Source organism: Prionailurus bengalensis, chromosome D3 (assembly GCF_016509475.1).
Source record: "Prionailurus bengalensis isolate Pbe53 chromosome D3, Fcat_Pben_1.1_paternal_pri, whole genome shotgun sequence".
Taxonomy (NCBI): Eukaryota; Metazoa; Chordata; class Mammalia; order Carnivora; family Felidae; genus Prionailurus; species Prionailurus bengalensis.
Window position 1 is genome coordinate 33,980,138 of NC_057356.1, and position 72,089 is coordinate 34,052,226.

Below are 72,089 nucleotides of genomic sequence, written 5' to 3' on the forward strand. Positions count from 1 at the left end.
ATTGTCCTACCTATGCTGCCTTATCTGCTGCAGAAAAAGCCCGAGCCTCAAGTGCCTAAAGTCCTCAGGAAATACAATTCCCAGCCTTCTGAGGATCTTTCCCAGCCTTTCATATCGCTTGAGAGGGAGACACTTCAGGAGGAATAAGAAGGCCGGAGCAGTCCCTGAGCGGCTGACCAAGCTGCCAGGAGCCCCTCCAGCTCAGGAGGATGAAGATTTACCCACCGGTTGCCGCGGTGGCGTGGAGGCCTGGGGCTGCAAAGTGCTGCTCTCTGTGCCCGCAAACCCTCTAACCTCTAAATTCTAAGATAAGAGCTACGCAAGATTGATTAAGTGAAGGGGGTGTGGAATTTGTCAGGTGGTGTTCCAGAGGGCGTAGGGCTCTCAGAGGTGACTGTGTGGCAGATGTGAGACACCAAGAGACCAAAAGGAATCCACGGAAACCATGGGGGTGCCCACCGGTTGGATCCTGCAACCTGCTGCCCAGTGTGCCGTGCATTAGAGTAAAAGAGCTGTGTTTGCTCAGTGTGGCACCCTTTGTGGAGCACAACTTGGTGTCGGGTCTCCCCTGGAGTAATGTGGTTATGTCACGTGAGCGATGTGACATAACGTCATCACGTCTCAGTCAATGGAGAAGCTGGAGGTCATAACCCCCCCCCGCCCCAGTATTTTTTTCTCATGATAGTGTCACTTACTTCTGCCTGCTGGAACACCGGGGAAATGGGACAATCATAAAATAGGAGTCCCACGTACCTTCAGAGACTGTTTACCCTGCTAGCCGGAAACACCCTTGGACCATCACAGGGATTTAAAGAATTAGTACTTTAGGACACGTGATTCAGGAAAGAGTGCTTACACATTTTCTCATGAATCCAGAAATCAGTGAGAAACATCTGCCCCAGCTACCTTTATTTATTCTGGACACAGAGGTATCCTTACGAAAGATGTTTGGATTCATGAAAGCTTCAATGTCTCGAAATGGCCGGAAAGTTCTGTGCCGGGCAGAGAAAGTCTGTGTGTGAGAGTGGACCCACTCTCGCTTGTATTTACACCCCACATCCTTGCTCCAATATCACCACTTTGGGATGGTCTGCATTTTCCTTCGAGGACAGCATCCCGAAATGCCCAGTGAGGTGCCATCTGTCGGTTTCTGCACTCCATTGCCACGTGCCTAGTAAGTCTTGTAGGGACGGGGGGAGGGGGGATTACCACGTTACAATAAAACATGGCAACGAGTGTGTGGACTGTTTTGAACACCATCTTTGTTTTCAAGATATATTTAAAGAGTTGGTGGGATACAGAATGGCTTTTTTATGATTGTGAAAGCCGTCCCTTCAACCAGGAATCACAGGACTTCCATTAATCCAGTCATGTTTACAAGGTGTGTGTAAAGCCCCATGGAGGATGCCCTGACCCCCAGCCTCTCTTGCAGGCGTCCTTGGTGCTGGGCACTGCTGAGAGTCACCCCCGTGGGCTGCCACGGCACTGTGGCATCATCGCGGACTGTTCAGGATGGCGGGATGGACATCACAGACACTGGGCCCGGTGTCAGCTACTACTCTCAGCAGATGACCAGATCTGTCATGTCCGCACAGGTCGGGGACTGGAGGCTCCAGGAGGCTTCTGAGTCCAAGGTCAACTTTGAGTTTACAATGCTCGCCCAAGGAACAACTTCCTGATCCTGACCATCATCAGCGACTACCCAGGAAGGGAGCAAGTCTAGTTGTAGCAGGCCAGGGAAGTCTAGAAGAGCCGTCCTTTATTTACTTACTTCTTTCACCAAACCTAGAATTTACACGTGGACCTGCTTGCTACTAACTTCCTAACCCTTATGTGTGTTAGCATGACACAACCAAGACAAGATGTGATAAATGTGGGGGATACAGCAAGTGACAGGCATACACCTAATTGAGTTGGTAACTTGTGAATAAATTATACTGGCCATTCTCTGTATAGAGTATCAGAAAGTGATATGACCACATGAATGCCACCTTGTCCCTAAGACACATAGACATACACATACATTATATGCATGTTAATACCTATGTATTTGGATATAAGTGTGTGTGTGTGTGTGTGTGTGTGTACTTTTTTTTTTTTTCAACATTTATTTATTTTTGGGACAGAGAGAGACAGAGCATGAATGGGGGAGAGGCAGAGACAGAGGGAGACACAGAATCAGAAACAGGCTCCAGGCTCTGAGCCATCAGCCCAGAGCCTGACGCGGGGCTCGAACTCACGGACCGTGAGATTGTGACCTGGCTGAAGTCGGACGCTTAACCGACTGTGCCACCCAGGCGCCCCTGTGTGTACTTTTTAAGAGTGTGAGCAGCTAAGTCTAGGTGAGTGGCTGTGAATTAAATGGCTATAAATCTATCACTTTTATGGCAAATCACTGAGGTATTCTTTAGCGGTGAACATAGTTTTCCACATAATTTTATTATATCCTTTAAAGATAGCATTAGTATTAAATAGATCCACAGGCAAAATGTATTCTGTGGGAGTATCGTTGACATCTTTGTTTATGAAACTCGGCAGACATTTAAGTTAGTATTTTCATTTGAATAACCCCCCTCAGTATGCACCACAACTTAAAATATATTCTAAAGATAAAGCACTTTGGTGCTCCATGCTATCCATTTAACTTATCACCATCCTGAATGCTACAGCATTTCATAAAGTTAATTTTTAAATACAAGTATGACTCTTGACCTTGAGCATGGTTTGATGCTCACTTCCGGTTGCATCCAGGCTTTCAGTGACTTGCTATTTCCCTCCATCATAGCACTTGGTGTGCAGACAGCACCGTTTGTAATAATCCAGAGTAATGGGCAGACGTGACTCAGGCGCCCTCCCAGTGCCTGTGAGGAAGACGCTCACAGATTCTGTAGAAGGTGACCCTGAGACTCTCTGCCACACGGCCAAGGCAACAGCAGGACAGAAATCGAGTCAAGCTGGCATGTCCGATGAGAAAGCGGCTTTACCCAGAGCCTGGGTTTCACACGAGTCGAGGGTCTAGTGCAGCACCCCCGTGAGGGTGCCTTCACTGCACTCTCTGAACGGCCAGGCCCCTTAACAGCAAAGCGTGGTCTCTGAACAGTCATCTTTGAAGTTAGCAGAGATGGCAGAGTGAAGACGTCTGGTCGCCCCTCACCAGAAACACCGTGAGCCAGGACGACGGTCCCACGAAGAGGCAACTGTGGAAGGAACAGGCACTTTCTATCAGTAAGGTGGCATTTAACACACTGTGACCATCCCGGAGGTCACTGTTCCTGTCTGTACTGCTTTTGATATTTGCTCAACCGCCCTCGTCAACGGAGCAGGAATAAAGCAGTGTGTGTCCTGCAGCCACCCAGAAACCGAGTCTCCTTTCCCCACCAGTTAAAACAGTGATACTTTAAATTATGTTGAAACTTGAATTACAGATACTTTTGCACTCAACATCTGAAAGCTTGGATTCCCTCCTTTTTTTTTTGCATAAAGGCTGTCGAGGCGGTTAAGCTAAACCCTGTGTCTTTCCCTATGTACATATCTACACCCAAGTCTCTTCTCTATTAATGAAAGGTGTCTTGATTGCAGTTCCAAACCAACTCCACACTGGATTCCCAGGTCGTAAAGCAGTTTTGAGGGAGGACAGGAAGCGACTGCGGTATAGTGGCAAAAAAACGCCATAGCTTGATATCCATTTAAGTTTAACTCGGAAGTTTAATAATAATTACAGGGAAGAAAAGAAGAGGACTTAGCTGTCACCCTGCCCCCTCTACCACACACACTAGCTCGACACTCTCTGCGGTCTTAAAGTGCAATTACTCTTGAGAAGGCACCCAGGCCTGGGATCCCATGGACGGAGTTCAAAGCAGGAACTTCAAACAGCGCTGCTCAGGACTCAGGCCGGGAGGGAGGGGGCCGGACAGCAGAAAAGGAGCCACAGTTCTCGGCCATTCAAGTGCATCACAATAAGTGTCCTTCCTTTTTGTAAAGAAAACCTGTAAGTTGTAAGGAATCCTGGTGTGGAAAAACATATAGCTTTTTAACAACTTCTATCTGAGGACGTGCCACTGCAGGAGAGTCAAAAGGCCAGCAAGCGTGGCCAGGAGCAGGGGACGAGCGCTCCTCCCTGGCGCCCGGCTCCCATACTGGTGACCCCGGTGGTCCTCGGAGAAGTCCTCGGCTCTGGGCGCAGAAGACGCACACTGGACTAAGGGCATCTGATAGGAGGTGGCTCTCTTCTCAGGCCTGTCCGGACTGGACCCGTCGCTGGGCCTCTGGCCGTTGAACAGCAGATAGCGGCCGCGGGCATCCTGCTCCATTTTGAAGATCTCGTATTCGGTGTGAGGTAGCTTGATTCCCAGCGCCACACAGCCGTTGGTGTGGGTCACGTCCTGCTGGACGCCCACCTGCCAGGAGCCCTCGGCCCCACACTCGTTCCCATTGAAGACGTTGAGGAGCGAGGCTGTGGCCGCATCCATGGGGGTGACCTTCATGTGGTTCACTGAGAAGGAGAGACGACAGGGTGGTGACTCTAAGGGGGTGGCGTGCGGTGAAGAAAGCACTCTGTCTGCACAGGCCACCTGCTCTAAACCCGACCCTGCGCAGCCACCCACCTGTCGCGGCCTCCCTAAAAGCATTCCCCAGTGGGAAGAGTTCAACGTGTTGGTCCGAATGGCCGTCACATTGAATACAATGCAGGTAGACTGTATTTGGTGTATAAATGCGGAGCCCAGACTGTGGTTGACTGCCTGTTAGTGTGAAATCAAACTGTCACACAGAGGGTCTCCAAGGAGTTGTCTTTGGGAACACTGACTCTTCGGGATCGACCAAATATTCGACGCAAACTGGAATTTTATTTTTATGAAAGGTTTGGAGGTTTTTAGTTTTGCTGTCATGTCACACACCTATACTAATTAGCACCTATACTGGCCCATAGATCAGGCGACTAAAATAAATTAGGCTGCGAGCAAGGAAAATGTGAGTAAACGCATTAAATAAAAAATCCCAGTGCTTGGAGAGGGCTGTTTTTGAAAGACCCCAGGGGATTATATTTTATGTATACCAAGGCAGCTTCGGGGTGGAATCAGACAGAGATGGTTGTTCTCTTGGCCAAATCTAGCAAAGGTCCATATTTCCTGGGGAAAATCTTTCTAAGAGGAGGGTTAAGATGCCCTGGGACTTATCTGGGTCAGCAGAAATACTTCACATTAAAAAGACTGAACCACGGAATGCCATCCTAGAAGGGGTCACACCCAGTTTCTGGGCCACCTCTCCTTTATTTGTCAATCACATGACTGACTCCGTCTTAAAAAGGTGTACAAGCTTAAAAGATTCTAGAAATAGAGGCCACAAGGCCTCCCTTGCTGATAACAGCCTGGTGAATTTCACCCCTCACCTTACCTTCCTCGCTTAGGTAATCATTGCAAATCTCAAACCTCCTCAACCCGAGCACATGACAACTCTTAAGCGCGTGACAAACTCAGCGCTGGAAAGGACAACTGTGGGAGCACCTGCGGTGTGACTAACACCTGCTCTTTACTGCCCACTCGAGAAAGTACACTGAATGCAGCAAGTAAGTGTGATGTTATCACAGGGGCAGCTCAGAGTCGCCATGAGCTGTGCACAAGAAAGGAAACATGCAGACTTGAGGCTTCATTACTAGGAGAACATGCTCCTTGACCACATCTGACACCGTGCACAGCGGGGTGGGCGGCTCCAGCACTGTGGCCCATGGGCTGAGCCACCCCTGTTGGCCCCATTCTGAGCAGAGAGGACCTCAGAGGCTGTGGCGAATGATGAGCTTGAAGCAGAAAGTCCTCCCTAATCTCTCCCCCAACATCTCTACCAGAAGAAAAACCCTTTCCCTCAGGCTCTGCCTGGACAAAAATGTCCCCAAACTGCCCACTTTCTCACCCGTGGGGCTGCTCCCTTGGGAGTCGAGGCGGAAGCCCTACCTTTGAACACAAACTCAGTTCCTCCCATGACCCTGGAGGAGTGCACGCCCCGGCTGTAGCGGCCCTTGGCGTAGATGGTGAAGGTGGGGTGCTTGCAGACGGGGTCGGAGTAGTGGTAGTAATGCCCTTCCCAGGTGTTATTGTTGTCATGGAAGATGAAGTGACGCGTGAGGAAGAGGACCTCGGGCCGCACCTCGCAGCGCTGGCTCACCCACTCGCCGTGCAGTCCGACAGTCAGGTCAGCCTTGGGGGGCAGGAGCGGCGGGCGGTGCTCATCTGACCGGTGGATGATGCGGCAGGCTATGCAGGCGTGGTCGTGGTTCTGGAGCCAAGAAACAAACACACGGAGAGACGTTTGTCTCCACGACAGAGCAGCGCACACACGCTTCCTTCAAGTGAGGCTCACCAGTGGGGCCGGGCAAGGCACCATTACTAGCCACCTGGGAACCCAAGAGACACCTGGAGCTACGCCCTTGGGCACAGACAGGAGGGTCGCGGTGGGTGTGTGTGCGCGCTGGTGTGGGCTCGAGTGCACCTGTGAGCACCGACATCAGGGACTTGTCTATTTCAGCCGCGATGTGTACTCTCTTTAGAATCCTATCACACGTCCTGGACACTTGACTTCAGAAAGGCGAGCCTCATCTCATACCCGTTGGGACAGCTACTGTGAGAAACATCTGAGCCTAACAGTGTTGACAAGGATGTGGAGAAACTGGAAACCTCGTGCACTGCTGGTGGGAATGGAAAACGGGGCAGTTGCTGTGGAAAAGAACTACCGTAGGAGCCAGCAACCCCACCTCCGGTTTATAGTCCGAAGAACTGAAACCAGGGTCTTGAGGAGACGGCTGTTCACCCGTGTTCACAGCGGCGTTATTCACATGGCCAAATGATGAAAACAACCCGATGTGCACTGACGAGTGAATGGATAAACAAGATGTGGTCCACGCATACAACAAAATTTTATTCAATCTTGAAAAGGGAAGGGAATTCTGACCCACGCTACAACACAGATGAGCCCTGACGACATGACGCTAAACGAAATAAGCCAGACACACTCTGGCTCAGGTCACGATCTCGCGGTTTGTGAGTTCGAGCCCCGTGTCGGGCTCTGCGCTGCCAGCTCGGAGCCTGGAGCCTGCTTCCGATTCTGTGTCTCCTTCTCTCTCTGCCCCTCCCCCACTCGTGCTCTGTGTGTGTGTGTCTCTCTCTCAAAAAATTAAGTAAACGTAAATAAAAAATAGGCCAGACACAAAAGCACGAATAACTGTACAATTCCACTTCTAGGAGGGACCCAGAGTGGTGATCAAAGTCAGAGACAAAGGAGAACAGTGGTTGCCAGGCTGGCGGGGGGGGGGGGGGGGGGGGGGGGGCGCGTCGGGGGGGGGGAGGGGCGGAACGGGGAGTTAGTGTTTGAAGGGGACAGAGCTTCAGTTCAGGCAGATGAAAAAACTCTGCGGATGGATGGGGGAGACGGCTACACAACGGTGTGAACGTACTCCATGCCACCGAACCAGATACCCTAACATGGTTAAGATGGAAATTCTGTGTGTGTATTTGACAGATTTTTTTTCCCACTAAAAACAATGATGAGACACACAAAATAACACACACAAAAAGGATAACGTTCTAATTGCTGGGATGACAAGGGGAGCTGCGTAGTAAGGCAGGGGTCCTTTCAAAGGAGGGCATAAAGGAGGAGGCCGGAAAGAGGGCGAGAGCAGCGGCCTCTGAGAAGTCAGCACGCACATGCATTTGGGTCTGTTGGCCCCAAGGTTTCAAGGTTTATGGGCTCTTCATTTGCTTCCTGCTTTATAGCTTTGAGCCACTTAATTAGTGCAAGATAGCTGCGGCTCTTCCGGGAGTGCCTCCCTGTTGCATTTGCTTCAGAACGCTAACAGAGCCTCGGGGACAAGGGCTGTCTGTTTAGGGTTGTGGCTTAGAAAACCTCCAGTGAGTAGAGATGACTGCCAGCCACATAAATGCTGTTTGCCTAGACGGCTCAGGGCTCCCCTCAAAATGCCACGGTCTAGAAGACAGCAGAGCTGGGTTCTTGAGCACCCGCGCCATTGCCTGGCTATCTGACCTCAGTCAGAGGACGCCTGTGTGCCAGGGGCTGCCTGCCCCTGGCCGTGGGGAGCGTCTCTCTGGAATTCTCCCTCCCACACTGGCTGTGGCAAAGCGGACAGAAGCACGAGGCAAATCTAATCAGTGCCGTCGCAGGAGGGTGACAGTTGTGGCCCGCTCTCAGGGGGACAGCTCCCGGACACCGGCCTGGGGTTCCCCCAGCCACGGGGCCCAGGGTGTGCAGCTGCTCAATGGTGCGGCCCGAGGCCCGAGTAACAGCGACTGGCAGGCACTCCCAGGAGGGCACACACGTGTTTCCCAAAGTCAGGAATCCAACTTCCCAAGGCCTTTTCATTTTCAGCACTGACTCAGCGTGATGTTCCTGCGCTTGTTTAGTTAAGTGCTCGGATGTCTCTGAGAGCGAGGGAGCTGCCCTCCCTCCACATTCTCCTCCAGGGAGAACTCAAGGCTCACTAACTTGTCACCGTGCTTGTTAGAGGAGCCTAGATTGTCACTGAGGGGAGAGAAGGCTTCCTTTGCTAACACCGATTATGGCTTGTAGATGGTAAGATCAAGTGGGCCGCCAGAGAGTGAGATGAAGGCCAAGTCCTCACTGTGTTGGGGTCCCGATGCATCTGTTACACATTCTGTGCACAGAAGGAGAAGTTCTGGCCAAGTCCTGGGAGCCACGGGCCAGCCCCATGCTTTCAGCGGTGACTGCCGGCTGAGCGGCTGGTGACCTTGGCAAGTCACTAATCTCTATTCCAATGTCCTAATGTGTAAAATGGGGGTCATTCTGCTTGCATAACTGCTGCAAGAAATTAGCAGTAGATTAAGATGGCTCCCACTCAGTGCACCCAGAATCACTTTGGGGAGAAACTTCTCAGATGAGGCCCAGGGAGCTGGATCGCAGGCATGCATGGCATTTGACAGGAAGACTAAATAGAGGCATGTCTCTCACTACAGGTGCAAACACAGGTTAGGGTGGATAAGATAAAAATGCAGTTAAAGCACCACCGAATGCAAACTGGTGCAGCCACTCTGAACAGTATGGAGGTTCCTCAAAAAAAGAAAAACAGAACTACCCTACGACCTAGCAATTGTACTACTAGGTATTTATCCAAAGGGCAGAAAAATACAACTTCAAAGGGACTCAGGCATCCTCATGTTTACAGCAGCACTATCAACAATAGCCAAACTATGGAGAGAGCCCAAATGTCCATTGACTGATGACTGGGTAAAGAGGATGGGGTATATCTATGCAATGGAATATTACTCAGCCATCAAAAAGGATGAGATCTTGTCATTTGCAACGATGTGGATGGAGCTAGAATGTATTATACTGAGCAAAATAAGTCAATCGGAGAAAGACAAATACATGTGGAACTTAAGAAACAAAACAGATGAATATACGGGAAGAGGAAAAAAGGAGGAGAGAGGGAAATAAATCACAAGAGACTCTTAACTGAGGGTTGATAGAGGGAGGTGGGTGAGGGATGGGCTAGATGGGTGATGGGTGTTAAGGAAGGCACTTGTTGGGATGAGTACTGGGTGCTGCATATAAGTGATGAGTCACTGAATTCTACTCCTGAAACCAGTATCATGCTATAGGCTAACTAAAATTTTAATAAAAAATAAATAAAATAAACATAAATAAAACAAAGCACCACCAAATTCAGTAGTTTTGTCATTATGTATTTTCTTAGTCAACTATCAGGAGGGGAAGAATCCAAACTTCTTACCCTGGAATGGGGTTCTGATACTCAAAGTCTGGGATGCAAAGTGAACAAAATGTCTATAACACATATGAAGAGGAAGCAGCCTCTTAACTGCTAACAAGTGTCATCATGACCAGCACCTTTACCAAACCATACCTGCTCTCCCTGGTCCCCTGCCCCTGCCCCACACAGTCTGAGTAAAACCAGCCCAGTACTCAGATCCAAATCCCTGAGATTTCACAGACAGGACAGCAGCGTTCTGGTGCCCGGGCCTATTGTAATAGGCAAGGATGCTGAGCTGTGCGGAAGACGGCTCTGGAAAGAAAGAGGACCGTCCAGCCTGGCTGAGGCTGTTCCAGAAAGGTGCCATGGTAGCACCTGGAGTCCACTTGGCATTTTTAAGAATAATGGGGCAGGGTCCTGACCTTTGAGATGGGGACCTGGAGGAAGAATTCCTGTTTGGCAACAGAGAAAAGCAGGCCACAAGCAAAGGAAGCTCGCCGTCCAGGAGTTGGGTCAGTGAGAATTGAGGGACACAATGGGAAGAACCTGGCCCTTAGGTATTGATCTTGCCAAATTCTTAAACTATTTTTTTTTAATTTTTTTTCAACGTTTATTTATTTTTGGGACAGAGAGAGACAGAGCATGAATGGGGGAGGGGCAGAGAGAGAGGGAGACACAGAATCGGAAACAGGCTCCAGGCTCTGAGCCATCAGCACAGAGCCCGACACGGGGCTCGAACTCAGGGACCGCGAGATCGTGACCTGGCTGAAGTCGGACGCTCAACCGACTGCGCCACCCAGGCGCCCCCTCTTAAACTATTTTAATTGTGGTAATATACATAACACACAACTTGCCATCTGAACCATTTTTAGTGCACGGCTCCGTGGTACTAAGTACATTCACTCGGTTGTGCAACCATCACCACCGTCCACTTCCAGAACTTTTTCCGTCCTCCCGAATTGAAACTCGGTACCCAAGAAACAACAACTCCCCATTCTCTCAGTCCCAGCCCTCGACAATCACCCTTGTACTTTCCGTCGACGCTAGGTCCCTCACACAAGTGAAAGCATACAGAACTTACTGTTTTTTTGGGACTGGCTTATCTCGCTTAGCATAATGCCCTCAAGGTTCATCCATGGTGCAGTATGTTGCAGAATTCCCTTCCTTTTTAAGGCCGAATAGTATCTCAATGTATGTACGGACCACACTTTGTTTATCCATTCATCTGTTGACGAACACTCCATTTTTTGAATTTTTTTTTTCAACGTTTTATTTTATTTTTGGGACAGAGAGAGACAGAGCATGAACGGGGGAGGGGCAGAGAGAGAGGGAGACACAGAATCGGAAACAGGCTCCAGGCTCTGAGCCATCAGCCCAGAGCCTAACGCGGGGCTCGAACTCCCGGACCGCGAGATCGTGACCTGGCTGAAGTCGGACGCTTAACCGACTGCGCCACCCAGGCGCCCCGAACACTCCATTTTTTGGCCACTGTGCGTAACGATGCTATGAGCACAGGTGTACAAGCTATTTAAGACTCCACTTTCAGGAACTCTGGGCATGTGCTCAGAAGTGAAATTTCTGGATTACACTGTAATTCTGTGTTTAACTTTCGGAGGAACCACCATACTGTTTTCCACAGCAGCTGCGCCATTTTACACCCCCACGCACGGTACACAAGGGTCCCAATTTCTCCACATCCCTGCCAACTGGTATTTTTTTTCTCTTTTTGATAACAGCCATCGAATGGGTATGGTGTGCTGTACTTTGATTTATGTTCCCCTAATGAGGAGTGATGTTGAGCATCTTTTCGTGTGCTTATGGGCTATTTGTGTATCTTCTTTGGAGACGTGTCTATTCAAGTCCTTTGCCCATTTTTTAACAGGGTTGCTTTTCTGGTTATTGCCGACTAGTAACTTTTGATAACAACTTTTGAGAAGGCATTAAAAAACCAAAGATGTAGCAAACAGGGGTGGGATTTTTGACCTCTTTGTGGATGTTATCACCAAGAGACCAGTTTTAGTCATGGTTAGGTACAGGGGAAACCACTCTGTTTTATGGACAGATTTTTAGATTTTTGTGCTCTTCATTCCCACCATCCTCGGCTTGAATAAAACCCCAAAGGCCTATAGGAACAATGATGGGGAAGCAGAAATTAAGACCTATACACTGTACTGGCTCTAACGTTTCTCTTTTTCAGGATGCTTTCCTTAAATCGCAGCTCTTCACTACTAAATGAGAAGAGTTTTTCGACATGAAGAGTCATGTGTAGTATGGAATATCACTTGCTTTATGCAATTGCTCTCTTTTTTGGTCCACACTCTGATACGTGATTCTCCTCTGAGAAGCTGTCGGTTTGTAGGCTCTCCCACTGGGCTTCTTTCTACATCACTCCCCTCCCTGATTCTTAGAAAGGGCTGCTTTGAAGTCTGGGTTTCTGAACACAAAAGATCTGAAGGTTAAAGCAAAGGGACCAGAATATGTCTCCTTGTTACTACTCTTTCCACCAACCATAAAAAGCTTTAATTCTGAAGGAGGAGGGGAGAAAAAAAGATCCCTATGTAATTAACATCGTAAAAGAAAACAACCAAACTTACTCTAAAAACGAAAGATGAACCTTCAACATCATAAGCGAGCAATGTTCTAGGCAAAGAGTGGGGCTTTGCCCACTCTGTTCTCCTGCCCAGCGCCCTGGCAACACGTCAGCTAAGGGCAGCTTTGCACACACAGGACATTTGATTCTGAGGAGGTTCAAGTACACCATCCCCTTAGCTTTACAACCTCTCAAAGACACCACGGGGACACTTCATAGATGAGGCCACCAAGGCACAGAGAGATAGAATAACATGGCCCAGATGACTTTACAAGCCAAAAGTAGAATCTGGAGCATAATTTGGTCTTGGGCTTTGCTGAGCGCTACGCCCTGGCCCCAGGCTGTCTCTTAGGCTGAGGTCCTGCAAAGAACAGATGTCTCCCTGTCAAGGACTCGGGTCCCTGGGTAAAGGTCTTCTGTGGCCGATGACTGATAGGGATTCTCTAGGCTTTCTCTCGTTCCTTGCCAATATTTATTTCTGGAGAGACTTGGTGCGTCGACAACATTTGCTGACAGTATCCACTTGTTTCCAGCGTCTTCCCAGAATGGAAGAAATTACTTGATATCATCTTGCTGTGAACAGATCAACTAGAAAAGCAGGATGAATAAAACATTTCTTGGTCTAAAAGTTTTGCTCAAAGAGGAGGAGAAATGGGCACAGATGATGGAAAGTTCCTTTCACAGAGTTTTCTTCCATGGGATAAAAAACATTCATGTTTCTCAGGAAGAAACCTGCCAATGACTGGAGCTGAAAGCTTTTTTATTTATTTTTTTTTTTTTACAACTCCGAATCTCCACACATTTGATTAAATTTCTACTGTAGGTATTCCTACACATACAGACTTCCCAGGGCCTCTCCATTTCACTGGAGAACAACTTCATCAAGCCTTTTGAAACTAAGACCAAAGCACTCTCCCTTTCTCCGACTGCCCGTGACATCTGGGGGGAGCACGGAGGGTATGATAAAGGTTCGAGAGTGACAGCCTGATTGCTTGAATGCGGTCACTGGCTATTTAACAATATGAATAGATTAGGCCAGCATTCATCACAAATGAGAGCTGACCACCTCGTGGAAGGGGCCTCACTGGGTGCTTTTCAGATCTGGGATCCCAGGAGTTCATGAACTTGGGCTCATTCTGACCACCTCAATGAGTCATGATGATTCTGCTTTCAGGAGGAAGCAAGGGGAACAGCCACGGTCACACCTGTTGTGTCTTAAAACAGCAGCTTTCGGGGCCACAAGCGGTGGCTGATGGTGCCCACGAAGGGACGGGGGATGGAAGGCGGATGGAAGAACACAGGCCAGGTGGGTTGCTGACTCTCACAGATCACATCTGTCTCCCGAGGCAGAAGTCAACTCCACACTGTCTGCATCCTGGAGTTTAGAAGGTACACATGTTTGGGGGCGGTGGGGGGGGGGGGGGGGTCTCTGGGAGCAACCCTTCATTTCCTAGAACGGTGTTCTCTAAGAAGTCTAGAATCTGAGACGTTAGCCCACAAAGGCCTTTCCAGTTTGCAAAACATCAGCAAATCACACAAAAGACAATTTTGCCTCCACCTTGCCTACACGTACACATTATGTACAGACTCAACAGCCAGATGTAAAGGGCCCTAAGAGGCTGGTTCTTTAAAACAAATGACTTCAAAAATGTTTCAGAAGAAAATTTCTCATAGATGTTTTTGCTTGTTTCTTATACTCTTATCAATTTAAATTCATTTAAATAGTTGAAGTAGATTCATTGTAATAATTAAATTAAATCTGCTGTAAATCCAGCAGACCCCAAGGTCTGGCCCATCCAAGGGTCCGCCCCTCTTCCACTCTTCCCACAGAATGGGCTTCCTACAGACTTTGTGGATGGTTGATTTCTGGCACGCCCAGGCTCTCACTCCGTCCGCTGGGCTCTCTTGGTTTTTTGGTTTTTTGTTTTTTTTTTTTAATTTTTTAACATTTATTTATTATTGAGAGACAGAGAGAGACAGACTGTGAGCAGGGGAGGGGCAGAGAGAGAGAGAGGGAGACACAGAATCTGAAGCAGGCTCCAGGCTCTGAGCTGTCAGCACAGAGCCCGACGCGGGGCTGGAACTCATGAACCGCAAGATCACGACCCGAGCCGAAGTCGGATGCTTCACCACCCAGGCACCCCTCTCTTGCCTTTTAAGAGATGAAATGTTTACCACTTGTTCCGTCCCTGACAACAAGTATTTCCTGGTCTGCTAACTCCTTAAATAAAGCAACCTTGCATGTCTGTTTATCTGCTGAAACACTCTGGAGTCAAGAAATGTAATGAACTGTTTCTGCAGTAAAAGTGTATGCCAGCAGCTATGAGGCAGAGCAACTGTATGGCATTTCATACTTTGGCCCAAATAAAAGGTCCACACAGGCAACCCTTTCACAGTCAAGACCCCATCACTCAACCCCAGTCATCAGCTCTGTCTTCCCTTATGATGTGCAACATTTGCAACACCCAGCCCCGGCGAGCTGGGCCACGCTTCTCTTTAGGATTCATCCTTAATGCGAGACGGGCTTTCCTAGGTCATGACTCCTTGAGCTCTCCGGTCCTCTATCACCTCTTCCATTCCCTGTCGCCTCCATGAAGCCCGTCTCCTTTCCCTACGCTGGCGGGAAGAGAAAGAACACAAGATCTTCCACAAACACCATGCACGGCTCCCTCTACTGTCAGTTCCGTGACACCCACTTACCCACCCGTCCGGGGTCCCCGCCAAGCACATGCCTAAGGAGGAGCCACTTCCCACGGCACAGCCATCTCCCGGAGCTGGCCCGAGAAGTGTGCTGCCCACGGCCCTGGTCCACAGTCTCTCTGATGTCACAGATAGCAGAAAGTCTCTGTATTTCTCACATACTCTGAAAAGGCTTGGAAAAGCAAGCTCCCTCAAAACCGAATGCTCGTTCACAGTCTAGAAGTTTCTACAGAATTCAGGACAGAAAGCCCATGAGTATTTCCTTCTTCCTTTTCAGTCCTCAGCTACTCTTTAAAACACTTCGGTGCTTGTCCTCCTCCGATGTGCTATGCATGTGCTGGGGCAGAATACTTGAGATACACGGCTTGCGGAAAGTTGTCTGGTTTCAGACAACCCCTTTGATTTACGACCCTGTGGCTAAATCAGTGCAGGATTTTGGCGAAAGACCAATTCCATTTGCTTACAAGTCTGATCCTGAGGCTCTGGCGTTTCCCGGGCAATCATTTGCTTTTAATTACTATTTGATTCTACCACTGAAAGAATTCGGCTGGCTAACCCTTCAACTGCACAAAAAATCTAGGCAGTGGGTGACAGCTGCCCTGATGTTAAGCTCAGTTCAGGCAAAGCCTCTCCTTTCGGGGTTATTTTATGCAGTCCTGATTTTTCGTAGTGAAGGGTAGCCAATTTCATCCTGAAAGAATCCTCCCGGCACACCTGATTCTCTTCAAAGGCAATGTATTTGCCAAAGGATCCTGAACCTCACAGCAAAGCTGTATAAAGCTTAGAAAAACAAGTTGATTTAAAGTTTCTATTTTTACACGGTGTCCCGTTTCCAGAGGGGCTGAGACTAGTGGTTTCAAACTCAATTTAGCATTTAAACTAATTTTCAGCCAGGTCTCTACGGACCGGCAATTAGGGGGAGGCAAAGAGTTCAAAGAGGCGGGTGGCGGGGGGAGTGCGGTCTCTCCGGATGTGCTCCCAGCCCTCCTCCTTCCCGTTCCCAGCGGGTGAGGCGACCCGCCACTGGCCAGCAGGCAGGGAGCACCTGGGGCTTTGCCTGCACCGAGTCTGGAAAGGCACCAACGGCCAAGTCCGTTTATTCTTCTCGTAGCTGTCCTGGGGAAGGATCTAAAAACTTCCTGAGGACCTGGCGGCACGCTGCAGGCCAAGACGTTCAACGCCAGGGACAACAAGAGAAGAATGGGCCCTTTCAGCTCCCAGAGCCACACAGACCTCACCGGCCTTCGAAGGACGCCCCTGGCCACGCGGGCTGGCAGTCGAGGCAGTGGACAGGGCGCATCGGCCCTGGACGCCTGCCTGGGTCCTCCTCCCAGCCCTGCCGCCATCTTTAGCTGTGGCCACTGCGCTCCTCTGAGCCTCAGGGTCCTAACTTTCCTAATTCATTGTAAGTGTGCATGGTGATTCTGTTTAGATAATACGGGTTCATGGCACAAACTGCAAAAGGTACAAAAAGGTATACAGTGTTGAGGCTCCGTCCAACTGTCCTCCAACTGTTCCCTTCCCCGGAGACAATCATTTTGTTTCTCACGTCCCCTTCCAGAAATACTGCCCCCTCTGTAAGCTTATCTTGTTCTCCCTTCATTATTAGTTTTACACAGTGGTATCATACTGTTCATACTCTTCTATACTTCTTCTTCCTCCACCCCTTGCCTGTCCCCTTTCACCCTCCCCCTCCTCCTTCTTCTTAACAGTACGCCCAAGGTTCCTTCTACCTTTAAAATTTCTTACGTCAGGGCATTAGGATTGGGGCTTAAAGGATCTATGTCTTAAGAATCTGGGTAAATGTCCTCACAATTGCCTTAGCAGGGGAGGGAGCAGAAAATGGAAGGAGATGCTTCATTGTGAGTCATCGTCAAACACCTGGAGGCCCGTGGTCAATGTCATCCCTCTAGGAGACACCTGCCCAGAAGGGCTACCTACTCCAGGAGTGGGGAGAAAGGAGCATTGGTGGAGGGCCCTTTCCAGATGGCAGGCAGCATTCTGCACACCAATCCAATCGATTCTTATAGTCTTACCACTTTATAGAAGAAAAATTAAGGCTTCAGAAGGTCAGATGACACAACCAACACCCCGCAGCTGATGGACACAGAAGAGGATTCCAGGATTGGCTACCACCTCCAAAGTCCATATTCTCATCAATTTATCCAGACAGTGTTAAAAAAAAAAAAAAAAAAAAAAAGGCATGTCTCTCACTTTTTTGTTTACAAAAATCCTAAGGTCAGCCTTACAACTGTCATCCTTAGTTCCTGTGCCAATGGTAATAACTCACAGTCAAGACATTTTTCCTCCAGGAACCACAAGTGTGTGCCTTTGCCCTCCCAACAGACAGGCTCTGTTCAGTGAGTCGACTGACAGCATGAGAAATCCCTCCTACAGGTCTGGGAAGGAGTGGGAGAGAATCTTCCAGAGCTGCAAGTCTTAGGAATACTGATTTTACCTGTCAGGCCTCCTGATGAGGCATGCCACAAGTACCACAGTAAATTCAGAGTGAGGGGGTAGAGGTAAGAAGAGAAAGGTGTTATGGTTAAATCTGTTTTTCTTTTCAGTCCTAAAAAGAGCCTCCATAGGCATCTGAAGCTGAGGAAAAGGAATCTGAACCTGAATGTGTGCAAGCTATCAGCCCAAGGTCAGGTGCAGACAGCAGAGCAACCAGACTCCAGCTCGGGCAGCTCCAGGGCTGCACCTGCCTCTTCCCGCAGCAATTCAGCCTCCTCCCTCGGACTCCCTCCTCCATATTCAGTTCCCTGCCTCAATGCTCCTGCCTCTTGGCTGTCTGTTGTTGAGCAGTGTCTCTGCTGGTGGGTGAGCACGCCACGAAAAGGACTCTCTGTGCATAGCAGATCTTCATAAAGCTTCAGAGTGGGACCCGGTTGGTGCTCTTGGCTTGCATAACGTTTCTGGATTATCTGTGGGCCATTTTGATTCATGACATTCTTACCTCTCATTACCATAGATAGTTGAAGAGTTGGCTAGATTGTACTCAGAGAAAGCCAAATGTTTGGAGGAAAGCTCCTTACCCTGCTGCTCTCTCACACCAGAGATATCAAGAGCAGTTCTATTCATAGGGCAGCAGGTGGCTCAGTTGGTTAAACATCCGACTCTTGACTTCACCTCAGGTAATGATCTCACGGTTTGAGAGTTCGAGCCCCACATTGGGCTCTGTGCTGCCAGCATGGAGCCTGCTTGGGACTCTCTCTTCCCCTCTCTCTCTGACCACCCCACTCACATGCTCTCTCAAACTAAACAAACATTAAAAATAAAAAGGAGGGAAGTGCTGTTTAGCAGCAGCATTCAGCACCGCCTCTGGATGACACTTCCACCTGGAAGGGTCCCACGATGGTACTGGGAGCCCGTGACTCCTAAAAATCTCCCCAGAAACCGCACCCGTGCCCAGGTGCCACTGTCCTCTGGATGCCTTTGTGTGATGTGCATTTGGGTGGAGCTTCAGCTTCTCAGCTCCTCCCCCATCCTGAGGGGTGCTGGGGGATCCCAGGCAGATACTGGGACGAAGGCAGGCAGGAAAGGCCACCCTCTCCCTCACTGCCCTAACTCACTTCTTCCTCCTCAGTGCGTCTGGCACCTTACGGCAGGACACAGTCAAGTCGTGAGCCCAGGGAGCGCTGGGTTCTGGGGCCCTGCGCCCTTCGTCTGGCTTCACCTCACACATGGGGACAGTCCCTGGTGAGACGCATCTAGAGGAAGCAGCCTCCGCCAAGTGGGCTTCCTCAGCAGATTTCCCACAATTATAATAAAGGCGACTCATTATAGGAGCTCACGATAACACAGATAAATAGAAGATAACACCAAGTGGTCTTTGGCAGGGAAAGTACTCTGGGATATCTCTGCCAGTCATAAATGAACTCAAAGGACTATGAAAAAAAAAAAAAAGATGAAAAATAATGAGTAAACTGTCAAACAGAAGTCAAATGGGGCCCCTCATTTAGAAAATCATTGTTCTAGAGAAGATTCCACAGAAGCCAATCTGAAGCAGGGGAGCACTGGAGAAATCTCCCCTGGCACCCTCTCTGCACCCCCTCCCTGTCTAGAGCTTCCCCAACTTCTGCGGTGGAAACGATCATGTTACAGGCTGACACGGATTCTGAGCCCATGGGAAGGAAATGCTTTGTGAATTCCAAATATAATTACTGGACTATCATTCAAGAAAAGAACATTATAAGGTTTTAATTGTTTCCTGCCCCCCTCCGTCCTCCCTGGTGATTACAGTGACTTTACATTTCACTTAGTCGAATGGAAAGAATGTGGGGTCTGGAGAAAGAGGGCTGGGTTCAAGTTCCAGTGCAGAACCTCCCTAACTGGGTGACCTGGGGCAAAAGACAACCCCTTGAATCTCTGCTGCCTCTCCCCTCAGCCCAATAGGGTGGCGACATCTGCCTCAAGGGGTCGTTGTGAAGACTGACAGCAGTAAGGTGGGTGGGTGTAAGACCACAGCCTTACAAGAGCCCTGTCGCTTTCCCTCAGGCACCCCTCCGCCTCCTCCAGGGCTGGGATCATTGCTGCCGTTGTCTCTCCCAAGTGTGGTTAGAACATCTCCGAATTCCCTTTATGCTTTCCTCTTAGAATCAAAGCAGATATTCCTGGAGGGTCAGAGCTAAACAGAGCCTTACAAATCTTCTAGAATAACCACCCCAGGAACCCCTAGCACACCAACAACCCCACTACCACCACCCATGTCAACAGGAAAACCACAGCCCCTGGCCGCAGAGCAAGGTGGTGGCCCAGCCAGGTGTCCTGCTTCTGCTGCGCGTGCCTCCCCGTGCAGCCCTCCACATCTCCCCCATGACGCCGGGTGCTTCCTCTCATGGGGCGCTTTGGGCCCCACTGACACGTCTCCCTGCGGGCCACTCATCTTACTTAAAGAACAAACAGCCCGCAGGCCGGGAGGGCGGTCAGCTGCAGGGTACCTTGGCATTCTGCAGCGGGGGCTGGTAACTGGACGGCCGATAGAACATCCTCTGCGAGGCGTCGGTGTGGATGTCCCCGAGGAAGAGCTCCTCCACCAGGCGGTCCAGGTTGTGCTGGAGGTACTGCTTCTCCACGCGGATGAGCTGCAGCTCGTGCATGGCGAAGTTCACGGCCTTGGTGCACTCGCAGCCATTCTCTTCTCGCCACAGGTCGTAGGGCACGTCCTGCACCCAGGGGCCCCCAGCGGGCACGAAGCCGGGGCACGTGCGGTTCACCAGCTGGCTGAGCCTCTCGGCGACGGCCTCCGTGTGGCAGACGACCTGCACATTGTGCAGCTGGTAGTCAGCCTCAGTGCCCCCGCGGATGATCCAGGAGGCCTGGCGCAGGCGGACCTTGCCCCGGATGACGAGGGTGTAGGTGGGGCTCGTGCACCTGTTGCCGCCATAATAGAACTGGTAGGCCTTGAAGGTGTTGTTGTGGTAGAATCTGTAGGACCTTGTGATGAACTCTGGGCCCGACCTCACTTCACAGCTGGAGGAGAAAAGGGGAAGGAAGGCATTTTAAAACCCAAAGGCATGCGGAACAGATTCGTTACCCTGTCAAGAAATCATGGTCATGAGAACAAACGTTCACTCGGCCGGACGTTACTCTCTGCCTTCAGAGACACCAATTCATTGAATTCTCACCACCACCTCTGAGTAAAGTAGTATTGTTTCCATGTTACAGCTGGAGAAACCAAGGCACAAGAGATTAGGGAATGTGCCCCAGGCTCCAAAACCAGCCAGTAGCAGGAGCAGACCAGGAATCCAGGCAGTCTGGCTGCAGGTCTGTGTTCCTAATCTCTCTACACCACATTCTTTCATTCATTTTATGAACAAGCCAGGAGAGCCCAATCCTGCCAGCCTCACTTCCACCTGGGGGCCTGACTGCAGAGAAGTGTCTTCCTTTCTGGTGGGACGAGGGAAGAGTATAGTGCTGGCCTATGAAGGAAGTATCCTTATGCTAGTGCAAAAATAGTGGATTTCCTGAACAATTCCCTTTTATGGACCTTGTCTAGAGCAGGCAGGTGCTGGATGTCTGTCATCCTGAAATGGAATCCAGTCTGGGGAGAAGTCACTTAGAGGCACTTGCACATTCACCCTCCCATCTAGTGAAAATTAATTTTCCCTCTCCTGGAAAAACAAAGGGTCCATTAGTGAAAAAGCAAAGCTAACGTAACAACAGATATGAGGGTCCCTTCCGTCTGTGCTGACAAAATGACAATGACAAAATGGTTTTATGCTGTGGCTTTAGATAAATGCTGGATTCCTAGGCCAGAAATACTTGGATGAGGTCTACAGGGCACAAGTGGCTCACAGGAACTGATCACCGCTGTACCTGTGGCCAGTTCCTGTCTCTGCAGCACAGCCTGCACCAGAGAAATGCTGGAGAGTTTCTTCAACATATCGGCCAAAGAGCCAAAGACTCCGTCCTCTGTAACCCTCTGCTAGATCCCACTCTCAGTTATATCATGACTTACATGTCATTAGTTTTGACCTTATAAACCTGCTCCAATCTGTGATATGTATGTGTGTGTATATATATATATATATATATATATATATATGTATACACACACACATTTTTTTCATATATATATATACACAATGTAATATCAGAACTCAATGTGATACACAATATATCATATATCATGTTATATCTATAGTATTTACTATATGTTATTTATAATAGTTTTGGTTTGAGCAGATCCAGCATCGCTAAATCAAGCAGTGGGGCTGAAATCTCAAAGGCCCGTGCTTCTCAAAATTGCTAACATTTCCTTTTTTTCAGCTCACACACTGGAGAGAGGTAAATATTACTCCAAGCGGGCAAGTCCCTCTGGAGAGGGCAGTCAGTGAACGTCTGATGAGGGTGCATGCACAGAAGGCACTCAGAGGAACTCGGCAGAGTCTGCAGAGAAGGCTTGGAAGGAGACAGACGTAAGGCTCCTCCCCTCTAGGAAGGAGGCTCCCTTTGGCGTGAGTGGTAAATGCAGTTTAACTGCTCATCTGGGCACTGGTGGTGGTGTGCCTCGGGGGGCTCCAGAGCTCGGCGCTCTGAGCATCTCAAGTCCTCCACACTCCACGGACCCACCACCTCCCTCACCACTAGATGCACCTGCTGCGGCTTTTACTTGGTCAACCTCACATCACTTTTCTACCACTCAGCCAGGGTGCCTCGTATGAAAGCATGGTCTTTGCTGCAAACTCGTCAAAGACCTTCCAGTTCTCCTCTTGGATGGTAAGTCCAGTTCGGACAGACGTGCTCTGGCTGGCCTTGCCCGCCTCAGGAGCCTCCTCTGGAGCTGTTCTCCCCAGATCAGACACCCAGGTTTACTGCACCTCAGCTACAAGGATTCTGGGTCAGTTGTTTCTCCAACCCAGCCTTTGCTAGTTCTTCCAGATGGAAAGCTCTTCCCTGGGTCTTTGCACAGCTAACAACATCCCAGCTCAAGTGTCCTCTCCTTCGGTAGCCTTTCCTGACCCCACCCCCATCCTAAAATAAGGTCCCTGGTATTCCCCTTTAGCACCTGTTGTTTTTTTCCCTCTTCATAGCACTTCTTTGTATGTTTGTTTGAAAAATTCCTGAAGACAGGGCCCATGTCTTGTTTTGTTCACTGCTGTGTACACAAAATCTAGAACAGTACTTGGCACACAGGAAATAGTTGTGCAATCAATACATATTTTTTTTGAATAAAATGATAAATTATTAAAAGCACATCGCGTTCAGGCTGTGCAAATATTTACCATCTCCTTATTTTAAGAAACCCCATCTTTAGAAAAAAATAAAACCTCTGGGTCTTCATCATCTTATAAAATTCCTTTTTTGTCTTCTCTGTGTGCATTTGATCCCTCCCCAAGGTACCTGGAGGCTGCAAGGGAGAAGTGATTAGATCCCAGAGTGAGCCTTGTTAATTCTCAACAATTTAATGGGTAGGGGAAAAAACTGCAGGTCTGCCTCTAGGCTATTTTTAAAAGCTCTAATGGAAGATAAGCCAGAGCTCAAACTGGGATAAATCTCAGCTCTGCAACCTGGAAAAGAGTCCAAGATCTACGCCCTGGCTAGTAGAGGTAGCCTGAGTACTTTTTCACGTGCTCTTAGAACCCTGAAGCCGTATATTAAATTACCAGAATATGGCTAGAATATTTAGACCATCAGAACCTTGCAAGTCATGTTTCAGGGTTGGTGAAACACAGACTCCTAATTTCACTTGCTAATGGTTTCTTTTCATACACGAGTGGTCCCACAGACTTCGGTAAACAAGGACCCATTCACTCACACCCCTTGGTTAACAGTGGTACATCTCTGCTTTAGCTAAGATTTCTACAGTACTTAGCTCTGTTTCTTTACCAACCAGAGTTTCAAAGTGTTGCTTGGCTTTTAGTTAGAACTTAGATAACACCTACACCATTGCAGATAGGAGAGAGTCTCTGTGCATCTGAGAAACCCTAAGAAAGGCCTTCCATAGACGTTGTGCTCTCTGGTCCCTCCCTGGCCCGGTCCAGCCCTGGCCCTCTTACCCAGTGGACACCCAGTGGCCCTCGATCGCTGGTGGCATCTGCACAGTGATCCTGGCGCCATTGTGGAGATGTTTGAGCATGTGATGGCACTGTGATTCCTTGAAAGCCCTCCAGGCACTTTTCTCTAAGGATCTGGGATGGGATCTGCTGTCAGGATGAAGGAGGGCAGAACCCTCTCCCAGCCCTGAAAGAGAAAAGGGGAAGTTCGCTGAAAGGAGAGCTTGCAGCAGACAGGAAGGAGTCAGGCTGAGGAACTGCTCCTTGGCCGGAAATCACTGCAAGTGGGAAACGCACTCCTACCCCGCCACGCTTATCACTGTCTCTGTTCTCGTGGAGTTCACATCTCAAAGGCAGAGGTGTCCCTGGAGACCGTTTCCCAGGTGGGAAAGCCGAGGCCCATGGAGACAACACGGACTCGTGTTGGCTAGTTCCTGGCAAAGCCTGAGCTCAAATCCGTGCATCTGTGAAGCAGCAAATAAGGTCGCGCATCCAAACGAGCAGCTTACAGTGCAGGCAAATGAACGTAACAGGGACTGAAGAGAGAAAGGAACATGTCCCAAGGGAGGAGTAAGAAAGGGGTCGTGCAGGGACCCATTTAGGGGAGGAGGGGGAAGAGTGTGGAGATCAGCCTCAGTGGAAAGGGAAAGGGAATTGTGATGGAGGGGAGAAAGGCCCAGGAACAACTTGGATGGACTCCCATCTGACATGTGCTCCCTGGCTTGGCTCCCAGCTGTTCCCGCCAAGCCTTCCATCCTCTGGTTCTCTCTCTGGATGGACACCCTCCACGGGGCTGCCCATCAGTAGGGTATAAGTCATATTACCCGCCCTACAGTGGGGAAGTGTGGGACACTTTCCCCCAGTTACATTCCCACTCCAACTCTTCACACCCACAAAGTTGGTGACAATACAGGGTTCTAATAGGAATAACTACAAGAAGACTGTACATTTTTATTTCCCACGGGTAAAGGGATATTAGGACTAAGTTTGTCTTCAGTATAAGTGGTTTATGTTGCCGGACACTTAACCATGCAAAATAGCCACCAGCCCCATGTTCAGAATAAAGCCATGCTGGCAAATGAAGTTATACTCTGAAAACCCATTGTTTTGAGATTCACTCCTGAAGTAATTAACACATTAATACTTCATCGTGGACCTGCTAAGTACTCAGCACCTTGTTAGCAAACCCCCCCCCCCCGCAAAACACCAGTTAGACAAATGTATAAAAACAAAATAGACATACACACGAAATAAATAAAATGCATCTGTTAGAATGCTACCTATGAGGCAGCAATCATGTATTTTTTAATCAACACCTTAACAACTTCATAGAGAAACCATGGCTTACAAGAGAAAATGTAATTTAATTTAAAAATGAAACGTTACACCCAGAATATGGTGACTTACAGCAACATGATAAAATCTACTGGGGAAACCCAGACCCACAGGTTGATAACATTCAGATATTTGTAAAATATTCAGATTTTCAGATATTTGCCATGATTCAGAGGGCTGAACGAATCCTTTGTGGAAAGTCCTTGGTACTGAGAAGACAGCAGTCTCCACGTGGGAAGTCTGGGGCTTTCCTCTGAGCAACATGCTGGCCCTGGGCTAGAGCAGGGATTATTCTTATGTATCTTAAATGAAGCGAACAGGGAACGAGGCAGAGACACCTATGGGTACAATTCAACTAAATGACAAGTGTGAAAAAAGATTCTAAAACGAGATGATGGTGCTGTGTTCAAATGACATGCAACCTCACCACCAACCCTGTGTCGCCCAGCCAGGTGACTGGGACCCCAGCCAGAATGAGAGAAACACTCAAATCTGAAATCCACATTGGGTGGTGTCGATGCTCGTGGCTGTTCCATGAGGACCGTCTTTCCCGTGGCCCCTGCTTCCAGGGAGGAAGGAAGAGTGGCATTTCTCGGTACCCTTTCTGCCTCCCTCATTCACCCTTCCCCAGTGAAACCCGGTGCAGGATGGAGAAGGAAACAAGTGTGTGTGACCACGCCCTTTTCTCTTTCTTTGCCAAACTGGCCTGTTTTCAAAATATAGTTCACCCTTGAACAACATGTTATATGTTTTATGTACTGTATTCTTACAATAAGGTAATCTAGAGAAAAGAAAATGTTCTCAAGAAAATCGTAAGAGAAAATAAATTTATAGCACTGTAGTGTCTTTATTGAAAAAAAAAATAGTCCTCATGTAAGTGGACCCACTCGGTTCAAACCTGTGTTGTTCAAGAGTCAACTGCTCGTGTATCTTGATCAGCTCCCACACTCGCCACGTAGCAAGGACCCCACCCCTTCCGATGTTTGACTGTGGCACTAGGCCAGGTGGAAAGTCTGAAAACTTCAGGGGTGAACTGTTAGCAATCCTATCCTGGCCATCATCTATACGGTATCTTCTGATTTTTATCACAATCGTCATGTTTTCATGTCTTCATCTGTCTGAGACCTCTGTTGATCTGTCAGTTGGCTTTGAACTAGAGGAGGGAGAGGGGATACTGTGGACTATACCCCCCACCAATCCCAAGAGTTGTAATTATCCTGATGATGGGAAGCATTTCCTGAATTCCCTGTTAGGCAATCAAGAAATGAGAGACAGTACAGCTTGCTGTCTCTGGTAGGTCAATGGACTGTGTGATCAATTACAATGTTAATTCAAGTTACAAAGCAGTGGGAGTTGGGGAAGGCTCTGCTTTAAATGCGACACTAAACATTTAGTAAAGAACCATCAGCTCGCTATCAACCAAGCTATGTTCTAAAATTCGATTTGTAAGCCCCTTTATACCCCGCAACTGTTTTCCCGTAAAGATGATGAAAGCCAGGAGGATAGTGGGTATGGGCGAAATATCTGGAGCTAGGCTGCGTGAGTTTGAAACTGGATCTGCCACTTAAAGGATTTCTCTGAATCTAAGACTTCAAGGATTGTTAAGATGCAACATTATTTTAGTACTAGTGACAAAACACTTGCATTTAAATGAGGACACGTTGCCGGAACTACAGTCCCGAGATACCCCGAATCAGAGTAGCATTTGCTACTCTGACATCGCTTTTATCTGTTCCAAGAGATTTGACAATGTCTCTTGCCTCTGGCTGCAATGCTTCACACGTGACAGGCAATATGTTTGCTTTGCAAGGATCTCAACAGCAAAACAACAAACACAGCCACACCGTTTGGTGGGTATCTCCCTTTCCAGGTAATTGATCACTGCTAACATGAGAAAATATACAATTGCAGTTATTCTTCCAGTGATAAGTATTTGCCTCACTGATGTCACACTAACGCTCTGCTGCTCTATTATGAGGCCACTCCAATTTTCACAGTGGTTTTTCTTTTCAGCGCCAAGAGTGTAATTTATCAGGAAGTTACGGAGAAAGCAACCAAGCATGCGGGGCAAAAACGTCAAACGTTTACTCTACTTTCAAAACCAACCTGTCTGCAACTAATCCATAGACACGGAGTCACAAGGACACACACAAGGGAAGTGATGGGATGACAGTGTGTGCCACTATGTCCAGGTTCACAGAGGCAAAGGCCGTATCACCCCCTGACTGCTCCCGGCAGGCTAACAGGGACTGGAACCCCCATCGACCATAAGATGCCTATCCACTGCAGAGATCTTAAAATGGGAAGAAAATGTGTTTCTCACAATCGATGAAACACACCATTAGCACTGTGACCTTAAACAAATGACTTAACCTCGCCAAGCTTCTGTGTACTCATCTGTAGAAAGGGGATAATGCTACCCATCTCTTAGGGCTGGTCTCAGGATTATCGGAGACTGTCTTCCTCAGCACAGGCACATAGTTCTCATTAAATGCGTTATTATTTTAAATAACGATTAGGCTCTTAGACTGCCCTCAAAAAGTCCATTCTAACTAATAGAACAGCTAAAATAATGGGAAAAGTCATCCAGAGCCAGGCCCCTCTGGGCTCTGAGAATGACACGGGGCTCCCCGGCAAAGTTAACTGGTGAGACCCTGATGCAGAAGAAGGTGGGACCCAAAGCACCGGGCTCTGTGGTTGTTGACGAGTTCTACTCAGTTTAACAAATACCTATTCACTCTTACTTTGTATATTTCAGGAGCTGGAAGCATGACCAAGAATGAAGACAAGTTTTTCTGACCTTGAGGCTCTTAAGGACTCATTGGCCTGGATGTCAAAGAACAAGGGTGGAGATGATGAAGGAGGGCTCTGGGAAGGGAGCTGGGAGTTCAAAGGCAGAGGAAGAGGGAGTGGTGGTCAGGATTTGCATGGATCGTTCATAAGGCCAGTCACACAGGAAGGGAGCCTACAGTGATGCTTTCTAACCGAGGGTGGAAGAAATAAAACCCCAGAACCGCCAACACACAAACCATTGGAAAGCAGGCAAAAGATCATTACATCACTTGGGTTTCTAGAGACATATCTCCACTTGGCCATCGCTCTCATCAGACAACGAGTAAAGCTCACAGACCCAGCAAGGCTGTCAGGGGAGGAGAGTGGTAGTGTGAGCAGCCAGATGCAGAAGAACTCTCCAGTCAGCATGGCTCCTCAGCACACAGTGAGTTAGGGTTTGCACTCGTGGCTGATGCTATATTTTTAGCATAGAAAAAATGGGATTTGTTCCCTTTCTATCTTTGCCCTTTGAAGTACCCACCACCTGGGGTACCATGAAGGAGCAAAATTAAGTGGGTCACGTGAGGGGCGCCTGGGTGGCTCAGTCGGTTAAGCGTCCGACTTTGGCTCGGGTCATGATCTCACAGTCCGTGAGTTCGAGCCCCGCGTCGGGCTCTGGGCTGACGGCTCAGAGCCTGGAGCCTGCTTCAGATTCTGTGTCTCCCTCTCTCTCTGCCCCTCCCTCGTTCATGCTCTCTCTCGGTCTCAAAAATAAATAAACATTAAAAAAATAAATAAATAAATAAATAAATGGGTCACGTGAAAGTACGACCTGCTGTATGGTAGGAGAAACTGTCTTTGGTCTGCAGTCAACTGCCAACAGTGGTCTCCAACGTTTACTCGTTTTGTCTGGTGTGGAAACTCTGGGAGGCCTTCTCATGAGTGCTACTTCTATTAATTGGCTTAGAATTAAAAGGCCATTTGAAGCACCAAGTCTAGCTGCAATAGAGGTCAGGTATAATAGCTCTCCTTATCCCCCAAGACTTCCTCCTCTGTTTCAGCCATGGTGTGCCCTCCAAGGAGACCAGCCTTACTAACCCAGGGACCCCTTTGTTCATTGTATCGCTCAGAGTATGTCAACTCCAATTTGGGACTGTAACTAGTAACTCATTCATCAGAATGAGAAACCATCAGAGTGGTTCTGAAGGGCCAGGCTCTGTTCTAGGCACTGAAGCTACACACATTATGCCCTGAGGGAGTCTCAGTTGGGCCAGAAACCAGACCCCGAGTGGGCATGTAGAGGGCCTCATAAGGACAGAGAGAGCAGTCTCGAAATTCATCCTTGGAGGGTTCATGGAGGGGCAGCCATGTCTCGAACACTGAACCAAAGTGGTCTAGGCAGAGTGTGCAGGCTATCCAAACATAAAGAGACAGACAGGAGGGGATCACATAGGAGGAACTGGGGATAGACTCAGGGAGGGGGGACCACAGGGCGGCCCATGACAGAAGAGCAGAGAGGCAGGGCTGCGATCAAGAGTGTCATGGTCATATTGGGTGTGCATTTCACTGGAAAGGTGAAGAGAAACCATCAAAACACTTTAAGCTATGTCACAGCACAATAAGAATTCCAATTGGGGAAGATCACTTTTCCCATTTTCGGAGGGATGGGAAACAGATAGGAAAGAGGAAGATCCATTATGAAGCTTCTACTATGGGTCAGTGTATCGTCTGGTTCAGTGTATCATTTTTGCCTGAATAAATGAGAAGGGAACCACTCTGGACAAATAGCAGTAAATCTCTTTTGTAGTCTTGGGAGTTTTTTGTACTGGCCATCTCTTGCGTGTTGTAGAGAAGGTATATGAGAAGTTATAGTCAAAGAAAGGAAAGAGGCGGGGAGGAATGGAGGAAGGGAGGAAGGAAAATAGGAACCTATACTAATTTAGCACTACATCTGAAATAAAACTTGTGCAAAATATTTCTATGTCCTACTTTAATTTTAAATTGTGTAAATCCGTCATCCTGGTACTTAGCAGTGTAGTAATCAAGGATGGTGACTATCATAATGGTTCCTGAGTATTCCTATTATTTATACTAAACGCGCTTGTTATAGATAATTTTTTTTTATTTTTTTTTTCAACGTTTATTTATTTTTGGGACAGAGAGAGACAGAGCATGAACGGGGGAGGGGCAGAGAGAGAGGGAGACACAGAATCGGAAACAGGCTCCAGGCTCTGAGCCATCGGCCCAGAGCCCGACGCGGGGCTCGAACTCCCGGACCGCGAGATCGTGACCTGGCTGAAGTCGGACGCTTAACCGACTGCGCCACCCAGGTGCCCCATATAATAACTTTTTAAAACCTCCACTTAATTGGATTACCTATGTAACTGGAAGTGTTGACTAATCACAATATCTAGTTGTTGAAAATTCTGCCATTGTGTGTTGAACGCAGTTGATATTTACGGTCTTTGTTTGATGATTTAGGTTCTCAAAGTGGCTCAAGGTCATTACTAGGAACATCAGTCCTTGTAGGATGGTACTTTGGATACAGAGATACTGGGGTGAACAGGTAATAACTCTGTTTAAGCCATGAAAGTTTTTTTTTTTTTCCTCATTTTTTTAATAAGACAAGAGTGACAATGTCTGTGTGTGGGAATGCGGGTGCGAGTAACATCAACAATTTGGTTCACTGAGGATTCTAGACATTTTGGCTAATTGAGAAAACTAGCTCATTGGGTTCTCATTTATTAAGATTTTTGCTGCAAATGAATCCAAGGGAAAGAGCATCTCAAAGGATTAAAAACCAACACCCCTACAATAAGAAAGTGACTGTGAATTCAGTCCCAAAGGCAGCTTTGGGTGGGTCATGTAATATGTGCCTTTTATCTATTTAAAAGTAAAAATTATGGTAATGGTAATAATAACTAAAGTCGAAGGGTTATATAGATTGCCAGTCTGCGACACCAACTAAACTGGAAGCTCTCCACAGCATCGTGCCCTGTCCGGCAGACGTCCAAATCAGGAAAATGACTTCACCATAAAATGGTCTCCAGCATTGGGGGAGTCCCCTGGCCTGGGCTCAGATAAAATTATGATGGCAAATGCGTACTTCTTTCAAGTGAGCGTGGGGGAAAAAAGCAGATTCTGGAAGGAAATTATTCATCTATTGAAAAAAAAATTAATTCCTGAAGGTTTTAGGATGTAATTCTACAGATTACCATTTCTAGAGAACTAAATGAGACCCTGGAGCTCTGGAGGGTTTATTCACGTGTGTGCCTGTGTGTGTGTGTGCGCACACATGCACACACACAAATGATTTACTCCCAGGGAATAAATCATTCTATACTAGTAATCCAAAATGACTGTAGAATGACCTTAACCACTATCATAATTGTAACAGTCTACTGTTCAGAGGCTGAAAACTCTCAATGATATCAATAAAAAAACCCACAGATTTCCCAAAATGAAGCATAGGGTTGACCACCTACACAGAGATTTACACCCTAAATACAAAGCATATGGGACCAGGTGACTGTTTATACCACCGAATTCACCAGATTGTGCATTCAGAAAGCAGTTCTTGGCATAGTTTTCAGAGGGAATGAATATAGTACCTCTCCTACAGTCATCCATGGCAAAGCTTGTTCCTAAACCCACGGTGTTGTCAGGAAGCAAGCCAATCCAGGGACAGGGACCAAACAGAAGAGTGAAGGGTGGAGGTTTGGGGAGGAAGCAGGGGCTACTTGCGTTTTGAAAGTCAATATTCATTCATTCACCAAGTAGCTGAGTGCCTACTACCTGTGAAGTTCTCTCTCAAGCATGGGACATTGTTTATAAATGAAAGGAAAGGTAGGTATACCCCAAGTCCAAATCGCCAACTTTTCAGTAACATATTAAAATTTTTGAATTTTCTAGATATATTCCAGAGTTTTTCACCTATCTAGATTGAGAACCAAAAGCTCCAAACTGCTTTACGTGTCGTAAAATGCAAAATTAGTGGGGAAGGAAACAATTTTCTAGCACACTGGGACTGAACTAATCTTTGACCAGGTCAGTCTTTAGAATATGTGGTTGAATGCTTCAAAAAAATTTCAAGAGCTAAATAAGCATAATGTGAAAATATTAACAATGGTTGTCTCTGGGTAGAGGGTTTTGAGCGATTCTTTTCTTGCTCACTTCGCATGCTCCTGTTTTCAATAACGTGACATATATTACTTGGATAACCAGAATGAGAAAGTATTCTCAAGTTAGAACTGGTGTGATATGTAAAAACCCAAAGCAGATAAAATGTGACTGATTAGATTAAATGAAGGTAATTACTTGGCCATGAAATTGCCCAGCCCAATTATATAAGCAGTCATTACTGTAAATGTATGCTTTACCCTGGATTCTGCTAGATAAGCCCCAGCACAGTTTTCCATGTGCTGGAATAAAAGCACGCACGCATTGCAGACAAACTGGATTTTACGACCGTGTGGGTAGCTGTGCCTACCAAACTCTTATCCCAAATTGTTTTTTGAGACAAAAGCTAAAGAGCTGCTTTGCCAATCTTTAAGCCTTTTTATCTAAAGGATATTATATTATAATAAAGTCAAGATTTCAAATTCCTGGCTCCATTCAGCTGTCGTTGCAAAGGAGGTAATTTTCGATGTCCTTTTCTTCTAATGCCACAGTCCCCAGGCTAGACACTGGGGTTGAACTGGAGCCACAGACTGCGAAATTTGCATGTTGCCTCTGAAACTGACTGCTGCTGCCTGCCACACCCGTCCTCTTCAGCTCGGTCGTGTGCATGTGCGTGCACGTGTGGTGCGTGCGCATGGAGTGTGTGCGTGGTGTGCACGTGGTACGTGTATGTTTGGCGTGGTTTGTGGCGATTCTCAGCAGGGAAAATACTGCAGTCATCTAGAGCCTGCCACGCTCCCAGCTCTGCTTTTGTTTCCTCGCCCTTCGATATTCTTTGGGGCTCTGCAGGAAAGGCAGTGTGCATCTCCTCACACCTCCTGTCCCTAGCATGCAGGGCCTCTTGGCCCAGAGTAGGACCTCATAAACACAAAACAAAACGGGACAACTCCCACAGAACAGAATACTCTTAATGATTTTAGGGCGACACTGTATCATTTCTCTGACCTAGATACCTATCATGTGACTTTCCTGAAAAATTCTATTCCCGCATTAGAGAGAAGGAAACAAGGGTCTATACACACAAAATCTTAACACGGCAAGAAGTTGTGCGTGGATGACGGTGGCAGGTTCTGTGCTTCAACTACACACACGAGACTCTATAGAAGACATGTCCTCCTGTGTTAGCTGTCAGCAGATGTATACAATCACTAACATCTCTTTTTATGTTTCTAGTCTTAAACGTTCTATGCTCCACTTTAATTGATTACATCAAGTTGTCATCAGTCTGTCCCTAAGCAGTATATAATTACACAGTCATATCATCCACTTAATGGTCGATTCTCTTCTCATTTGGGGAGAAAAAAGAATAAATGTGGCTATTATAGATCTGCCGGGCCACATGTTTGAAGCAAGTCCATTTATTTCACAAGAGAATATTTAACATCTAAGACCCTTGCTCCCTGTTATGTACTAATGAGTCATATTTCTTTTCAAGATTTCATTTTATGACCAACAGGGAAAGGGCGCAGGAAACACAATGTTTTCTTGGTTACAAAACCGGTCTTCAGAAAAATGGTATTTCAAAGATTCCTATCTTACCCTAGTTAAGGGTTTCCTTAGATTTTGTTGGTGAAGGTATCATTTGGAAATCTACAGGTTTTGTGTGTGTGTGTGTGTGTGTGTGTGTGTGTGTGTGTTTCAAGTTTTGCTAGAATATGCTTGAATGAAAGGGAATGGCTCAAAAGTGCCTTCACCTTTCAAAAAAGTCAATGAATTCTGAACAAGTAAACAGCTCTGGGGAATAGAACATGTCCCCCAGCATCAGTTCCAAAACTTAAAATCAAAGGTTTCCATTAGCAAAGAGAGTCAGCACTTTGCTGCGCATTAAAGCACCACTTATTCTGGAATACCTCATGCTAATCTGTGTTTCTGGAGCCGAATGATTTTTGTGGCTTTTCATCTAAGCAAAGAAAACAGTGATAATGGACATCTTCCAGCTGCATTCTTCCGTGACATTCAATAGGTTTTTTTTGGATTAAGAAATGCAATTGTTTTCAGAAGCTGAAGGAGAAGAAAGTAAAACTGACATGTATACTTTTATTCCATCAAATTTTGAACTTGAGTTTTGCACTACATTTACAGCTTTACAAAACAGCAAAAACAAACCACAGGCTCGAGTCTAGCTGGAGCCTAACTTACTCACCAACAGGAGCCGGGGGTGATTTATGACTTGCAATGAGTTGAAATAAAAGTAACCAACAAACTGAACAAAGACTGGAGGCCAAACATCATAGTTTCTACAGCATCCTCATGCAGAATCTTCATGAAGGCCCTGTGCCCTTTTAAATCTCATTAATGTGACTTGCAGGTGTAACAATCTATAAATGTCTGAAACTACATTTACTAAAGTTGGTCACAAATACACTCATAACTCTAGAAAATGTGTTTTTACCTACTAATAGTTACCATGAATAGACAAATAATGTCCTATGGTTAGCAAAATAAAATGCCTAGGTATCGAGGGAAAAAAATCATTAAGCCATTCTAAAAAGATCTCAGGTAATCTTCAGACTCATGACTATTAAAATATATGATCAAGTTCATCTGTCACTACCAAATTTGTAAATGCTTATAAAACCCCTCCCTATAGAATGGGACACATTCATCAAGGCATTCTCCTGGATTAAGTTGATTAACACCCATTTTCTGTTAAAATTACTTCCATCGGGTAGAATCAGGAAGAAAAAGGGGAGAGGGAGCATACTCCATTCTTTCTTGGTGCTTTACACTATCCTAACGAATTATGACAAGCCCTTCTTAAATCCCAAGGATTCATGCATTGCACAACTATTCCATCTGTTTATTTTTTGTGCTAGGGTCCAACACTCCCTGCAGGATCTAAGTTGATCTTTGAGCAACTTCAGTGTTAATAATTTTGCCATCGCAGATTCACTTTGAAATTGGATAGCTTTTTGCAGGGTATCAATGTCATCCAATTAAACTTCGCAAACTCCTTTTTTATCTTACATCCTCTTCATCACACAGGCACACACGTGCACACAAGCACGGGGTCTGCCCCCCTCCCCCTTCCTCGGGTTACAGTGCAGACTGGCCCCTTCCTTCCTCCCTCCCACCACAAGGTTCTCTCCCCAGCACCACCGGGTCTGGGTAAATCGCTCATTCCAAGAGGTTCAGGCCAACACGGACTCAAGTTTGGAGATTAGGGGCTACACTCACTAAGGATATACTTGGGCTCTTATTACGAACTATTAGTTACTATCCCAGCTTGGACTGGCGGGGCCGTAATTACAACCCCCACCTCTGAAAAGAGAGAGAGAAAGTTGGGAATGAGACGGTCCACACTGCACATCTGAGGACCACTTTTGTAGTGCAAAAGGCAATGAGCTTATGCGAAAAAATTCTGTTTATGCCAAACTCTCAAGTAATTTCTCATTTCAAAAGTCATTTGACCACACTGCCATTTTTGCTCACAGATATTACAACAGATTTTTTTAAGGGGACAATTTTGTCTGTTTCATCTCTCTCACCCTCTTTTTCCCCCCTGGTGTGTGTGGCAGCTGCTGTTTGATCTGTTCATTGGCTCTGATTTGTTTCATGTTTCAGCCAAAGATTAAAACTGCTCTGTAATTCTAAGCAGATGGGCCTAGGAGTGCAACCCTATAATTATACCTTCTCTCCCCGGCCCTCGAACTGCAAGCCTTCCATCCTGACTTTTAAAGTCTGGGATCACTGGGGCTCGGGGTACACACCTTGGCAATCAGGCAGGTCTGGCCCCACCAGACACCTTAGCAGGGCTGCAGGGCTGGAGCTGTCTGCCCTGAAGCCCTACTACAAAGAAAAGGGCCACTTCTAGCCCCTGGATTCTCCCCCTCTTCCCTTCCTAGATCTTGGGGGGCCGGGGGGGGGGGGGGATGGGGGGGCACAGCTTGGTCTTCAGTGCTGGCAACAATGCATCAATGCATTCTGAAGCTCCATCCTGCTGCAGATCCTCAGAAACCCAGAGTGTCCCCCTGCAGGGGCTGTGGAGGCCACGGCGTTGACGCTCTGCCGAAATGTCAGGTGTCCACCATTAGGGAAAGTTCACTCTGGATTTCTGAATCAGCACAGTGCGTTCTGCCCACCGCCTGCAGCGAGCATCAACACCAACCTACCACAAAATCTGCCTTATTTTTCTCAGGGCAATTCCTGGAACTCTTTGAAAGCGCTGATGAGTTCTCCGGCTAAGGGGTTACCGGAGCCCCTGAGAAAATGCGGCACACGAAGCGCAGAAACAAAACCATCCAGCGAGAGTATGCGGGAGATGAGGCGTCCCGTCCCGGAGAACCTTAGCAGACTGGTTTTAATGACTACACCGTGGCCATGAAAGTGTCCCCTGCTCCTTGAACTGCACCCAGTCCACTTGGGAGAGAGCCCCATCGCCACACCTCGGGAGGCACCAGTCCTCTCTGAGGCCACAGAGAAACCCGCGCGGGCTGCTTTTCCCCCTTAAACGACCACAGTTTCGCTTTACAGACCCACAAAAGCCTGGACCACATCAAGAGCCCCTCCGGCAGGCGCCGTGACACTTTGGAGACGGGATCGCCAAGCCTGCGATTTCATGACAGTCTGGACTCTGAAAATCCAACAGGCTGCGTAAAAGTTTTCCCTCGAACTTGAAGCAATCCATTCAGGAGCTAAAAGGTGTCTGTGTGTGAGCTCTGCACCCTTCCAGAAAGCAAGCTCCAGCCGCAAACCAGCTCCGGGCGCCGCCGGGGAACCCGCGAGCCCCCCTCCCGGGGGGGGGGGGGGGCGCGGGCATGCGGTGGGGGTGGGAGCAGCGGCTGCGCCCGGGTTCCGCGGCGCCGGCGGAGGAACTCACCGTGAAGCAGGAGGGCCGGGAACAGGTACGCGAGCAGGAGGCGGCACAGACCAGACATCTCCAGTCCTCCTCCGGGACCGCGCGAGCCGCCCGCCGGCCAGGGACGCCGCTCCCCGGGAACGGCCGCGGCGCCGCGCGCGCTCTGTCCCCCCGCCTCCAGCCCGGAGGACGCGACGAGGCGGCGGCGCCCGGCGAGGCGAGCGCGGCGGCGCGGGGACACGGGCGGCCGGCCCAGGCCCCGCGCGTCAGGCGGCCGCGGCGCGCCCCATGCCCCAGGGGCGCGGCGCGGGGGCTGCGGGGCGCGCGCTCCCTGGGCGCCGTCGGGCCCCGCGCGCCCGGCCCGGCCCGGCCCTGCCCGCGCTCCCGGCCTTCAGGCTCTCGTGCCGTCCGCGTCCCGTCCCGGCCGCAGCCGCCGCCTCTGCCGCCGCGCGCCGCTCGGAGCTGCAGTGGCCGCCACCGCCGCCGCAGCTGCAGCGTCTCTTCATATTTCCCGAGCGCCGCCGGCGGGGCGGCCGTGCCGCGGGCCGGGGGAGGGGCCGGGGGAGGAGTCGGGGCGGCGACGCCGCGCCACCGCCTCCCGGGCCGCCGCCGGGGGCCGGGGGCGCGGAGACTTGAAAGGGCGGGTGGGGCACCGCCTCTCCAGCTTCCCCTTCCAGCCTCCTCCTTGTCCTCCTCTCCAGCCCCTTCGCCTCCTCCCGCCTCCTCCCCTCCCGCTCCCCTCCACCTTCCTTTCCCCTCCCGTTTCTTATCCTCCTCCCTCCCGCCGGCGCCCCCTCTCCTTGCCCTGGGCTCAGCGCCCCTTTCCCCCTCCATCTCCTCCTCTTCGGCCTCCGCGCACCCGCAGGCCAGGAAAGAGGTGCCCTTCGCCGTCCCGGCCTCCCCCCGTTCTCCGTCTCCCCCCCGGGCACTCTGGACTCTTTCTCTTCCCTCCCCAGAGGTGGAGGCACCACTTTTGAAAGTTGTTCCGAAAAGGGGCGGGGAGGGCGCTGTAGAGCTAGGGGGCTCATGGCGAGGGGGTGGGGGTCTGAGAAAAGTCCACTTGCAACGATTGGGGTGTGTGTGTGTGTGTGTGTGTGTGTGTGTGTGTGTGTGGACGCGCGTGTGTCCGCGCGCAGGAGAGAAAGGGAGACGAGGAGAGACAAGAGGTTACTGCAAAAAGAGGAGTTGTGAGTTCTGGAAAATTGCTCAGGGTGGCGACGCTGCAGTGCCTACTCCCTGGGGGGGGTGCAGTGTGCGCTTTAACCGGCCGTCCTACCGGGTGAGCAAGGAGCCTGGTCACAGCCCCAACCTGTGAAGCGAATGGTGTAGGCAGCAGGAGCCCTTGCTTCCCCCGCCCCCCGCCAGCCTTCCAGGAGGCAAATGACTTGTTGAAACACGGGAGAAATCTCTGAGAAACACTCGCTGTCGATCTCCAAGAAAGTGCACGGAGGCCCGTTTTCTGGTTCCTCCTCACTCCCAGCCCAAATCTTGATTTTATTTATGTTCTGTGGGCCTTTGGGGGGTATGGTCAATTTTACAGACCCAAAGGCAGGAACGTCTTCCACTTTCTTCATTCCCCAGAGCCCTGGTACAAGCTGTTTGCCTACAGGGCAGCTCCCCTGGGCTGATGTGCCAGGGCTCCCTGATTTATCTGGAGGTCCCTTCTCTGCGGAGCTCCTCCACGGACCATTCAGCAGCTCCCAGGAGGTTTAACCAGGCTCCTAGGCTAAATGTCACCTCCTCCTCACACTGGGATAAGGGAGCAGCCACGGGACCAGATGAATCAAGAGACCGTTTCTTGACTCTGCTGCTGTTTTTCATAAATAAAACACTTAAAAAGAATGCCTGACTTCCCAAGAGAGTTTTCTGCCCCTTTGAACAATGTAACAATTCAACTCCTTGTGCTCTAGACTTTCAAAACTAGTGGGACCTTAGCATGGGCATACAATTTAGTAAAATAGATAAGAATACATTTGACAGTTTCTACTTTTCCCTTCTTTTCTTTCCTTCCTTCCTTCTTTCTTTCTTCTTCTTCTTCTTTTTTTTTTTTTGAGAAAGCCATGAGTCTTTTGATGTGATAGTGCCGACACTGTTTGATGTGCTTCAATTTTTATCACCATCATTATCATCTTTCCATCTTTAATACGAGGGATCATAACATGTACCACCTGCCTGGCTCACAAGGATGTTGTGAGGGTTACGTGCCAGTGTTTGCAAATCTCAAAGATGAAAGACTAGCTGTGTGCAAGAGAAGGGAAGGCAGAGCAGCAGCATGATTTTGTGTTGGGCTTGAATCTCTCTGGGCTCACTTTGTCCCCCCGTCTCTGGCTTGTCCCTGTTACGAGGTTTGGGTAGCAGACTATGACTGGTTGGATTTGAATGTTGCCCAAAGGTCAGTCGTGTTTAAAGCAGGAACTTGATTTCCTCACGAATGTTGGGCAGTTGGAAATGATGTAAACAGCATACTTGGCTGCTTAAGCAGAACATTAGCCTTGTCACCAAGAACACATACTAGGCAGTGTTTCGCTTTTCTATGCCTCCTGGTCATTTGATGCTTTTCTAGCCTATCCGCGAATATTTGAAACAAGCAAGCAACAGGACAGAATGTTAGGGTTGGTGTGTTTATGAATAAGCACTGGGTGGACAGTAATTGAAAAATGCTAAGGTCATTCATCACATGTTAGCAGAAAAATTAGGTAATATATTTAGTTAAATAATTACTTGATTCTGTTACTTAAAAGGAAGAAGGAGGAGGAGGAGGAGGAGGAGGAGGAGGAGGGGGAGGAGGAGGAGGAGGAAGACAAGGAGAAAACCAGCAGGCCAGCCAATAATTTGGTGTCATCTTGACAGTCAAATTGATTCAATTTTTGTTTTCCAACTGGTTTTACTGGTGTCGTATAAACATAGCCAGGATGATGTCATCATTTGAAAATGTGTTTTTGCCAGTTTATTTTCCACATGTAGTGTCATAGGTTTAAATGTTCGACCCTCAACTCTCAGCATAACATCCAGCCAGAGTCTCTGCTCCCTCATAGCCTTCCGCCTTGTCGTAGGAGTAGGGTTCACTCTCTGTGTTAAAGTTTAGTTTTACCCTGAGTGTACTCTCTTCTGGAAGAGAATAATGAAAACGATGTTAGACATTTGTCTTAGAGTGATTACACAGTGTGTGGCTATCTGCTTAAAGTAATACGATTGGGATGAGGGCCTTTTCTAGGAGGTAATAAGGTGGCTGTGAGCTACAGCTCAGAGGCGGGCCCCTGCCACCTGCACGAGAAATTTCCCCAGGCCACTTGTGAGGATCGAGCCTCGAGCAGGAGCGTGTGTGGCCAGGTCCTGGTGATAACGGGAGAGTCCCTGGCAGGGGTAGGGGGACGGGTACCCTCAGCAGCATCAACAAGTGTGTTAGAATATTCAGAGCTACTCATAATTCACTTTTGCCGGGTCGATGGAGAAGAGCAAACTCAAAGGGTCTGAGTTCTCAGCCACGCGGCAAATCAGAGGCACACTTGGAACTCCTAGGAGTGTTCCATCACCGGCTCACGAGGTGTCTCACATGCTCAGCAAGTGGTATTTTCCCAAGAACACTGCTGATCCTCACTCAGAGGCTCTACAATTGACCCTGTCTTTGAGTCAGAACCAGCCCTTCGCTCTTCCCGGTAACTCCGAATCGTGAGCACGTTCTCTGGAATGGACTGTGCTGGCCCCAAAGCTTGTGTCTCGGGTTTTAGTGAGCGTACAGTAGTGGACAGCTCAACAGCATTATTGCCCTGGGAGGTGCCAGGACCAATGTCCTTTAAAACCTGTGCTACAATTTGGTTTCCTAATCAGTCCTTGGAGAAATTGATTAAGGGTGGACGATCGTGCAAGCCATTTGCAACTTGGGGGATTCCATGTCTTTTGGTTCTCGAAGAAAATGATAGTTTTACAAAGGGTCAGAGGAATGAAAACATTAATCTTGAAAGATGTTCAACTATGAATAAGGTTGAAAGCATTTTACTACGGCCGCGTCCTCAGAGGATGGGAAATGTCCCTGGGAATAGGCTTTTCTCGAAACTTGTTAGACGTCAATGCCCAGTCTGTGACACTGTGGAAATGCCTCTGAGTGTCAGAGTCTGGAGGATAGGAATGATGTCAAGTCATGACTTAACCCTTTTAGCACCTAGGCCAGTGTTTTCAGTGTTTTGCCCCAGCAGGACTTTAGCAGTTGATAGCAATATTAAATTTAAAAAATCTTTTATAATTTCCTCAGAGACAGAGTTAACAAAATTATCCTGAGGAGTCCTTAGAAGGGGACGTACGTCTGAGTTACATTTTTACAACACATTAGTTTGAACAAACTATTTTGAAAATAAAGTGTAGTTCAGATATATTTCTGAGTGACATGGTTTTCTGAGCTTCAGAAACTAAAGGTTACCTTCCATTTTATACTCATGGCGGTTATCAAGGGAAACCACTAAAATGTCTGTGAGCTTAGCATTCATTCGTTCATCCGTCCCAACACGTATGGACCACTGCCAAATACAGACGTATGCATACAACGATCCAAAAATAGGGATAGGTATGCAGGAGGATGGCCCAGTTTAACCACCCATTCATCCCATGTCACACGTCTATTTGGGGGGCTGACAACAAGACTGAGGACCCTTATCACCGAAGGAAAATATGAGATCAACAGGGACAGGAGGCAATAAAGGACCTTGGTAACATTTTGGTCTTTACTTTCATGTGCCTCTTGTAATATTCTTCCTTGTAGTGCTGGTCACCCTGGTTGTCTAACTGCTTTATCTGCTTAACGAGATTACTTGGCTCTTGGAGGGCGGGAAGAAAATTGGGTATTATGTTTGTATCTCCTCCCCCAGCCCCTCCGCAAGTCTTTCCATAATGGGCATTTGTTGGGCTGGTAGATGAGGCAGGATAAGATCAGACCATCAAGAAAGAGTCTTTATGAGGCCAACACTACCCTAAGCCACCACAGCACACAACTACAGAAACAGGAAGACACAAAAACACTGGTATTCAATCCGAGCACGCCCTGTGTTGTTATGGAGCACATGGCAACACTCAAACATGTTTGTCAAATGAGGCAGTGTGGCACAGTTGTTAAGGAGCCAGATTCGCTAGGCCCAAACCTCTCAGCTCCAGGACCTTTGGCAAGATATTTAACGTGGCCGTGAGATGGGCGTAATGGTAACGAATACCTACCTGCATGTAGCCAAGCACTATGTAAGCGCACCCTAAAAAATAACTCACTGACAATGATGACTTCAGACTAGACCCTACGTTGTCAGTGATGGTGAATTTGCTCCCAAGAGGGTGCAAATTGAGTTTCGGTGCAGAGAGGGGACGACGACGACGACGACGACGAACACAGGGGTTTGTGGGTCTCCAAAGGGGCACAGTGCTTAAACAGGTGTAATGTATATCCACATTCCCTACAATTTGATGGGGGTGGGAGCAATTAGCAATAAATGTCTAAAAGGAAAAAAAGTCTGAGAAACGATACTGGAGGAATAAAGTTTCAGGTCAGTCCTATTATAGTTAATTGTATATCAAACATTTACCATAACTTTATTTCTTTAATCCGGTTGGTATGTTTTGATTACGTGAACCCAAATATGTTTTACTTCCGCTGGCCATCTGGTGTGGCATTCTACCGTCTGATTACACCCTCATCATATCACATTCAATATTGTTGGTCTGTGATTTAGATACTTTAACTATTACAAGCCACTTCACAGATGGGAACACTAAGGCCAAGGAGATTAAGTGGTTTGCCTAAAGGTCACGCAACTTTAGAGGGTAGGCTCCCTAAGAAGGTGCTATTTTCAATTCTAATGCTATACTGCCAAAGATAAATGCCTCTTACCTCTCAGAAGGAAAAGCTTTTTTGGGTTAGGTGGGTTCTGACACGTTCAAGCTAAAAAACGCATTGCCCTATAGGCTATCAGGACACTGATTGCAACTGCCGTCTGGATGGTTGGTGCCACGGTTCTCTGTTTTACATGTAACGCACCCAAAAAGTCTAATCTCTAGAACAGATGATTGCAATCTGTAAACTAGGAGGGGTGAGCAGATGGTCGCGTGCTGCCCGCTGCTGTGAGTCTCCGAACTCAGCGCTAGGACGTGCCCAGCCCTTTCAGAACATTCGCATCCGTGTTACTGTGTTTTCGGTTGTGCACAGGCCGAGTGATGGATGGGCTGTGTGGGCGCGGCTGTGCGCAAACGCATTTCATCTCCCCGAAGCACAGGTCTCTAAAGCAGTGTTGAGCTTAAGCAAAACGGTCCGCCGGGCCACCGACTGCGACATCACCAGGTCCGTAGCGATGCCTAACCTCCACGTTGGAGTAACACATCCCAGTTCTCAAAAGGCTCCCAAGTGCATGGTCTCGTTTGATCTTCGTGCAATTTTGTGTAGGCCAGAGGACAGTCAGGCCTTTCGATTTAGAGATGCCAACTCCAGTTTCAGAGAGGATTACGATGTCTGTGCTAAGACCTCCTCACGACACAGAACACTTCTCAATTTTGCATCTCCACGCACCGACAACATTACTTTAGTTCTATCAGGGCAGAGCAGGTGCTAACTTAGAATCTTTTTATTTCCTTATACAGAACGTGGTGTCTTTGCTGCCCTTATCCTTATGGAGGCAGCAGGGGAAATCTTTTTTTTAAAGACAGACACAGCACTCAAAAAGCACCAGAGTTTGGTTAAAAATAAATTAATCATGGGGCGCCTGGGTGGCTCAGTCAGTTAAGCATCCAGCTCAGGTCGTGATCTCATAGTTCATGAGTTCAGGCCCCGCGTCAGGCTCTGTCACAGCTCAGAGCCTAGAGCCTGCTTCAAGTTCTGTTTCTCCATCTCTCTGCCCCTCCCTCCCTCCCTCTCTCTCTCTCCCTCTCAAAGATAAACATTAAAAATAAATTAATCCTATTAATCTAGGAAAACTGCAAGTGTATAGACAGTTTATTTTCTCACATTTCATCTCTAGATTTTCCATCGGCTTTAGCCTAAATTAGTAGCTATTGACAGATTCTCCATTGGTTAGATGGAACCTAGTGTTTTACTGTAATGGAACCATTGAGTCAAATGAAAAGCAGCAAATATGCTAGCAAATCATGCTGGAAACTGGATAAGGAGGTAAGAAACTGAGTCGTCTACACCAACCACGCTCATAGAATAAGATGTCAACAGCCAGTAAGTTCATCCAGAACAAAACATCACGCTTAGGAAGGGTTCTCTGGTTGTAGAAGTCGAACGCTGATCAGTTGGTTGACCCCACACCCCGCTGCGGGGCGGAATGGCACCACTGAGGACGGCTGCACAGTCACCATCACACATGGTGTCGGCAGGTGGAGTCGAGCAGGTGGTCGAGCCAAACAGTGGGGCTGTTGTGCTTTAGGCTGGAACTCGTTTCTTTCACGCTGGAATGGAAGAAGGGTTGAGTAACTCCAAAACAGTCGGAGGCGAAACAACTGAAATGCGGAATGAACACTCCCACACTTGGAGAGATGGAGTCTACCTGCGATGGGTGGGGAGGAGCCCGGGGGTTAGCCAGAGGGTTCACAGCCACGAGTAGACTGAGGGCCCTTGAACTCGGACTTTCCAGAAGTCACACAAGCTGGGGACCGGGACCAGACCCCGCGTCCCCATCTCATCTCAGAGGTCTTTCACTCCCACCTGGTGCTTCAAATCTGTATTTTCTCTCTCGTAATGATCAAAAACTTGGAAAGCAGGACCTTACGAGGCATTGTTTGTTAAATTCATTATATTTGGGATTTCCTTGTAAAAGTATATTCTGCATAATTAATTCTTTCCTTCACGGCATCAATTCTGTCCTTGCTCCTTCTGGAAGTACCTTAGATTCTTCTCTCCTGGACCCAAATATTTTCTACCTCACGAAAAACTCCTAGTTTATAAGCATGTAAGTTCACATTGTAAACTTAAGTAATTGGACTTTATCTGTGGTACCTGTGATTTTTTTTTCTTTTTTGTGCCCATCACGGTAGCTGTTGACTTTGAGCCCCTCTGTGCAGGATGGCCATTGTGATTCTGTGAGATGAGCTGTGCTGCTGGGGAAAACTCTTCCTGAAGAATTCACTCATGTCGCAGATCAAGCCTGGGGAGAGATGGACAAAGGAGAGAAATTTGAAACTACATTTTGATACGTATTGTGCCATACCTTCCTAGATCCTCTGACTCATCTTTCTAATATTTTAATGCAAAATGAAATGCAGAGATGTTTTCCTTGCCATTGCATAACTGGAAAGTATGCCCAGACTAGGTAGCTCTCCAAGAACACGGCAGGTAGAGAAAGGGGCAGTGCTTAATTCCATGCTTCACAGACGGGAAGGTAAGGCATTCCCAGCCCACACTGAATTTAACATGGTGCCATGTTGCCATCAATTCCATGGAAGCCACTGTGGCTGACAGGCCCCCTGAGCCTGGATGCTTTTTAGAGGTGGGGCGGCTTGCTAGAAGCCCATTTGAAGAGGGCTGACCCCACATATTATAGTTGAATTCAATAACTCAGGTTTAAAATCTTAATCCAGTCCCCCGAACAAAGTTTGTGCACAGAAGACCCTCCATTCCCCACTGCCAAGCACACGTCCGCTCCTCTGTCACAGAGGAATGACCTTGCCGTGGAGCCCAAGCATTTGTGCAGGGCTGAGTGTGGCTGCAGGAGGTGGGTGCTGCCACGGAAGAGGCGTAAAGCACTATATAGACAGCCATAGTCATTGTGACGACCACCAGAGGACAGGTGTCCACGTGCAGTTGTCTGGCTCCAACGCTTGTTGAATCCTCATCGTCAAGTGTCCATCGATAGATAAAACAGATAAAGAAGATGTGGTGTATACACAATGGAATATTATTTGGGCACAAAAAAGAATGAAGTCTTGCCATTTGCGACGACATGGATAGAACCAGAGAGAATAATGCCAAGCAAAATAAGTCATCCAGCAAAAGACAAATCCCACACGATTTCACTCATATATGGAATCTAAGAAACAAGGCAAATGCATAAAAGGGGAGGCGGAAGAGACAGACCCAAACACAGACTCGTAACTCTAGAGAACAAACTGAGGGCTACTGGAGGGGAGGGGAGAGGGGGATGGGTTATGTAGGGGGTGGAGATGAAAGAGTACACTTAGAGATGTAAATTTAAAAAATAAAATTAAAGATAAGTAAAACATTAACAAAATAAAGAGTACACTTAGTATGATGAGCACTGAGTAACGTATACTTGTTGAATCACTATATTGTACACTGGAAACTAATATAGCACTGTATTTTGACTCTACTGGAATAAAAATTAAAAAAAAAAAATTAAAAAAGCAAACACCCCTCCCCTCTCCAAATCCTCATCTCGGATACTAAGTGATGCTGATGTCGCATTCCATTGCTGGTCAGGTCAACTCAAAGTGAGAAGTTGGTGGTTAGGCATGTCTCTGACCAGACACTTTTGCACAAGCAATCCCTGAAATCCTATTGTCACAAAATAATTTGAAAACAAATAGCACCTGTCTCCAATAAGTCAAAGAACAGGAACAATCTAAGAGCGCAGAAGAATAAGGAAAACAAACATGACTGAACCATCTTGGAATAAAGTTGCTACACACAGAGAGCCAAACACAAAGAAAGGAAAACATTAAAAACCTTTCTCCTTTGTCCAACAAATATTTACTGAGAATTGAGCCTTATTTCCCCTCTTACACATCCATCGGATCTTTTTTTTTTTTTTGGAAGCATTTTTTTTAATATAATTTGTTGTCAAGTTGGCTTGGCAATATGTACAACGTACAGCATACAACATATGCTGACACATGACATACGTAATGTAAAGTGTGCTCTTGGTTTTCGGGGTGGATTCCCATGGTTCCCGGCTTACATGCGGCACCCAGTGCTCATCCCAACAAGTGTGCTTCTCAATGCCCATCACCCAGATCTTAATTCAGATGTCACTTCTTCCTGGAAGCCTTCCTGGACCTCAGGCCGTGGCCCACACGGCATTTCGCGGAGTGATGACACTTCACTTGACTCGATGGCTGTGGGAAGGCAGGGACTCAAGCCAGCATCCGGGACAGGCATGGCACAACTATAAATGAAATAAGTGCCTGTTGCACAATTAAAAGAACGGATACATGTTCTAGGTGTCTGGCTGGGCTCTGGGAGCTCACAGCCAATGTGAAGTGTGTGTTGAGAATCATAGTTTCTGCTGGACACATTCTGTTGATAACCTGAGTCAGGGCAACATGAGACCACGGGGAATCTGGGAGACCATGAAGGGGTAGGTGGGGTGGGGGTATTGTTTTCAACTCTGCTCCTAACAGTTAATGCTCTCAGTTTCCCCATTTGTGAGATCGGGGTTTCCTTAGGCCCCTCCCAGGACTGAGTCCTGTCCCGAGGAAGGAGCAGAAGAATTTTTATATCCACTGGTCTTTCGCTGGGAGAAGAAAATGGAGCCAGAGGGCGGTCACCCTAAACTTATTGGTTGTTTCACCAGCACTATGCTATGTACCTTTCAGAAGCCATTGAAGGCCTAGCTTATGAACCTGATCCTAAGAACTATGTTCTCCAAAGGATATTCATTTTGGCATGAAGCAATGATGTTTTTATTCCACATCTTTAAGTTTGCAATCAAGGATATACCTGGCGAGGGCATGTCTGTGAGAGATGGAAAAGACATAACCCAGTGTGACAGTAGCCGATTGCTTGTCTAACACCTATCCTAGCCCTTTGATTTAGTATCAGCATCCTTGTGTTTGGGGTGGAAATGTGGCCCGCTGAAATCCTGCATTTCCCAGTGTTCCTGACGGAGTGGCAGTGGGCTAAAATTTACATCAGGTTAAGATCGAGGAAACTCCCTCCATCCCTTGTACCTCACGTTTCCTTTCCATGCTGAGCTCCAGCTACCCTTGAATTAACTCATCCACTTGTTCTCCCTGGTGAGCCATGAGCTATTATTTTTTTTTTTCAACGTTTATTTATTTTTGGGACAGAGAGAGACAGAGCATGAACAGGGGAGGGGCAGAGAGAGAGGGAGACACAGAATTGGAAACAGGCTCCAGGCTCTGAGCCATCAGCCCAGAGCCCGATGCAGGGTTCGAACTCACGGACCGCGAGATCGTGACCTGGCTGAAGTCGGACGCTTAACCGACTGTGCCACCCAGGCGCCCCGCCATGAGCTGTTATTATCCCCATCTTACCCACAAAGCAACTGAGTACCACAGATTCCAAGGCTAGAAAGAGGCTGAACCAGATTCAGACCCAGGCATTTCTGAGAGATTCTCTGCTCCTAACTGCAGCACTGTACTGGGCTCAACAAGGCCAGCAGTCAAAACTAGAGATGCAGAGGATAAGGGGGCTGGGGGGTGGGGGTGGGCCTCATCAAAGAGGTGTGGGTGGAGCTGGGCCTTGAAGGGTGAGGGGGAGTTGAAGAGGTGTGCGCTTTTCCCTGGGAGACGGGGTAAGACCCCTCCTGTAAGTGCAGTGAGAACCAGGAGGACCCGGCAGAAACTGTGCATAGAAACAAAGGCTGCTGCAGGACAGGACAGAGCAGAGGCAAAGATGGCCCCAGGAGAAGATCCGTGCACAATCTCCACCAGTCCATGCTCGTGCCCTACGATTCTCTGATGTGTCTGTCAACAGTCACTGTATAAGAGGTGAGGGCAAAGGTGAGATGCCCCAGGCATCCGCATACACAAGCCTTTTCTGTCTCTGTCCCCGCCTCCCTCTTTTCACACGCGTACAGCCACACACGTGTGCCCCCCCCCACGCACGTGCACCTGCACATTTGCAAATATATGTGGCTTTGAGGACATGTTTGAAAATGAAAATCTCTGAGGTTACAAGGATAGTCACACACGTGTGGGAATTAGCACGGGCAGATACACTCCTGACTTGAAAACCACCAGCTTCCAAAAATTTCCCACGAAGGTCTGCTACGTGATATCTACGCCCTTTCCAAACACATGTGATAAGAGTGGCGAGAACCACACTGATACACAGGCTGGCGTATTTTCCCTTTTTCTACGACAATGGAGGCAGCGTAGCGGTCAGAGGTGCGGGCTTTGGGTCCTGGCAGACCAGATTAAGTTCTGACTCTACTGTCTGTGAGCCCTTGTGCAAACCAAATCTCAGGCTTCTCGTCTGCAAGATGGTCGTTAATAGTAAAATAGTTACCTCTTGGTGCTGGTGGGTGTATTAGGGATGTGAATTATGTAAAGCACAGCGCCTGGTCCTCAGAGGAGCCTCACTGAGGTTCCTCTAGGAACCAAAAGGGGTGGGTCCAAGGGGCTGCATCTTGGGCTTCCTCCTTGTATGCCATCCCTTGTGCTGGGCCTCCTATTATAACTATTGCTTAAACAGCCCAAGAGCCTTCTGTGTCTACTTTAAATCATGCTTTTGTTCAATAAGCATTGACTTAGCATCCACTGTATTTCAGACACCGTTTACGTAAGTGCATCGCTATTTTCACCAGGAAAACACAGAAGAGCATCGGGATTAGAGGAAGGGTCTCAAAAAGATGAATTTCCCACCCTCATCTCCCACCATCTTCCCACTGGTGCTGCTCGAGGTCATGCTCGGCGCTCATCTGACTTGGCTTCCTCCCTGCCCTCCTTTGTCCCATCCTCCCCAAAGATACCAGAGTGTCTTTGTGTCCTCTGCCCTTCTTCCCTAACAAAACAAGAATTGATCTCATACACTCATTCATACGAAAACGCAAAGAATAAGTCTGTAGTGTCAGCATTTAAACTGTAGACGAAACCCTGACCCAGAATGAAGCTGGAGAGGTGGAGTTTCAGGCATCAGTTAGAAGTACAGAGGGCTATCCAAGAACCGTTTTGAGTAACCACTCGACGACCCCAGAGCATCTCAGTTGGAAGTACAGAGGGACATCCAAGAACCGTCTTGAGTAACTACCCTGACCCCAGAGCATCTCAACTTTGCGAAACACTCGTATTGCCTGTGAGCCTCTGTGCTTGTATTTAAGAGGCTGCTCGCTCCCTTGTGGGGGTGTGAGTGAGGGAGTGGTGGAGACTTGTTTATTTTGAACTCTGGGGAAGCCAGATTTCTCATTATGGCTCTGGTTGTTTTGTGTATGATTTCTATCTGGGAGTGGAGAATTTGGTGACACCACTGGGGTATCGTCTTCTGGTTCTGTTCTAACTTGTAGAAGTTATCTAGTTCTATTCTGTTTTCCACTTTATGTAATATACCTTCAGCAGCTAGATTACCTGAACCATGAATTGGGTTGCAAAACCTTTCCCTTTCCCATGTGAAAGCAGAGAGGAAGAGGAGACATGGCTGTAGATAGTCACCATACATATTTAGTTAGATTTAGAGGATCTTTTGCTTCTCATGTGTAAGAAGGTTCTATTCTCTCCCCCGCTTTTACTATCCTTTGGCCAGTCACTATATCTTCTGTAAAGTATTACTGGGGAAAGACTTGACATACGCGGAATAACCAAAAGCTCTACCTGGCTTTCATTCCATGGTTTGCTCAGATTGCCGTATCTTGGGTTCCCAGTGGTGATTTCTTCATCATCAGCAAGCCGAGATCAAGATTTCTGACTCAAGTTCTCTACTAGCCAGTGGCATTATGGAAGAGGTCTCCTGTAATAGATGGGAAGTTGGTGCATTTCAAGAGCTGGACAATGATCCTATCACTGAATATGCCAATGGTGCTCTGTGTTGTCCAAGAGCACTTTACGAAATGGGAAAATGCAGATGACCCCTGGAAGAAGCACTTTGCGTGGGTCTTTTTTTTCAGTGACGCAATGGACTTTACAAGCTCTAGATGGACCTCAAGATGGGTCAAAAACCCCAAACGTGGTGATGGTGGCCTGGGACTGGGGTTTGCCTAGCCTGAGACCTACGAAAAGTACTCTGCTGTTTCAGTATTAACTAAGGAATATATAAATCTATTTTTACTTGTGGGACTTGGTATGATAACTGTCAGCTATAACAAACTTATTTGTAACCCATTATGAACATTAGTATACCTGGCTCAAATAAATAAATAACTAGGACAGACTCTGAAAACAGCTTCCTATCACTTCTTTCATTTGGAAAGACGTTTGCCCTTTTGCAGATGAAAGCAGACATTTTCTTATCAGAGTTCCAAAATGTTTTGTTTTTTTTTCAGTTTGTAGTCCTTTTGGATGCAGATCTCTTTGAAATTACAATAAATAGAAATTAAAAAACCCAGAAAACACAGTAAAATGAAACATATTTCTCTGGATTGCAATAAGCCTGGTGATTCTTTATGAGATGGGAAACACAAAGAAAAGTATTTTTGTGGGTTTTTTTTTTGTCCTACTGAGAGGGGGGCTGTCCATGTTTATTTAAAATGTCCCCTTTATTTTCTGCTTTTAAAGCAGAACAATTTCTAGTAATCTGAAGGTGTCACATCTTCAGTTTATTCAGGTAATTTTAAGCAGATGCAGAAGGTGTTACAAAGGAGAAATGGAGTAGTTTAGCTTTAACTCATTTGCTTTTCGGGGTTCGGTTTTACTTACAATCCATAAAATACACAGCGCGGCTAAAAGCTAGCCTGAAATTACGCACACAAAGAAAAATAATAATAACATTAAACGACGTTGTATCTCACTACACAATGAAGCTGTCTTCAGGCAGCTGCTGAACAATCGAGCTTTGTGTGGGTGTGAGGCCGGAGGGTGCCCGCTCCATACATTCACAGAATACGCATGATAATACGGATAAACTGGAGGAAAACAAAACCGAGCTGGATGAAGTTCACATGTCAGCCGGTTGACAGTCTCCCGTGAGCATTTTAGCACTAAAATTCATACAAAGAGGGAAAATATTAAAACCGTAGCATAGAGAACCAACTCCCTTTATGAAGTGTAGGAAGTGTGGATGGTGTCACTAGATGAGACAACATGGCTTTGTAAAAGTAAACTAAACCATCTGCTGGGCAAGACCAGTGCGCAGGGAGGCGTGACGGGGACTTGTATGTGCATTGAAGGAGCATTCAGAGTGCTGATTTTCCATTGTCCCAACTTCAGTGATGGCATCGCTCGCCCTCAAGACGGCTGACAAGAGGGATGTTCAGTTAGGTAGCACCCACGTGGTCGGGACTGGCTCAGATAAGGCAGGAAGGCTGTTGATCAGATGTTTAGGAAAAATTCTGATAATGTCTCCTGGTAGGTGTTGAGTAAGATAACACCACTTACTCATTGATGGGGGTGTCTGGCCCTGAGACAATACCGTCAAAGGGAGACCACAGACCATTGCCTGGTGGAAGACAGATTTTTCTTCTGCGGCTTAGGGTGATGAAGCCAACAGTGGTTCAGGCAGTTTTTTTCTTTTTTTCAGTGACACCGAAAGTCACGGCCACATCCATAGTGACCCAGACTGGCCGTGTTGACGGCTGTTTCTCAAACCCGCCTTGTATACAGCGGCAACAGTCTGAATGAGCAGCTCAAAGCTGCTCCCAGGTTTCAGATCGGTTCATACCGGATCAGATTGTGGAGGGAGGTCCTGTCGGGGTCAGGAACATGTTGCTGGTCTGCGTGGTGGTAAATGATTGTGTGCCTGGGGGAAAGCGATGCGTGAGACTGGAGGTAAGGGCGTGGACTTTCGTGTGCCATGGGCCTTGTTTCGTATCTTTACTATAGCTGCGGGGCTCTGGCGCATTATCCAATCTCTCGAAAACCTTGTTTGCGCGTTGGTAAAATGGTAATGACACAGTGGGGATCTCATGGCGTTGTGCGCGGATTAGCTGAGTGACACAAAAAAGCTCTGTGCACCGTGCCTGGCACCTGGTGGAAGTCAATAAATGTGTGTTTAGTGGTGAAAGCTGAGCAGCCTTTGAGATAAGCTGAGCAGATGAGCTCCTAATGGTGCCAGCCTGTGCCAGCAGCCAGTCTGAGAGCCCCCTGCAACTCTTGACGTTTTCCTTGAAATCTGTTTGAGTCACTAATTGTACAAGCTAGGGTTCTTGGCTGTGAAGCAATACAGACCAACTTTAGTTAATTTAAACAGAGAAGCATACAGCTGGTCACTGCTATCACTGGACCACACTGTGTAGATTGCTCTGTGGACACCTTTGACACTGGACCCCGGGATGGCCACTAGAACTAAAGTGGTGACTAACTTCCCCCTAAAGTGGTGACTAACTTCCCCCGCTGGCCCCACCCACAGCAGAACGGATTCCTCGGGAACCCTTTTTGTCACCATGAGCTCCAGCTATAAACCCGGAGCGGGTGAGTTGGACTGGCACCTTTGGCACCCCTTGAAGTCACTCTTTGGGGAAAGATGGGCTCTTCTTGTTCAGACTTTCTGCACTACTGCCCCCTAGGGGCTGCCCAATTCTGTGGTGGGGATCCAGTCCGTTCCAGCACCTGGGACCCATGACTCAAGAAGAGATGTTTGAGGACTGGACAGTGGCAGGGCTCTGGATATTTCAGCCCACCCGTCTGTAATGGTCTCAGCCTTCCCTAAAGCTCAGAAGGTGGGAACTGGTGAGTCTCCTTGCAAAAGGCATCTATGGGGTTAATTGACAGAAAACAGTGAGCATAGAAAGCAAGTTTGCTTTGTACTGGAACATGAATATGGAAGAAGACATCACTGAATTTTGAGAAGGGGGGTCAGCCGAGGGAACAGGCTGAAAATCCTGAGCATATCACCAGCTACACTTCCACACGGTGGTGGGGGGTGGGGGGAGCACCTGGGTTGCAGGGAGGTCAGTCCGGCCTCTGCCTTGTCGCATGGCTCCAGCATGGGTTGAGTCCCTACCCTGTGTACTGATGAGGTTTGAAGAAGCTCCTCGTGCCCCTACCGGGTGCTCATGGAACTTTTACTCCTCCTTAAGCAGAGCCAGGAAAACCCATGGGAGATCACCAATGCTTTCCCTGCTCCCAGGTCCGTGACATGGAGGGGAAAGAGTTACCAACCTCCACTTTCTCTGGATATGACTGGCAGGGGTTGATCTGACATTATATAACATAGTTATACTTTTGCCTATCCCCAGACTTGAGATTGGAGGCAGGAGGACGGGATGCACAGACATGATTGGGAAAGCCACGGACGGTGATTTCCAAAGTGGTCCCTATCCACTTCCCGCCTCATGAGGGGACAGGAAGAAGATCGCAGCATTTGGGCTTACTTTTATTCCTGTGTTAAAATAAGAAAAAAGATGCAGGTTTCCTCACTTTTCATACAGAGGCCTCAGTTGGTTTGTGTGTCAGGGGGTCTCAGGACTCAAATGCGCAGCCCTAGCAGGACCTTCACGGGTGCTGGCTAGGGCCCACTGCAGCATTGGCAGTTTGTGTCCTAGGGGTCTTCAGTTTGCTGTTTTCACAAACTAAGAAATCTGTTTGTTTGTTTATTTATTTATTTATTTATTTATTTATTTATTTATTATTCTGGGAGAGTGAGAGCAGGGGAGGGGGACAGAGAGAGGAAGAGAGCGAGAGAATCCCAAGCAGGCCCCACACTTTCATCGCAGGGCCCGATGCAGGGCTCGAACTCAACGAACCTCAAGATCACGACTTGAGCCAAAATCAAGAGTCAGACGCTTAACCGACTGAGCCGCCCAGGTCCCCCACAAACTGAGAACTTCAGATGGGGAATGTTCATGAAACTTTGTAATGAGGTTGTGAGTTAACATACCTTTTGTACCACCCTGAGGTTTACTGTTAGTCATATGGGAACGTTTTTAGGAGAGTCATCTATTATAAAATAGGTAGTATCTTTTTTCTTGTTAATAAGGGACAGGGGCGCCTGGGTGGCTCAGTCGGTTAAGCGTCCGACTTCAGCCAGGTCACGATCTCGCGGTCCGGGAGTTCGAGCCCCGCATCGGGCTCTGGGCTGATGGCTCGGAGCCTGGAGCCTGTTTCCGATTCTGTGTCTCCCTCTCTCTCTGCCCCTCCCCCATTCAAGCTCTGTCTCTCTCTGTCCCAAAAATAATAAAACGTTGAAAAAAAATTTATTAATAAGGGACAGCATGCTTCAGCAACTCTGACCTTTTCTTTGACAATAAGTCCCTGCCAGTGGAAAGCTACCTGGCAGAGTGTGCGGGAGGAGGCAGATGGGAGGAAGATGAGGGAAGTAATCTGTTGAAAAGGCAAGACTCAAAAATAAGTAATCAGCGGTTATTTATTATCTTCAAAGCAAAGGTGCCTTTAAAAAATAATAGATGAGGAATAAACTGGTTTTCGAAACAGACTATTGCTACCCTCAAATATTCAAAATATATCTTTGCAATTGTTTCAATCATTATATGATTTGTTGCTAACACTGTATCAACGCCCTCATATCTCTATGGCTAAAACGCTTGGACATTTTCTAAACTGTCCAATTTAATGCCCAAACATTCAAGTGCAAAACTTTCTGATTAGTTTGCAATGAAACAGAACAGTTCAAAGTCATGATTGACATAAGAAAATGAAAGTTGTTCAGCCAATTTCACTGGAAACCTTGATAAAATTGGTAGACAGGATTGAAAAACGCGTGTCATGATTTAAAACACCCAACAAATACAACGTTTTTTCCATTTGGAGGGATGTAACTTTGAGCATTGCCTACTTCAGCCATCAGAACTATTACAGTGAAGAAAGAAGATAACCATTTAACTTTCTTTATCACAAAGTATCAAAGAAAGATTTTCAAAGATTTTTCAAGGGAGCACAGTCAATCACAAAGCAAAGAGAAAGTGTTTAATAGCGTTAATACTGTTTAAGATACTGTTTAGTCTGCCCTTAGTTCATCCTTTTGAAAATCATACTCACTACGTATGTTTTATTACGGATGTAGCAGTGATGCCTTTTTTCAAACTGACAGGTGCATAAGATCAAAAATGTTAAGGGGCCGCAGCTCTAGATGTTGCATAAAACTGGCAGAACGGAATCCCTTCCTATAGACAAGGCAAATGGAACATGGTCTTCTCTCCATTGGTTAGAGGCATGTACCATGTAAGGTAAACTGAAACCTCAATGGGTTTACTGAACTGTGCTCATTTTGTGTCTCAAATCAAAAGTTAAGGACGGAGTTGAGAGTATGGACTTGAGAAAATGTGTATAATTTTCCACGTTTAACTGTTTATAAATACATCGACTATTCAATTTGTTAAAACGTGCCCTAAGTAAGTGTCAAAAGTAGCTGGCCGTGGCAGAATAAAAATGACAGTAACACAGACGTGATTGACCGAGAGTGAATATAGTAAAAGGAATTTTAGCCTGTTTAATTTCTATTTATCTTAAAATGTATTTCCAGCTTCTAGTCTTGACACATTTTAGATAATGGTTTACTAAATATCAGAGTCGTTTTACAAAAAGAGTCTTATAAATACTGTGCTCTCAGGTGGAAGTTTGGGGAATATTTATGCCACATTTACCTTATCAAAAATATTGATCTATTCTCCAGGTCCAGTGAAATCTACTTATGTTAATTTAGCTCTTCATGATTAGCATTTTACTTGATTTTGATTACAGACTCCCGTGGAGCTGGTAATGCAGCAGCATCTGGGTTTTTGGTGTATTTACCTGTTTGCATGTCACTTCCAACTAGTTTCTCATTAATCACCACCCACATGTAATATATCTGTATGCTCTTTTCACATCACGTTTGCGAATATAGCCAAACTGCGTAACCCTGAAATATGTGGTCTGTTCAGCTCCTGCACACAAAACTAAGTTACAAAGGCAATATAGTACAAGATAATATCTGTTAGGAATTTACAATAGCTATTGAACAATTACTAAAATAGCCAATCTATCAAGCGCCTATAATGAGCCAACCACTCTTTCAGCAGTGAACAAATAAACCAACGAGTCAAAAACCTCATTTGAGTCATCATAAATCTAGGGCGTTCTCTGTATGCACTCCGTTGTAGGTAATTACGTGATTGCATATGGTTTTGTTTTATGTCTATCTATTCAACAAAATGGCACAGATAAGCTCTTTCAACAACTATCAGTGAACATGGGTCAAGCTGAACACATTTCAAACAAAATCTCCAACATTGCTACTAATGGCTTTAAGATAATTTTTAAATGAAGTTTTCATATTATTGCCTTAAAAACTTTCCACTTAATATTGACCCTAAGTTTTCCTAGTCCTTCAGAAATCCAGGGCCCTGGCATAGGATTTGCTTCCTATTGAGTATTGGGGAAGTCTTGCCCCAATTGCTTCCAGATGTCTCTCCCTCACCCATACCAGCAACTCTGGACCATATGCACTTGTTTGGGGGAGGGAATAATCCTTTTGAATCAGAATCTGTTTTTCCAATGTTCACTGTATGAAACTGGACCATTAAAACTTGGACATTTGATGTGGTCCAAATTGCATCTCTTCTTGTGCATTTGATGAATGTTAATTAGTTGTTTTAGGTTTTCTTCTAATGATTTACTGAAAAAAAAATCTTCCCTAATGTATACTCTTTCAAGACAATGCTATATAAAACATACATCTCAAATGCCACATGTGGTTTGCTGAAAACAATTATGTTTCTTCACTGAAAGGTTTTTTTCTTTCTTCCTTTTTTTCTCCCCGTAGTTTCACTGAATCTTAAAATGTCAAGTAAAAATGCTAGGGGGAAAAAAAATCAATTACATTATATTCAGATGAACAAATAACATGTTGCCTCAAAAGGCAGAACTATTTGTTTGACCACAACATACAAATATCAATATCAATGTATATGCACACACTCATATGCTTGTGTGTGTGTTTAGATCTGTATCTTCAGACCCTAAATGGCAATCGTAAACTTTGAAGATTAGGCCTAGTTTAAAAAACAAAAAGAAAAAAAAAACTATAAAGGGGAAGAAAGCTTTGAAACATGTCTGTAAACCATGTGAATTGCATTTAGGTTTTTCAAAGAGAATTGAAGGCTTTTAATTTCAACAGAAGTAAATTGCTGTCATTATTAATAGCAGACATGTGGCAGTGTTTTTAATTGAGACCAAAAGTGTGGGTTCTTCATAGTACAAAGACAGTGAGAACTCAGAGGCAGTGAAATATTCAAGATCAATTTTTAGTCCCCCAGAGGGTTTTTTTTTTTTTAATGCCTAAAAATTCAGTGTGCAGCCTTAGAGCTCAAGGGATAAGATATTTTGGAAAGTAGTGATAATCCTTTGAGCAGGAAAAGAGTGTCTATCATTAAGATGAAATGAGAGTAGCCAAGAATTGTGTCTTTTAATGAGAATTAGGGTAAAATTTACTCATACAGGTGAACACCTGCTTCTTTGTCATTCTCTGATCTTCTTTCTCCCACTCTCTACAGCATGGTTTGACTTAGGGAACTAAGTACAATTTAGTAAGTCTGTTCCCTTAATAAAAGAGTTAATAAAACGGCCAAAAACTTATCAACATGGACTAACATCACCTAGAACTGGCCTCCTCGTCATGTAGAGCAGGGATTTGGCAAGGCTGCTTGGGCTGGGGCCCTTGCTCAGGAAAGGTTTCTGGAGCAGTGGCTCCCATACTTTAGGAAGCATCAAAATCCCTTGAAGGGCTTGTTATAACATAGATTGCCAGGCTTTACCCCATAGTTTCTGATTCAGTAGGTCTGGGGTGGAGGCCCAAGGATACACATTTCTGACATGTTCATAGATGATGCTGAACCCCTACTGGGGGCCCACACTTTGAGAACCCCTGTACTGGAGGATGAGGCTCTTGGCTGGGTTTTGTAAAAGAAGAAAGAGAGGATCATTCTAGGCTTACACAATACCAAGGGTGAAGGCCCAGATAGGGATCCTCTAGGGAGCTATAATAGCCCTTAGGGCTGTAGAGAAGGGCCTCAGTAGGGATAGCAATCTTACCAGTTGTTGAGTGACTGGGAGGTTCCCCAGGATGCAGGACTAAAACCAGGACAAACCTGGGTGAACCTAGATGGTTGGTCTCTTGGGAACAGCAAGGGATAAAGCCAGAAAGGTGGGCATAATTCACACGCTGGTCTTCCTTGGAGCCAGGTCATAAGGCTTTAACTCCAACCGGGAAGCCATGACACCCATAAAAAGGGCCTTCAGCAGAGGAGAATCATAATAAACTTTGTGTTTTAGAAAAATCACTTCAAAAGACTCATGGATGTTCTCGATTAAAAGAGGGAGGAACAGAGGGCAGGCAGGGAGGAAGCTGCTGTAATGAGTTCAGGGAATCCAGTGAGAACCGACATGACCTGAGGCAAGGTGCTTGAGGTGTGACGGGTAAGGGGCAAAAATGCTAAATATGCTACCAGACAGAAACACTGGATCTGCTGCCCTGGCTTCCGGGCATTGAAGACCGGAGGGTGGCTCCCGGGTTTGTGGTTGGGGGTTGAGTGGATGGTGCTGATAAACAGATAGGTATAGGAGACTGTGAACGTTTAAACCATTGGCCAAGGCTACAATATCCACTACGGGAGGAGCCACACTGCTTCTTTGTCCACAAAGTGTTTACGGTGACTCTGACATCCTCCTAGTGGGGTGGGTATAGCGTTTGTCGTGGTCTTTAAGGAGCACAAGGATAAGAGTAGAAGTGAGAAGCTGCTTCAGCAGCTGTACCCAGAACACTCTCTACTCGTGGACTTCCTTTCAGGGAGCCATTTTGCCCCTTCGGGGAACGCCATTTATTACACCTCATTTGTGGCTCTTTGACTCCTGCTCTGACCCCGTGCATGCTGGTTTGTGCTAATCTTTGTTCCAAGTTTCGCATCAGTGAGGGAGTGTGCGGACTCGGGCTTTGTCCATCTTTGGGAGTACACTAACGTGACTAATACTGGTTTTTAAGTGAATTTCTATTGCACAGAATTAATCCCTTCTCCATTTTCAACTCACTGGGCAATAGTGCTTCCAAACATAATCTTTGTGAACCATGTTGACACAGTGGGAGTGTTTCAAGACTGCCCGAGGAGCACCTTCTACTTAACATCACTGCTAATTGGAAATAAATCCCGAGTTTCAGCGTGAGTCAGCTAGCTTAATAGGAGCTCAGTGTCGCCTCTATACCACGGCTGCACAAACAGAGGCCATGCAGGCTTTTTGCCTTCGGCTAGGGTTAACCGGTTTAAAATTCAGACACAGGTGAGGGTCTTGGAAATGGCTGTGTGTACAGAGTGACCAGCACGGATATATCCCCACCCCTGATCACAAGGAGACCGACACTTGCTACCTAAACAGATGTTTTCTAGTAGCTCTTAGGCATCTTTGCCTTGGCTTATTTTAAGGGGTGTGCCCTACAGTTCCAACAGGGGCAAGGCTAGCTGGAGATAGGACAAAGGGTGAAGGCTACGAGGTTGATCTTTGGGGCTTGGTTACACATTGCCCTTCTCTACAGACACCCCTCCTTTCAAGGTTACGCTTTGCCCCGCTTGCCGTGGAGCCTCAGATGTCTCCTGCCACTCCCAGGCTCTTGTGGGATCCTGCCCAAGTTAGCCCCATTGAGACCAGGCCTAATATTTAAGCCTCATGACTACACTTCTGGGGGGTCCCACATCGGCAACTTGAACCTGTAATGTGAGCCAGTGGCCTCCCAAAGAAGAGTCTGGCAAATGACTCTTGCCCAAAGGAAATTACTCCAGTTTCCTCATCTTGAAATTATTCTTCCATCCTATCTGTCCCTTAGTTCTTCATTGACTTTAGTTCTCAAACTGACCTCCTTTGGTGACATATTCAGTCTTTGGAGTCTCTGCTTTGTAGACACCTTGTTCCTTGGCCAGTTCTGCCCATCAGCTCTGCTTTCTTCCATCCTCGTTCCCCCACGCACCTGCTGATCTTGGGTATGGTTTTTCCTAGCTCCGTTCAGGCTTCCAGCAAACATCTGTCATCCCTTCGGATCTTTGTTTTTCACTGCCAGCAGGTTGATAAAAGATTTGATAAATGAATTCATGTGGATGTAACCATAACTGATAAGTCAAAAGGATGATAATTTTTGAAGGGCTGGTGTCATTTTATGTCCTTCAAATTACGCAATATAGGCAGATGTCTTCTCTATTGTCTTTAAAGTTCATTCTGTGCCCAGAACTGATTAGTGGTGTATACAACCCTCTCCTTCAGGTCTGCTAATTTTTTTACCCCCTGAGGCTAATTTATTTTTTTAATTTTTTTTTTAATGTTGATTTACTTTTGAGAGAGACAGAGACAGGATATGAGTGGGTTAGGGACAGAGAGAGAGGCAGACACAGAATCCGAAGCAGACTCCAGGCTCTGAGCTGTCAGCACAGAGCCCGATGCAGGGCTCGAACTCACAAGCTGTGAGATCATGACCTGAGCTGAAGTCGGACGCTCAACCGACTAAACCACCCAGGCGCCCCAAGGCTAATTTATTTTTCTTCAAGAATGACTACTGTATCCTTTTTGTAAAAATGGCTCATAGTTGATATAAAAGTCTAAGCAATGCAGAAAAATATAAAGAAAGGGAAAAAATCATCCTAAACCTCATCACAAAGAATCAAGTGTTATTAGCACTCTGTGAACAAATTTCCAGCAATCTTTCTGGGCATATATACAAATCAAAACCAGACAAAACATTGTCTTATAAACGTGAGATCATGCTGTGCATTCTATTTTTTAAAAAAGAATGAAAAACAATTTTTCTTCAAGTGAGCACAAATGTATGTTAAATAATGGGATTTCAGGAATTCAGATCAATTTGTTTCTCCGTGAAAGAGCCTTTCCTGAAGATATTCTTCTATGATTGATGGAAAAGATCAAGACAACATTAAACGACAGGAGGCATTTGTTGTTTTAAAGTCCATTTCACATTTAGATGTGAAAAGTGGGATATTTGCGTACATTTATTCTTCCTGCCTCCTCTCTTAGGTCCTATATGATTTTAAGATTTATAACATTGATATTCCATTTTCTAACCCTAGTTCTCTTTGTAAATGATTCCTTACTCGCCATCTGTTCTTTTACTGTGGTTATTCCAGTTCTTACTTCTTTACTTTGATTTATCACTTAATTGGCTGGATTTCATTCTTAAATGCTTGAAAGGAAAACTTGGCCAGATAGCATATTCCTGGATCACTTTTCTTTAGAATCTTGTAAACATTGCTTCAGTATTTTCTGGCATTAAATATTAGTCCTTGGTTTCTCCATTTATTCATTGGTCCATTGGTTATATCAATACATTGTTTTTCAAGAAGGACTCAAGGATACCGTATTTCCGGAGCTCTTTCATGTTTGGGACTTTTTGTATTTGAGTGATACCTTGGTTGGGTGTAACATTCCTGGATTGTGCTTTCCTTCCCTAATAACATTGCTCCAACGTATTTTGGCTATGAATGTTGTTGTGGACAAGTCTGAGGCCAGCCAGATAGTCTCTAGAAGCTTCTCTATTTGGATGACTGAAGAATTCTTGATCTTTGCGTGGAAGGTTAATAACAATCAGGAAAAGTCTCAGCGGTCATAATTTTTGCATCAACTTTCTGGAAAACGTGTCCCTGTGGTTCGGAGGTTCCCTTTTCCCTGCATCTCAGGAAAATTCATTTCTTAGTTTGAATACTTTTTTAAAATTAATTAATTAATTATGAATTAATGAATTAATGAATTTATTTATTTATTATGAATCACTCCCTCATTTTTTAATTTTTTTAATATGAAATTTATTGTCACATTGGTTTCCATACAACACCCAGTGCTCATCCCAACAGGTGCCCTCCTCAATGCCCATCATCCACTCATTTGCTGACATGTTTCTTTAAGGACACTAACTTTTATGAATTACGTTCTCTTTGTTGTAATTTGTCTTTTTCCTCTCCATTTACTCTGATTATTGGAGTCCATTATTTTATGTTAGTAATTAACTTCTGACTTTAACTATTTTGCTGCTCATTATTTCTAATCTATGTACTGGCTCTGTAATGGTGTTCTTTCCGCGCTCAAATTATTTCTTCAGTTGTGTGATTCCATAATCCTTACCCTGTGTTTTTCCGAAATCCTATTTTACCTATTGTTTTCTGGAGTTCTTTATAATGTTAAAGCAGTGACTTTAGGTACAGAATGGATTACTCATGAGCTATCGGCTTAAAAGGAAAATTGACCGACAAAAATCACCAATGTTAAAATATAATTTCGACTTTAAGTTTAACCCACAAATCGAACAGTTCTATGTATAAATATAAAGCAAAGCCCAAAATTAATCCTGTAAGTTTGAGTTACTTTATCTCTATACTTATTGTTCAAAGTCCCATGGGTTGATACGTTTCTATACTCAGCAAAGAGGAATCGTTTTTGCCTAGGGTTTGACTAGGGTTTCCAGGACCAAACTTCTAGGCCTGGGTGGAGTTGCTTGTCAATCAGGGATCCAAGCGAGCATGCAGGAACTGGGGAATTTATCCAAGTAAAGACGTCAGGCATCGTTGTGTAGGTGGTGTTTTGCACCGGGGTATCTTCACGGGAGGATTATGGGAGCTGAAATCCAGCCCGCACTCTGCTAAGCCGTGGCCCCGGCAAGGCCGTGCATCAGCCTGGAAGAAGGGCCCTTTCGCCAATTGCTCTGCCCAGAACGCTTTCCTTTTTCTGGTTTTTGTTTGTTTGTTTTGTTTTGTTTCATTTTAAGTAATCTCTACCCCCAACGTGGGGCTTGAACTCACAAACCCTGAGATCAAAAGTCGCATGCTCTACCTACTGAGCCAGCCAGGCACCCCTTGCCTTTTTCTTTTTTCTTTTTTTTTTTTTTTTTTTTAACATTTATTTATTTTTGAGACAGAGAGAGAGAGAGAGCATGAACAGGGGAGGGTCAGAGAGAGAGGGAGACACAGAATCCGAAGCAGGCTCCAGGCTCTGAACTGTCAGCACAGAGCCCGATGCCGGGGCTCGAACCCACAGACCGCGAGATCATGACCTGAGCCGAAGTCGGATGCTTAACCGACTGAGCCACCCAGGCGCCCCTTGCCTTTTTCTAACCGGTGTAGCCAGAGAGGCACTTTTTTAATTCATCAACTTATTCTCCTGTTGCCTGTGCCTTTTTTCTAATTTGTACAAAGGCACCTTACACGGTCGAGTGCTAGTGATGATACCAAGCCACAGATGAATATACTCCACTGGTCTGATGGCAGTTAGGTCAGTAGAGAACCCCAAACCCCCACTTTTAGGTGGAATTTACTTTTCCAACCAGCCCATCCCGTGCTCACTCTTCCTGTGTCCAGTTCCGCTCTTCTGTTAAGTGTTAATCTCTGACTTGGACAGATGGAATTCTGCACTGTGCTCATGTTACTGCCAATTTATTTTGTGACATCATAGATTCAATTAACCTCGCTACTGCCTTGTTGGATTCGGCATTATTTATTTATTTATTTTGGCAAGATCACTGGCATTCTACAGTCATTTCTTAACATGTGTTTTCAGAATTCCATAGTGCGATGCACTTGAGGAATTTCTTCTTTTCCTTTAAGTTATATTTAAATTTCTTCCATTTCTTAAGTTATGTGTTTTTCCTGATTGGGTCCTTTGTCATGTAATGCTTTTTTCTTCCCTTCCTACCACACACACTCTTTCTCTCTCTCTCTCTTTGCGCTTTCTTTCTTTCTTTCTTTCTTTCTTTCTTTTTTCTTCCTTTCACCCCCCTTTCTCTCTTCTCTTATTTTGTTGCAACAGATTTGTACACTAAGAGGACGCTTTTCTTTCTTAACTGAAACACTTTTTTAAAAAATCAGTTTTAAGTTTACAGAAAAAATTAAGGAAAAGCACAAGAGTTCCCACATACCCCCCTCACTCTGTGCCCCAATTTTCCATTATCAATGTCTTTCACTGGTGTGTGGTACATTTGTTACCTTCGATGAGCCAATATCAATACACTTTTACTAACTAAAGTCCCTGGGTTGCCTTAGGTTTCACTCTTTATCGTGTACACTCTATGGGTTTTGACAAATGTATCCACAATTACAGTATCATACAGAATAGTTTCATTGCCCTAAAAATTCCCTGTGCTCCCCGTCTTCACCAGAGGAAGCTTTTATCACCTGAGCTAGTTTTGGTGGCCCCATTGATGGTCCCTAAGGGTCACTGAAGTTCTATCTATACCACAAATTGTAAAGAAGTTCTGATTCCTGAGGATTAATAGTAATCTTCAAAGTATCAAGCATTCTGCTCCGTGCTGTAGGTAAGAGGGAAGCCAATTGGTAGATAGAGGGATTGTCCCTCCCAGGATGGAAATTGTGGGTTCCATGACTATGGTCCCCACTTAAATGGAAATGACCCACTTAAGTCCTGGTAAAACCAAGCTGGCAAAAATGAAGCTGGTCTACAAAGTATTTCCTGAATAAAATTTTCAGTAAAATATGTTTTAAAATATTTGAAAGAGGGGCGCCTGGGTGGCGCAGTCGGTTAAGCGTCCGACTTCAGCCAGGTCACGATCTCGCGGTCCGTGAGTTCGAGCCCTGCGTCGGGCTCTGGGCTGATGCTCAGAGCCTGGAGCCTGTTTCCGATTCTGTGTCTCCCTCTCTCTCTGCCCCTCCCCTGTTCATGCTCTGTCTCTCTCTGTCCCAAAAATAAATAAACGTTGAAAAAAAATAAAAAAATTAAAAAAATAAAATACTTGAAAGAAATGGTTCACTCACGAGTGCAATTTATCTGCCCTTATTTATTGGCATGAGGGGAAGTTTGTTAAAATCTACTAGAAATGTCTTAAATGTCTCACAGGGAGACCATCTTTGGAGCTTGTTTCCCTCATGATTCTAATAACACTATTTATAATATGTAAGAATTAAAGATAGGATTTTGACATCTTCGCCGGTAATATTACTGGCAATATCCTACGAAAACATGAGAAGCACCGAAAGTTTAGAGATGTGAAAACGGCCCCAACTTTCAGAAGAAGGGGGAAAGGTTGATGGCGAAACCCTACAGCAAGTTATTTAGGAGTGATGTTATGAGTATTTCTTAAACAAAGGAAGTAACAGTTCCATGGTGTGCCATGAATGTGGAATGGGGGGGGGGGGAGTTCTGAGTAGCCCATTCTGGCAAGTTTCTTGGCATTCTGAAGCATCTTTGGGAAGGAGGTATATCCTTGCTCTCCAAGCCTTTCAAGCTTCCTCTTGACCTCACAAGGAAGTTGACATTTTGTTATACGACATAGGAAGCCACAGAGAAAGGACGGTTTATGTTACCTGTTTAGCTCTGATGTCAACCAGACCTGTTTTTGAATCCTGACTGTGCCAGTTACTGGTTGTATGCCCAAGGGCAAGTTAATGAGCAAGTCTAATCCCCAGTTTCCTCATTGTTTTGAAGGCTGAGAATATGCAAGTAAGGCTTAGCATGATGTGTGACACCTAGTGTGCCTTCAACAGATAGATGCGACTAGTTTTGTAAAGGCTCTTTATGGTCATGCCATGGACACCTCTTCATCTGGAAAGTCCCTCATCCTTGCAAAGGTTTTGTACATTCTGCCAGGGGTATTTTAGAGAAAATTCCCGGATTGACTGAATGTTGGGCTAGATGATCTAAACATCTCTTCCAGCTCTAAGATTCCAGGATTCTTGGGCTCATACAAAACCACAGTTTCCAGGCAGAACTGACATGGTATTGGGCCCCAGAATGACCCCCCCCCACTTTTTTCCCCTCTCATTTGTGATACTTGTGTTTCTGTGGCTGCCTCACTAGCTATCACTGTGACTCTTCTACACCAGCGGGTGACTCTTTTGGGGAGAAAATAATCCTCTGACACCCCTGACTTCAGAGATCAATTTGCTGCCTCTTACGAAAGCCACAGGAAAGAACTGGGCAACCTGTATCCCATTGGCCTCACATGGAGGAGGAAGGACAGGGTCAGAGGGGTAAGGTCTCCCCCCCCCCCCCCCAGGAATCTCTGAAAGTAAAGGCTGCCGCAGTTTGCTCTTCCTTATGAATGGAGCTTCCTCACCCACTCCACCTCTGGGCGTACCCATAGGGTCATACAACAGTAGTTCATAGAGTCTGTCCCCCGGAGGGCGGAGAACTGTCTACTGCAGCCTGCACGCATGTGTCAGTTCATCCAACAAAACGCACGTGCTCTTCTTGGTCACTGCAGAGGAAAACCCTCAGCGATGCAGGAATGTCAACCACAACTGTCACGGGGAGCAAAGACGCCCAGAATGGTGCCTGCCACGAGGTCAGGCACCGTGTATATTCGTGGCCTCAAGAAGCAGGGCTCAGTGGGGGTTGTGGGTGTTGGGGGGATGCTTTCGCTGCCATTCCCCAATCTGGCAAAGGCAATTTCTTCCTCAGTTGGGAAGAAATTGTGTCTAATTGGATATACTCAATCCTTTAATTCTGAGAAGCTGAGCGTTTCCCAGGATTTGGGAGGAGGGGACATCAAGACCGGTGGGGTCATCAGAAATACAGTCAGGCTGTTAGGAGGAATGTGACAGTAGCTCTAGTCATGCCTTTGTTACCACACATGTTTATAAATGTAGATCTTTAGGCAGAATAGCCCTTTCAGCAATTTATACTAGTGCTGGTTACGTCTCTGCTTATAAAGAGTGCTTTGCCCTCAAACCTCATTTTCAATCCAAGTTTCAAAAACAAAAGAGATCAGAAATTTCAACTATAATTTTTTGATTAAGTGCCTTGGTTTGGCATTGCAGCATGTTCAAGAACATCATAGCTCAATGTCAAGAGTTCTGGTAGAGGTCACAACTAAGGAAGGAAAAAATCAAAAGCAGCAGCACAGAGTGATCCGAACATGGAAATCCTGCCAAAATATATCCTTCCAGTGACATAAAACTGAAACAAATCAGTAAATTTGCTTTATAATGAAACGCATACTGCTTTTAAACTGTGCTGTCTTTTCTGGAACATTTATGATTTCTGAACTTGTATGTTCATTTGTGGGTTTACCATTTGAGAGCATGTCCCTTTTTAGTCGAAGTGGCTGTCCCAGGGGTTTTCTGCGTGTTTGCTAATCTATAGTAGAGTTGGCCACCCATGGAGGTCAAAGAGAAAACTGCCCACTGCCCACAGCCTGCCCCACACCCTCTCTCTCATTGTGTTGTCTCTGAGTGACTCCATGCTGAGACCCTTACTTTAATCTGAAACTGAACTTCATTTTGGAGCCTACAATCTGACCTTTACACTCATCTTCTAGAAGTGCTTTTATTAGTTCACTGTTTAGGATAATTCCCTTATCTATCACACACTGCTTTTGAGAAGGTGAAAAGTGAAACATTAGGGTCCTGACCAGTGTTAACAACTCTCTCTTTCTTCCAGAACATATTTATTGAGGACTAGCTATAGGTCGATCACCATGCCAGCACTATGGACACAATTCGAAGGCAACCACCAAGGAGAAAGATTAAGTATAAGATTAAGGCCAAGATCAGGCAACCATCCTCTTCGCTAGAGCTGGCTTCAGGGTTTGAAGGACTCTGGGCCAATAGTTTTTGAGAGCTTCCTGACTGTACAACTTGCCTGACATATGCATTTCAAAATTCAAAAGTCCGTGACACGTATAGTGATTTATCAATAAAGATTTAGAATAATGGAGAGAGAGATGTATTTGCTGGTGTATTGACCATCAATGAAGGCACTTCGTATTCTCCAGGCACCCTTTCTCTGTGTTCTTTATGGTTAAGTCGCCATTCCTGGCTAATGGCATAGCTCCTATTTTGAGAAAAAGTAACCCTGTGGGGCTGGGGTAGGGTGGCGGGTGCATGCTGAGGTCAAGGGGGCTGAGCATATTTTGTTCAGGCCAGGCCAACCTATAAAAGTGTCTGTCAAGGTACGGAAGGTGATGCAGCTGACACCGAACAAAGGCCATGGGGTTGTGTGGAGTATTGTGTTGGGCAATCTTGGGTCACTTCCAGGGGACATACTGTTAGTGGAGCTGCATACCCAAGCAACTTTCCAAGCATGTAGCAGTGGGTAACCAAAGTCCATTTCTTTAACCAAGAGCCCCAGGAGGAGTTGTATTTGCCATCATAACTCAGTACCCATTAACTTAACCAAAATGATGTTTCAGAGGATAACCATACCCTGACTACATAAAATATTCTTCCACACTATCTTATTCTATCCTATCTTATCCTTCAAAAAGCTGGCCTTGGAAATCTCAAGGAATTTCTCCAAGTTTTACCACTCACCACCCTTCTGTCCTGTTGCCCCAAACCTGATTCCCCTTGTGCCTGGCTTCTTCAGTCTGATCCTCATTTGGAAGGACTGCCGTGCTCTTGATTTTGGTTTCTACATGAAGTGTTTTCTCTTGCCTGGTTCTCTTGTCTCTAAGCATCAGAGCCCAGGGGCAAGTTCTACCTGAAATGCCACACCCAGTCTTGGCATGAGGACCCCACCCACCCCAACTCAGGTGCAGCGCCCCAGGTTCTGCTGTGTGGGAGGAAGGCTCAGACAGTGAGTGACAGAACTTACGGGCTGAACAAACTGGGAGTCTAGTCCATGCTTCCTGAGTCAGGGAAAGCAAGCTTTGTGACTATGAGCACAATGGCTCATTGTCTAGGACCCTGGAAGGGCACAGTAGCCAAAAATAAAGGCACAAAGACACAACTGAATGACCAGGTGAATTGGCCAACATTGTCTGGGCCAAATTCATTCCATTCATTGGTTTGGGATTTTCATGCTGCCTGTCTGTCCCGGTTGACTTTTCCTTTGGGAGCGTTTCAATTTCCAGCCGCTTGTACTTTTCAATTTACTGTTTATATAGTGTGTGCAAAGGTGTCACAGATGTAGGTGTAGCTCTTACATAGCTCAGTGCGTACTTACTGATAAATCAGGGAAAACCTCTGTCTCTCTGAGCGCCTGGACACTTTTTCTCAAACCACCCACCAAGAGTGTCCATGTAGAGCCTGGTATTTCTCATTCATTTCCTTAAACCTAGAAAAAAATCATACATATTGGGTCAGATTCCTTCTTGGCATGTCTAAAACCTTCTCTTTTGTTCTAAGGCTTACCTCATATTAAGAATGAATGAATGAATTGGGCACCTGGGTGGCTCAGTTGGTTAAGTGTCCGACTTCAGTTCAGGTCATGGTCTCATGGCTCATGAGTTAGAGCCCCATGTCAGGGTCTGTGCTGACAGCTCAGAGCCTGGAACCTGCTTTGGTTCTGTGTCTCTGTCTCCCTCTGCCCCTCCCCTGCTCACACTCTGCCTCTCTCTCTCTCTCTCTCTCTCAAATAAACATTAGAAAAACATTTTTTAAATGAATGAATGAATATATTAATTCCAGTGTGTATCTAGCCATTTAACTTTGAGCTTGGAATTCTCCTTTGGAATTACTATCTCCTGAAATGCCTTTCCTCTGTGTATAAGATCTTAGATCAGCATGTCATTTCTCTTTGAGAAAAATGTAAGAAAACATTGTCTTGCAAAGTAAATAGCCCTCTGGGGCACAATGGTCTATACACATATACATACTTTGCCAGACTGAGGGTCTGTTTTTTGGGGAGTGTCATTAACTCTGGAGGGGGTGGGGGCAGGTGTGGTCTACTGGGTGGGTCAGCAGATAGACTGATCACATTGGAGAGGAAATCATTCATGTATGTGATGTCATGACAACAACTGGACCTTGTCTATGAACTGCTAATTGCTGAGTATTGTTTAAATTTCAAAGACTACAAAATACAATGCTTTAACCAATGGAATTTCTTTCCAGATGATCATAGGTTCACACTGGAGACTTGAAGCAATTGATCAGATAGGAACCATAAATAAGACACTGGGCTCTATCCCGGTTCTGTATCCTGGTTCTATTGGGCCCTGGGCAGTTCACAACCTTCTGGGCTGTGCCCTCTTCTGTGCAAAAAAAAAAGGGTGGGATTAGGATTAGAATCAACATTTTCAAACTTTAAGTTATAAACTTAGTGGGTTGTGAAATCAATTTAGTGAGTTAGAGCCAGCCTTTTGAAGAATGGGATGGAATGGAATGGAATAGAGTAGAGTAGGATAGAATAGAATAGAATAGAATAGAATAGAATAGAATAGAATAGAATAGAAATATAGGAGAACATTATACGTAGTTAGGGTACAGATTGTTCTGTGAATCGTCCATTTCAGCTATATATGTGTATGAGTACCAGGTTATCATATAAAGTGGAATTCATTCTCTAGGTCTTGGTTAAGGAAAAAGGGATTAAAAAGCCTCTGAACTAAACAGACAATCCCAAGTTTCCTTCCAGTTCCGGTTATATGTTCAATGATAATTTAAGACCTAAAAATTACTTTTTCCTCTGCTATCAATATACATAAGAACAAGATACCTTTTGGATCCTCAAAGATGAATGATATGGGAAATAAGATAAATTTTTGTCATAGAAGCATATTTTGTTTTTTAAATGTCAGAGGAATTGGGTATCCAGGAGGAGACCCTAAGGAATAGAGCAATGGCATTAAGCAAACATGGAAGGCAAGAACATTGTCTTTATGATTGTGTCCTTGGAAACATATTTTTTTCCTTTCTGGGTTCAAGCAGTCATTTGCATTATGCAACTGAACTTGAAAGGTTAGTTCCCACGTGTGACCCAAAGAGCATCATAGTCCTACACATTTGTGAATAAATAATTGTGCCTATAGCGAGAGTCTTCTAGGCACTGGAATTGGGGGGGTGGGACGGAAATTCTCATAGCGTTCTATATATTCACTTATTCTTCAAAAAGCAGTGATTGAGTATACACCCCCAGGACAGTCCTAGATGCCTAGGGACACAAGTGGCCTGTCCTCATGCAGCTTACATCTCTGTGTGAGAGATAGACAATAAGAAGGAAGGAAGCGAGTTAAAGCTCTAAGGCGAGCATGTGCTTGGCAAGTTCAAGAAAAAAGAAAGTAGGTCTGTGTGCTGGGGCATAGGGGACAAGAGGAAGAGCCCCAAGACCGGGGTGGCAGCAGGTATGGTAGGATCACCGCCTGTAGGACTCTGTGCATCAGGGTGGAGAGTTTGAATTGTGTTCCGAAAGGGACACGAAGCCTTTACAAGCTAAAGCAAAAAGAGATATGAGAAAATTAAGTGTCAAGAAAATGACTCTGGCTGCTGGGTGCAGATGGGATTAGAGAAAAGCCATGTTGAGGGAGGCCAGCCCAAGCAGCAGGGAAAGAGGTTCAGGCAGCCTCTGGGAAGGCCCCTGCTCCCCACTCCAGGCTGTCTGTAGCCAAAGCCTCCTTTCTTGGCCAAGCGGTGGAAGTTATGCTTGCCTCCTGTGGATATCATTGGGGATTCTTCCCCGCTGCCTCCGTAGTATTTTATTTTGGATGGGAAAGCCAAAGCCTGTTGCCTTGGGATAATTCAAACTACCTTGTACTGGAGGAACAACACCTCTGAGGGAAAGTGAGAATGTCCAGTGCACCAGCTGCCGAGCAAAGAGACAGGCTACGTTCCCACACCAGCAGCCATCTGGGTTGGAGCACAGAACTGCCGTGGCCACGGGCGAGCCTGTGGCAGACAAGCCTGCAGTCAATACTCGTCTGTGCCCAGCTGCCAGGCAGTCAGTGGAGCTGCCTTCAGGGCCTGCACAGATCAAAACAGCCATTTGTGCTTAAAATAATTGCTTTGGTGCCATTTCCGAGATGCTTCTGAATGCTGTGAACTTCGAAGATCCTACTTCTTCCATTTGAAAAATGGG

The 72,089-nt window shown here is 46.4% G+C and overlaps 1 protein-coding gene across 1 annotated transcript; it reads right to left on the bottom strand.

Moving 5' to 3' along the window:
• Nucleotides 1-2,420: 2,420 nt before the first annotated feature.
• On the bottom strand, nt 2,421-36,926 carry APCDD1 (APC down-regulated 1). Its single transcript, XM_043558275.1, has 5 exons — nt 36,627-36,926; nt 23,525-23,708; nt 19,964-20,495; nt 5,946-6,267; nt 2,421-4,492 (listed from the first exon to the last, which is right to left on the bottom strand). Exons 1-5 carry the CDS (start codon nt 36,682-36,684, stop codon nt 4,041-4,043), a joined length of 1,548 nt encoding a protein of 515 aa, XP_043414210.1. The 5' UTR covers nt 36,685-36,926; the 3' UTR covers nt 2,421-4,040.
• Between the last annotated feature and the right edge of the window lie 35,163 nt (nt 36,927-72,089).

What these genes read in the sequence shown, in the direction of transcription:
- APCDD1 (XM_043558275.1), bottom strand. Translation starts at nt 36,684, where the DNA reads ATGTCTGGTCTGTGCCGCCTCCTGCTCGCGTACCTGTTCCCGGCCCTC. An exon ending in GGCCACTGGGTGTCCACTGG is followed by an intron (nt 20,496 to 23,524) that starts GTAAGAGGGCCA and finishes TTTCTCCTCCAG; the next exon opens with CTGTGAAGTGAGGTCGGGCC. An exon ending in CCCCGCTGCAGAATGCCAAG is followed by an intron (nt 6,268 to 19,963) that starts GTACCCTGCAGC and finishes TCTTGGCTCCAG; the next exon opens with AACCACGACCACGCCTGCAT.